The following is a 72,089-nucleotide window of genomic DNA, read 5'->3' as shown; positions in this document are numbered from 1 at the left end:
TTTGTCAATTTTGTCAATTTTGTCAATTTTGTCAATTTTGTCAATTTTGTCAATTTTGTCAATTTTGTCAATTTTGTCAATTTTGTCAATTTTGTCAATTTTGTCAATTTTGTCAATTTTGTCAATTTTGTCAATTTTGTCAATTTTGTCAATTTTGTCAATTTTGTCAATTTTGTCAATTTTGTCAATTTTGTCAATTATGTCAATTTTGTCAATTTTGTCAATTTTGTCAATTTTGTCAATTTTGTCAATTTTGTCAATTTTGTCAATTTTGTCCAATTTTGTCAATTTTGTCAATTTTGTCAATTTTTTCAATTTTTTCAATTTTTTCAATTTTGTCAATTTTGTCAATTTTGTCAATTTTGTCAATTTTGTCAATTTTGTCAATTTTGTCAAATTTGTCAATTTTGTCAATTTTGTCAATTTTGTCAATTTTGTCAATTTTGTCAATTTTGTCAATTTTGTCAATTTTGTCAATTTTGTCAATTTTGTCAATTTTGTCAATTTTTGTCAATTTTGTCAATTTTGTCAATTTTGTCAATTTTGTCCAATTTTGTCAATTTTGTCAATTTTGTCAATTTTGTCAATTTTGTCAATTTTGTCAATTTTGTCAATTTTGTCAATTTTGTCAATTTGTCAATTTTTGTCAATTTTGTCAATTTTGTCAATTTTATCAATTTTGTCAATTTTGTCAATTTTGTCAATTTTGTCAATTTTGTCAATTTCCTCAATTTTGTCAATTTTGTCAATTTTGTCAATTTTGTCAATTTTGTCAATTTTGTCAATTTTGTCAATTTTGTCAATTTTGTCAATTTTGTCAATTTTGTCAATTTTGTCAGTTTTGTCAATTTTGTCAATTTTGTCAATTTTGTCAATTTTGTCAATTTTGTCAATTTTGTCAATTTTGTCAATTTTGTCAATATTGTCAATTTTGGCAATTTTGTCAATTTTGTCAATTTTGTCAATTTTGTCAATTTTGTCAATTTTGTCAATTTTGTCAATTTCGTCAATTTTGTCAATTTTGTCAATTTTGTCAATTTTGTCAATTTTGTCAATTTTGTCAATTTTGTCAGTTTTGTCAATTTTGTCAATTTTGTCAATTTTGTCAATTTTGTCAATTTTGTCAATTTTGTCAATTTTGTCAATTTTGTCAATATTGTCAATATTGTCAATTTTGTCAATTTTGTCAATTTTGTCAATTTTGTCAATTTTGTCAATTTTGTCAATTTTGGTCAATTTTGTCAATTTTGTCAATTTTGTCAATTTTGTCAATTTTGTCAATTTTGTCAATTTTGTCAATTTTGTCAATTTTGTCAATTTTGTCAATTTTGTCAATTTTGTCAATTTTGTCAATTTTGTCAATTTTGTCAATTTTGTCAATTTTGTCAATTTTGTCAATTTTGTCAATTTTGTCAATTTTGTCAATTTTGTCAATTTTGTCAATTTTGTCAATTTTGTCAATTTTGTCAATTTTGTCAATTTTGTCAATTTTGTCAATTTTGTCAATTTTGTCAATTTTGTCAATTTTGTCAATTTTGTCAATTTTGTCAATTTTGTCAATTTTGTCAATTTTGTCAATTTTGTCAATTTTGTCAATTTTGTCAATTTTGTCAATTTTGTCAATTTTGTCAATTTTGTCAATTTTGTCAATTTTGTCAATTTTGTCAATTTTGTCAATTTTGTCAATTTTGTCAATTTTGTCAATTTTGTCAATTTTGTCAATTTTGTCAATTTTGTCAATTTTGTCAATTTTGTCAATTTTGTCAATTTTGTCAATTTTGTCAATTTTGTCAATTTTGTCAATTTTGTCAATTTTGTCAATTTTGTCCATTTTTTCAATTTTTTAAATTTTGTCAATTTTGTCAATTTTGTCAATTTTGTCAATTTTGTCAATTTTGTCAATTTTGTCAATTTTGTCAATTTTGTCAATTTTGTCAATTTTGTCAATTTTGTCAATTTTGTCAATTTTGTCAATTTTGTCAATTTTGTCAATTTTGTCACTTTGGTCAATTTTGTCAATTTTGTCAATTTTGTTAATTTTGTCAATTTTGTCAATTTTGTCAATTTTGTCAATTTTGTCAATTTTGTCAATTTTGTCAATTTTGTCAATTTTGTCAATTTTGTCAATTTTGTCAATTTTGTCAATTTTGTCAATCTTGTCAATCTTGTCAATTTTGTCAATTTTGTCAATTTTGTTAATTTTGTCAATTTTGTCAATTTTGTCAATTTTGTCAATTTTGTCAATTTTGTCAACTTTGTCAACTTTGTCAATTTTGTCAATTTTGTCAATTTTGTCAATTTTGTCAATCTTGTCAATTTTGTCAATTTTGTCAATTTTGTCAATTTTGTCAATTTGGTCAATTTTGTCAATTTTGGCAATTTTAGCAATATTGTCAATTTCGTCAATTTTGTCAATTTTGTCAATTTTGTCAATTTTATCAATTTTGTCAATTTTGTCAATTTTGTCAATTTTGTCAATTTTGTCAATTTTGTCAATTTTGTCAATTTTGTCAATTTTGTCAATTTTGTCAATTTTGTCAATTTTGTCAATTTTGTCAATTTTGTCAATTTTGTCAATTTTGTCAATTTTGTCAATTTTGTCAATTTTGTCAATTTTGTCAATTTTGTCAATTTTGTCAATCTTGTCAATCTTGTCAATTTTGTCAATTTTGTCAATTTTGTCAATTTTGTCAATTTTGTCAATTTTGTCAATTTTGTCAATTTTGTCAATTTTGTCAATTTTGTCAATTTTGTCAATTTTGTCAATTTTGTCAATTTTGTCAATTTTGTCAATTTTATCAATTTTGTCAATTTTGTCAATTTTGTCAATTTTGTCAATTTTGTCAATTTTGTCAATTTTGTCAATTTTGTCAATTTTGTCAATTTTGTCAATTTTGTCAATTTTGTCAATTTTGTCAATTTTGTCAATTTTGTCAATTTTGTCAATTTTGTCAATTTTGTCAATTTTGTCAATTTTGTCAATTTTGTCAATTTTGTCAATTTTGTCAATTTTGTCAATTTTGTCAATTTTGTCAATTTTGTCAATTTTGTCAATTTTGTCAATTTTGTCAATTTTGTCAATTTTGTCAATTTTGTCAATTTTGTCAATTTTGTCAATTTTGTCAATTTTGTCAATTTTGTCAATTTTGTCAATTTTGTCAATTTTTTCAATTTTGTCAATTGTGGCAAGTTTGGAAAAATTGTCAATTTTAGCAATTTTGGCAAGATCGGCAATTCTGGCAATTTTGATAACTTTGGTTATTTTGGGTAATTTCGGCAATTTGGTAATTTTGGCAATTTGGTAATTTTGGCAATTTTGTCAACTTTGTCAATTTTGTCATTTTTGTCAGTTTTGTATTTTTTTTTTTAATTTTTTCAATTTTATCAATTCTGTTAAATTTTGTCAATTTTGTCTATTATGATCTGTTAATTAAGTACTTTACATCATAAGTTTTTAATGCCTGTTCTGACATTTAAAATTTTTATCAACGTCTTAAAGATTTTTGTTTCCATGAGGATTTCCACAAATTCAGAAACTTATGAGCGAACTTTAAGATAAAAATATTTTAGCAAGTAATTTTTTGCACCGATGAAAACTTCACTGATTTTTTAATAATCTGCACATTTATTTTATGCCACATTTTTGTTCTAACAGAAAAAAATTGAGATTTCACGTAAAAAAAAACAATACTCAAAACTTACTGTTTATTCAAAAATCCTACCTAGTTTGACCTACTTAACTCAAAGATAAAGAGAGAAAAATAAATCTCTAATTAGAAGGAATCACTGCCACGAGTTGCATTCCAAGCTGATTTATGCCGTTGATTAAATAAATGAGAGTATAAGCAAATTCAGCAAGAGATTAAAAGCCACGAAAACAGTCCACGGTATTTCTTTCCGGCTAAGTAGTTAACCAAACAAAAGTCCTAAAAACAACAAACCATAACCTGCAATATTATTTGATAAGGAAAGATCTAACAGAAGCCGACAGGATCCTAAACAAAAAAGTGGACAAAACAAATCGCGCAAACGTTTTAATAAATAATGGGTCAGCCCTGTGTTGTCACAATCGAGCAAAATAAGAAAAGAAATTTATCAAATCGAAAACCCCCTTTCAACTATTTTCGGCAAAAAAAAACGAATCGAACTAGGTTTTGACACGAACAAGAAAAAAAACACCGCCAAGCATTAATTACCTAATTTCGAATAAATAAAATATACTCTTGCAAACAAATGGCATCTTTTGTGATCGAATGAAGAAGGAAAAAGCACTGCGCCGAGTGTTATCGAAAAAAAAAACTAAAACCGAACAAAACAACTAGTTTAATTTAAAAACAAAAATCGAAAAAAACGGTACTATAGTTGTAAGTTTAAAAGAGGCATACACGGAGAGAAGATGATAATACTTGATATTAGTGGTTAAGAATCGGGAAAATTGAAATAAATAAAAACAAACATCACAGCTGTTTTGGCAGAAAACAAACGAAAAATGGGAATGAGCAAAGCCAAAACGATGAACCTCGTTCCGTGTGAAGCTAAATTGAGCACAAAATTGTACCATAAAAGTAGCGTAAGATGTAATGGCTAACAGCAGCACGGAGAGAAAAAAAACAATAGAGATAACTCCCTCTCCAGTAGCGAGCGACATCCCAAATTGAGAGCCGAGCAAATGTTTTTTGCACAATTCGAAACAAGAAAAGCAGATTTTTTAAAACGCAACATAACATTAGATAGGCATATTCAAAGTTGTATTTATAGCTGATTTCCTGACAAAAAAAAAACAACAACAACAAAACTTGAACATAACCTAGGATTACCTAAATAAAATAGATAAACAAAAGAGGGAATGAATGGGTTAAGCGTAAATACTTATCGGAACATTGGAGAAAAAACGAGTGCGTCGAACAAAAAAAACAATAATTGTATAGCTCTAGGCGATAAAACGAAGGTGTTCGGGACGGATTGAAATTTGTACTTCTACCACCACACTCACACTTCCAAAAATCGAACCTTGAAAAACCAACAAACACGCTCCTTCCGAAACAAAACTCTCTCTCAAACACGGAGAGCAAAACAGTACACATAAACACAGCTGCTGCTAAATAGTAAACAATTGACGTGAGCCATCCACACAGAGTAGGAAGAAAACGGAAACAAAAACTCAAACATCCGGTGAAAAAACACTGTGACTCAAATTATTGTTGATTTATAATATTAAACGGAGAAAAACAAATCGGAACACTGAGAAAAACAACTGGTACTGGAAGTAAAACAAAAACAAAGATCTGTCAAAATACTCTCCCATCGTTTTCGTTACTGAAGAAATGCAAAAGAGAAAACTGACCAAAAGTATTGTTTTTTCTATTCTTTCGTTATGGAAATTTTCAGTTTTGTAATTAACTAATATTTTATTAAGAGAGTTTATTTAAAAAAAATAATTTTTGGATTCCGTTTTTTGTTGTTACCTGTACATTAGTATCATACTGTTATTGTTTGCGGTTAGAGTGGAACTATACATTAAAACTATAGGTACCTAGTTTAACACTTGGATTGTAAAAACATACCCCAAATGTACCAAAAAAAAAACAACCATACATTAACAGTGTAACACACACATGGAGAATGCATTTGTTTGCTTGGAGTTGTTTTATTTATTCGTTCTGATTAGTTTATCATTAGTTTTAGAGATTTTGTTCCCTCCCTTTAGAATTAAGTGACCCTAGCGCTAATTGTAGTATTGTTTACTTTTGTTTTGTGTATTGCTTATTTGTTTGTAAATACTTAGTTCAATTTCCTCCGTTTATGAACATTATAACTTGAATTGGCCTGAGTATTATTTTCGGGGGTGATACGGTTTAAATAACTTCATGTGTAACAGTGATCGAATTACTAATTTGTGTTGGCTTGGTACTAACTATAATTGCTCAAACTTATCGGGTGAGTATTCATTTTATCTTGTAATATACCGCAAATATTCAGTATCTCGCATTTTGTTCATAAAACAAATAAACTCCGTCAGATTCTTTCTTATTCGAAACTAAACGAACCTGAAACACCCTGTCAGTCTATTGGTTTTATTTTCTCAAATATATCTGCACTATCTCCTAATCTACTTCTTCCCTTAAACGCTTTCCTTCTGTCATTGTTCATGACTGTTTTTGTTATTCTTTCACAGTGCTGTTTATTTTATTTTCCGCAAGACCTTTATTTGAGAATAGAAAAAAAAGAAAAAAAACTGTTATGGAAAATAATTCGAACTTAAAAGACGTATCATGTTAAAATTATAAAGAAAATTATTCTGAGTGTAGAGCATCTGTCCAGGGCAATCGACGTAGGGCAAATCGAAGAATTTTATTGGGATTTTCTTCATTCTTTTAATATGGATGGCTTGGTAGAGTGTCCTTAGCTTTTACCGCATGTTGCAAATATAGCGATCTAACGAGTTGGAAAATATGAGTACGCCCATAACACATGTTTTTTGACATTTTGAGCGACCATTTTTATAGTCAAACTTGGAGTTTTACTCGGTGAGTTGTTAAATTGGCGATTTTATCAAGCAGATAACTTCTAATACAGAAAATAGCCATTTTTAGTTGAAATAATCAAGAACTGATTGAAATTAACAAATATTTTTGAGACACATCTTTAAGGTCTAACACTTTCAAAAATCGATTTTTTTTATTTTTTATTTTCTTATTGTAAAACATTTCAAGAATGTTGAGTCAAATTTTCAAGTCAATCGAAGCAAAACTGTAGAAATTATAGGCCTTTATCTCCTCTTATCTAATATTGCATCATTTTTAGATCAGAAACTTCAAACGCGTTTTTCTCGAAAGCACATTTTTAAAGTCAGTGGACATCGTCATTTGGAAACTACTTCACCGATTCTTTTCAAATTTCGAACATATTTTCTACATATAAAATACCAAACCCCAACGATTTTCTTTTTTTTTTACTTTGGGGAGATTTTACAAATATAAAATGGCGGATTTTTTCGTGAAAATCGTAGTTTTTACTTCAAACAGTCACAAAAATTTCACAAATTTTTTTTTAAGTTAAATAAAATCTTTGGGGTCCAGAAAAACATCTATTAAAAATATTTTGCTCTGAGTTTTTGACTTCAGATGATTCTGTGCCTAGATACAGTGTCCACCGCAAATCCTGTTTTCTAAAAGGCTCATTTTTCAATATTTTTCTACGAAAAAATTACTAAATGTTCTTTTAACAATGCTTTGTATAATGCAAAAAATTTGAATACATTTCTTTGAACGATAGCTCCAGAAAAAAATCGTGAAAATGGTGTTTTTTTTACCCGTTAGACCCTAGATTTAGTGCTATCAACTGCTTAACATGGGTATTAGACTGAGTCGATTTGGGGTCATTTTCGAATTTCCCAAACCCTGGGATCTTAAAAGCTTCGTCTTGGTCCAAAACTCATCCATGATTTTTTGCAGAATTTTTAAGTAACGTTTACATGAGTAAATTTGAACTTTTAGGTTTGTATGGGAAAATTGAATATTTTGTACTGAAAAATCAACATCGTTTTTGTTTCGTCTGTGGAACCGAGCCAGCTGATGGTTTTTGTGCCAATTTATAAAATTCCAAAGGGAAATTTTCCGCTGAACAACTTTGTCGAAGACCATAACTCCGTATCTTATTAGGCAAAAAAGTTATTAGCAGTTTAATAGGGGTATGTCTTTTCGCATTGATAAACAGTAAATTCAATTGACATCACTGCAGGGTGCCTATCGAGGTATTGCATGACTACTTTTCATACCATACTTCGCGAGGCTCAAGCAGTGATGTCAATTGAATTTACTGTTAATCAATGCGAAAAGACATACCCCTATTAAACTGTTAATAACTTTTTTGCCTAATAAGATACGGAGTTATGGTCTTCGACAAAGTTGTTCAGCGGAAAATTTCCCTTTGGAATTTTATAAATTGGCACAAAAACCATCAGCTGGCTCGGTTCCACAGACGAAACAAAAACGATGTTGATTTTTCAGTACAAAATATTCAATTTTCCCATACAAACCTAAAAGTTCAAATTTACTCATGTAAACGTTACTTAAAAATTCTGCAAAAAATCATGGATGAGTTTTAGACCAAGACGAAGCTTTTAAGACCCCAGGGTTTGGGAAATTCAAAAATGACCCCAAATCGACTCAGTCTAATGGGTATGTCTTTTGGCATTGAAAAACAATGAATTCAATTGACATCACTCCTGATGACTTGCGCGGTATTCTTATGCTTATGCTTATGATACATACACAGCCAGATCTTGTCAGCATCCCGGTGAGTAGCAAAAATACATTTACTACTCATTTTGACACGGCCGGGCCCACTGTGCAGTATTGGACGCAAAGACAACTGGAACACAAGGGAGGAAGAAACGTGGACAACAGTACCATACGTTCCCGTGTTTATTTAATGTTTATTCGTTGGAAGCATAGACGCTAAGATATTTCTATGCTTCTTGATGTTAGACCTTGCCATGCTTCCTTCAATGGTTGGAAATGAGGTTTTTATACATAGAAATCCAAAAGTTATCAGTACTATTATTAAGGAAAAATTTCCCTAATAATTTTACAATCCTTTGAATTCTTTGTACCATCATCCCGGGTCATCGACCATGGTTATAGCGCCAATACTCGCTCTTGAAAAGAGTTGAAAGAGAAAAAATATGATTAATAGGGCACTGAAACCTTTAAAATATTTTCCTTGTTTAAAGATTTCAATGCCAAAAATTTTAAATAAAATAATATGGATGAATATAAAAGTTCTGATGATATTTATTCATTGTTCATATAAAAATCAAAATATTTTTTTTCTTAACTTGGTATTTCTCTATGAAGGAAGGAGCAGTTGATGACTTTTGAATTTTCATATTCTATTTGGTCCAGCAAGGTCCAAGTTGTTGAAAACATTCAATGGGCATAAATGTATAATAGTACAAGAATGTACCATTCAATAATAGGTACCAGATTTAGCCAAAGGCCTTTTATGCATTACAAACAAGAAATAGCGAATAACTCATACGGTCGCATCGCAGCAAAGCAAGCTATGATAACCACGGGGAAAAAAATATTTAATTAACAGCGTTACACAGCGCATGTAAGAAAATGCGCTTCTATGTTCTTATCAAATTCAATATCAACTCATTTCAACGATTGAAAAATATACCAAATCACTTTTCACGAATCAACTCTCTGAAACTTTGTTGTTTGGGGACATGGAAAGACATTAAAAACAAGAATAAAAAGGAACGAACTCACCAATTTGAAAGGTTTAAACGGCATCAGCAAATAACTGGAACACATTTCCACCTTTGTTTCCCATGGCTCGAACGGAATCAAATACATTTTTTCCACTTCATGATCCTTTTCTTTCCGCACTTAATTTTATTTTTAATACACTTTGATTTCAACAAATTTCCGGTACACAATTTCAACACAGAGTCTATTCACAGTTGAACTCCCTCGCGCAACTCAAACATACTAATGTTATTAAATTGCTTGAAATGAAGATTTATTAACTTTAACACGAAATTTTCGATGAAACTTTCACAACCGGAACAAAAAGCTACATTTTCTTCATCAGGTACTTCAATTAGACGAAAAACTTTTCGGATAAAACGGACTTCATTACAATAAGAAATTATTTTGAAATTTTTTAACTTTCCCCGAAAATTTCCCACTCCTGATGACTTGCGCGGTATTGAATGAAAAGTAGTCATGCAATGCCTCGCTAGACACCCAGCAGGAATGTCAAGTTAATTTATTGTTTTTCAATGCCAAAAGACATGTCCCCATTATCAGAATGGGGGTAGGCTTAATAGCGGCACGTTTTCCAAACATACGGGAAAATTGTGCCTATATATTGTCTAATAAGAAACGAAGTTACGGTCTTCGACAAAGTTGTTCAGCGGAAAATTTTCTTTAGAGAATTTATAAATTTACAAAAAAAAACATCAGGCTCGGTTTCACTGAAGAAACCAAAACGATGATGATTTTTCAGTACAAAGTAAAAGATCAAATTTACTCATGCAAACGTTACTCGAATTTTTTTTTTTAAATCATGGCTGAGTTTTGAACCAAACCGAAGCTTTGAAGACCCCAGGGTTTGAGAAATTCAAAAATGACCTCAAATCGACCCAATCTAGTGAGCAATCCGCGGCCCTCGAGACCTCATTGAGCGGCCCGCAAAGCAGCTCTGAAATTATATTATTTTTTCAATTTTTTTCCTGCGATAGATCGTTAGGTATCATAAGATACCAGTCAATAAACCGGAAATAGTTGATACATATATGACGATTACTTGTTTAAATATGTACTTCACGTGTTTTTGTTTGGATTTATACCACTATCATTCAGATTGATGCAATATCATTATCAGAAACGTCATATTGGATTTTTCTTTCTAAATAAAATTTTCCTAATTTTTCTTGAAGGCTTTTAAATTCAAAATCAATAATTGATGGCAAGTCCGCGAAGGCAAATCAAAAAATTTGAAGACTATTGATGAGCACATGATGATGATTTTTACAATTTCTGTCAAAGATATAGTTGTAGATTAAATTAACTTAGCAGATTTTTTTTGATTATATAGTTATTTTATCAAATTGGACAAAAATGCTTATTTCGTTGTGAATTAAATTACAACTAAGCATTAAAGTTGTCGGAAACCAAATCTATGTTGTTGACAAAACCCGTATTGTTATTTTGTATTTGATCACACAACATTTAGAAAATTTTCTCTGATATTATTGATAAACGTTGTCAAATTTAGTCTTTTCACTTGATAAACAACAATTCATATTAACCTCGTCAAGAAATCTTCTTAAACTTACGTTAGAAATCCTATCCCAGCAGCACAAAAATTTAATTTTTTTAAAAATTTTAAAAATGTTCAAAAAAATTTCTAATAAAGAATGTAAATTCTAGCCTAAAAATGTTTTCTCACCAATTGCAGGGGAAAATGGGCTTCGAGAGCAAATTTTATTTATGGAAAACTTTTTGGAAATACGTACAGGAAACTGAAATTCAGATCTAAAAAAAATATATCTCTCATTTTTAGGTTATTGCTGTGATATACATAGCTCCAGGAGACTTATGGCATATGCGACTTTATATTCACATTGCAGTTGGCGGAATTATTATTGAAAAACTTATCCGGCACAACTGTGTTCGATGTCTACTCTTGGGCTCCAACTCGCGGACATCAGCTCAGGTGCCAACTGGTTTGTCAATTGAGCTATAGTTGCATTCAAAATAGAGTGAAATCGCGTGAAGCAGCGCACTCGCTTCCATTTTTGACCAGCTGCCATTTCTGTGGTTGATACTTTTTCATGAAATTTTCACAGAAAGTTTTTTCTAGTTCAACTATCCAACTAACATTACACAAAATTTTAAGACTGTATGTACTATGATTGGAAAAAAAGATACCGCTCGTGAAAAAGATAAATTTGAGATTGCTTCACAAAATTCGTTGCATTTTTTAAAAAAAAATTCAATGAAAATACTTAAAATTTGGCGAAAAGATGTCAAAATGTTTGACCTAGTACCTGGTTGAGTTTCATTAAAACCGATTGACACGATCAAAAATGAATGTGGTTTGAAAATGAGGTTTATTATTGTCCACACGAAATTTCATTCTTCTTGGACGAATGTTTGTAGAATCGTATTAATTTTTTTTTCTTTCTTAATTTAAAAATTTACCACTTTTAAAATAGTAAATTGATAGAAACTTCATTCATGCTTTGATTGGAATTAGAAAATACTGAATCCAATGAAACAGGAAATATAATACTCACTTCAAGTATCAAATTCGTACATCAATTTGTTTTGCATCTTCTTGCGAAGATCGATCCATTTAGTACGATTTTCTAGGTGGCTCGATCCCAGAACCATTCAGATGAATCGATTTTAGGAATTGATCCTTTCCAGAAGATCGAACAGTACTAGAGTGCGCTGTTTCCCACGATTCCATTCTTTTACGCAATTGTCTATCACCAGCAGGTTTAAATGAAAAAGCATTTTTATACGGAAACTAGTTAAATGTTTTTATACACCGTAGAAAGATCTTGAAAAATTTCCGTTTTTATGAAAAAAATGATGCAAATGATAACTATGATTAGAATAACAAATGTTTGCGAAGAAGTTTAAGTTAATTGAAAAAAATCAATGTTTTCCAAAACGACAACCAACCCGAACTTTGATTTAGTGACGTACCTAATCATTTTCGGCTGATTTTGTCCGGTTTGCATCATATAAAAATAATGCTAAATTTCTTTTCAACGATTTTAAATAAAAAACATTGCTTTAAAAGAAAGAAACAAAATTTTAAGTTAATACGATTTATCTTTTTTTTTTAAACTAGCAAATCCTTTTGTTATTATGTACAGAGTTCTGCAAATAATTTACGAGTATTATGTGATATAAATGCTGCCCGCCGAGAAGATTTTTCATTAAATCTGACCTGTTGGTTCAAAAGGTTGCTCACCCTTCTTATATAAGATGCATAACGATTTTAACCAAGTTCATTTGCTCCATAGAAGAAATTTATCTAGATAAACCCCCATTTTCTTAACGGAAAATGAAAAAAAAAATTTAAATTGCATGTTATTACGCTTAAAGCAATTTCTTACTGTACATTGAAGAAAAATAGGGGAGAATGAGGATACTTGATCCCTGATGATATCTCGAAACAGGGATGTCTAACAATTATAAAATGTTCTAGCAAAATTTGTAAAATAGAACAAAACAACAATGCTTTTATCTCAACAAATTTAAAAAAAAATTTCGAGTTATTGAACTTTGTTTGAAAAATTTAACAAAAGTGATTTGAAGATCTTTTTTATCACTTTAAAATCTTTCTCGCATGAAAAAATTATGATAAAAATATATATTCCAATATATCCATCGTTAGAGTATAATATGAACTTCATAATGCCATATTTTCAAAGCAAAAGTAAACTCTCAATTTTTTTAAGAAGAAGTTTTTCAAAATGTATGTTATAGGTATAGTTGATCTCTAGAGTAAAAAAAGATATATTTTTTACTGAATGGATTATGATCATTGGTTATCATGAAATTACTAATGCCTGTCCAATAACTTATATACAGTAATTATCTGTTATGAAGAACTAAAAACAATGTATTTTATATAAAAACTAGAAAATTGCGCCTTTAAGAATGCAATGACTACAGCAGATAAACTTTTAGAATTCTCTTTGTCTAACACTTACAAACTGAACTAATATGGCAAAAAATAGTCAACGGCCTCTTTATCTTCGAATTTTACACCAGATTTTTGCTTAAAAAAATAAGTTAGAACACAATTGGCTCTTTTTAATGTTTGATTTGCCAAATAAGTGAATAAATTCAGGCAACAGGGCCGGGCCGGACTGTTCCCATTTTTTTTTATTAAATACCCGGACAAACCCAGGTAAAACCGGGCAATCTGGTAACCTTAAGTTAGGTATTCTATTCTGAGACTTGTTATGCTAAATACTCTGTCGCTTTTTATTATACAATTCTTTTCGTATGTACATAAGGGTGTGTCGAATTGAAATTTTTCTCGAATTTCAAAAACCCTGCAGTCTGAAAAGTTTCCCTTTTGGTCAAAACGAACAACAGATTTTTTGCAGATTTTTAAAATGAAATGTAGGTACCCGGGTATAACTTCTATTTTTTTTTCAAAAGATTAAACCTTGTTTGATGGTTGAATCCTCCGGCTATGACATGGTTAGTTTGGTACAACAATTTTGCTAATTTTGAATGGCTCGATTTCATCAGATGTTAATGAACAGGTAACGTAACTACACCAATTGATCATATTTTCCTAAGTGTTAGCCACCTCTTTGATCATCGAATCATTTTCCTTTTTCTGACAGAATTAGCGACATTTTATTTGCTTTTCTCACACTTTAACTTTTATCTAGAGCAGAATCGCATTTCCCCTTTCGGGAGAACATGACATGGTTCCCAAAAATTGTTCCGAGAAAACGAAATATGGTGATCTTTTCATGATTGTTCGTTAAACATTTTTTTGTTATTTTAGTTGCTGAAGTAGAAATAAAATACGTTATGAGATAACCAAGGTATCGAACTGCGGATTGAGATGGTGTCGGTGGCCTCAGAAAAGGTTTACTCGTTTAAAAAAAGGCATGAATTCGTTGGAGCATAACAAGCTGCACGACTGGAAATGTTCAAACCTTATTTAAAATGTTATTTGAACAAATATAAAAGACAGTTTCCTAATTTATGTTCAATTTTTGCTGAAGTATTGCCCATTGACTGCGAATAAATTTTCGCATTTTTTAATCAAAATTTTAAATTAAAACCCGGTTTCCTAAAGCTCATACGTAGAATCTGCAAAAATACTGTCGTTCGTTTTTACTAAAAAAGAAACTTTTTAAACTACAGGCACGATGTCTCTGGGAGAAAACTTTAATTTTTGAAAATTAGCATCGCTAACTTTTGCACCATTTGAAAGCTTGGACTTTCCCCTTTCATTTGAGCCCAAATTTTGAATAAACCACCGACGGGTCAATTTATTTTTTTTGAAGATTTTTTAACTTTTTTAATGTTTTTTTCACAGACAAAATCATACTAATCACTGTGAAATCGTTCGTCTTACCTTTAGCATAAATCCAACTCCATATTTCAATAACATGATTTAATTGTAAATTTTCCTGGCTACAGTTTTGTAGAAGACATCAAAGTGAAACGATATAAAAGAAACGAGTAGTAATGTGACAAACAGAGTGATTATTTAAATAATTTAAATTTAATAAAACTTTGTACCACTGATTGTACTAAGGCCAGAAATAGTTTTTTATTTCAAATAATTCACCCGGATTTCAAAACCAAACGTCTTTGTTGAAAATCTTTCATGCTTTTTGATAATTTCCGTAGGTTTTCATACTTTTACTTTTAATTGAGGGGAGTTTCAAAATAAAAAATTAATTCAAATGGAAAAAAATTAAACAAAAGCTGGCTTGCAACAAACTTGTATACAATCTACATTGCACAAAATCAAACAATCGAGAAAACTTAGATCAAACATTTGAAAAAAAAAATCTGGTGATATTACTCCCATCTTCTACAGTTTGGCTTTCGCTCTTTCAACTATTTGAATTTTCTAATTAAATAAACCGTTTTGAACATACTTTTTCTGATCTTAGTACGATCAGTGGTGAGAAGTTTTATAAGAGTTTTCAAATGAAATAATAATCAGTCTGTTAGTGGCATTTCAACTCTTTTCTCTTTGATGTCTTCTACAAAATTGTAGCCAGGGAAATTTCCTACTAAAACATGTTTTTGACATATGGAGTTGGATTTATGCTAAAGGTAAGACGAGCGTTTTCACAGTGATTAGTGTGATATGACTTCGAAAAAAACATTTAAAAAAGTTGAACCATCTTCAAAAAAAAACTGTTCTAGAACCCCTGGTGGATTGTTTCAAATTTGGTTTAAAATGAAAGGGTAAAGTTCCAGCTTTCGAACGGTGAAAAATTAGCGATGCTAATTTTCGATAAAAAAATCGTTCCATCAGAGACAACGTGACAGGGTTTTCGCAGGGCTGGTAGCGAGTCACTTTTTAGTGACTTGGTCACTTTTTTGGATCAGTCACTAAAATGTCACTTTTTTAATCATTTGGTCACTAAAGTCACTATTTTCCGAAAAATGGTCACTTTTATCACGAAAAGTCACTTTTTTCACCGAAAATAAACCAATGAAAGAGTCATTTGAATTGCGCGTGTTAATATTGATGGTAGTAACGGTAAATTACTTGATCAGTCAGTCAAAAATTTTTTTCGCCTCCGGCGGAATTTCGGCATGAATCACCCTTGGCTTGAGACATTTCGATCTACGACATTATTTGACGTTCATGAATTGAAACTAACTTTGATTGTAGATTTTAATTTTTACATTTTTCTTAGGTGCAATGAATTTGAACGGTAATTTCAACTTATTTGGGTTCCCCGAATCTAAATATGTATGCAATATTTCTATCAGCTTTTGTTATTGAAATGAGTTTTGAAAATAATTAAAAATCTTTAGAGAAGTTTCTACACTTTTTTTTACAAAAACTCAAATCAAAAACATATTATTTAAAAATAAAAGTTTTATATGAATTGATGAGCTTTAAATAGAATCATGTCATCAAAAATACTTGTAATGACATTTTTCCATAATCAGTTATCTATCAATGTTTGATTTTACTAGTAATAAACTCTTTATCACCAAAACTAAATGTGTTCGGCCGAATTTGACAAAATTTCTAGTTTAGGACACTATTTACCAAATCAATAATTTAAAAAAATAAGCACCAAAATGGTTATAGTGAAACATGTTTATTGAAAAAACTCTTCCTGAAATGTTTTAAAAAACTTATCTTTTTTATTTCCATATTGTTTTTTTTTCAATTTTCAAATAAATTTACCTATTTTTATTGTACAGTTTTTTTTCAATTTTCTAATCAACTTGCCGGATTTTTTTAATCAAGCTTTTTAAATTTTTAAGACATATTTTTAACAATTGTTTCCTTGTTTTTAAATTCTGAATTTTCGTGTTCTTCAACCATAAGCCTTTAACTCCAAATTTTTAATAATAAAATATAATTCAAACCTTCTGCTATTTCAGCATTCAATATTTTAATCAAAAGAGACAAAATACTCAGAGCTTGTAATTTAAAGCTTCAAAACCTGCGATTGAAAATTTAAAAACTTTTTATTAATATTTTTATATGAAATCATGTTTTTTTGGATCGATCATGATTTTTAAAGTAATCTAAAAAGTTTGAAAAATTGTTCTAAGTAGCAACTTTACAAATACATTTTAATACGCAGTGTTAACTAACTTTGTATTTGAATTGAGCATTCAATATTAATACCAACATTTTTTAACTCATTATTTTTTATTTTTCATCAGTTTTTATCATTCACGTAATTACTCATTTTATAACATTTCTTTGTCAGTGTAGTTGAACATGAAGTTATTATTTAAATTTTGATAACTGGAGGATTTTACTTTATTAAAGGTTTTATGTCTGGCTTATATAACTGACACTTTTAAAATAATTATAAATATATTCTTCTTTTTATTAAATTAAATTAAACCATCGAACATTGAATAAATTTTGTTCAAAACTCATTTCTTATTCAGTAATCGGTAATTCACATTTTAAATCGTGATTAAATATTTTTTGTTCAAATTAAAAATTACAGCGGAATTTCTCACTAAATTTCCAGTTGAAAATGAGGAAAAGAATTCCAAATCTAGATGTATAAAAATTAACAATTATGTATTATGTATTATTTTGTACAAGATTGGACATTTATTTTAGAATTCAGATTTTTTTTAATTTGAAATTTGCTAAGAAATTCTTTTGAAACTAATTTATTTCTTACTTTCTTGACTTACCGAAAATTTGAAACATTCATTGTAATATGTTTCCAAAATTTTGTTTATCAGTCATTTTTTTAGTTTGTGTGTTGAACATGAGTGACAAACGGTGTAAGAAAACCTTTTCCCTCCCTCCCCATAGACGGGTCCTTCGCACGGGTCTGATTTGGTCACATTTTTTGTACTTCAAAGTTACTTTTTTCGTTCTACATAGTCACAATTTGGTCACTTTTTCGGTTCTCCAAGTCACTATTTGGTCACTTTTTTTTTTTTCAAATTTTGGTCACTAAAGTCACTACTTTTTCATTGCCAAACCGCTACCAGCCCTGTTTTCGGAATATGAGAAAAGTTGTAATTCGTTGTAATTTAGTGGAAATCAGCAAAATTTTGCTGGTTTTTGTCCCTCTGATTTTCCAGCAAAATTTCCAGCAACATGAATTGCTGGAATTGACCAGTAAACTCAATTCCTAGAAAACCAGCAATCTGAAAAATGCTTTTCTGGAAAACTACAAACGTTTGGTTCAATTTAAAGTGGTTTTTGCAGTAGTTATCATTCAAATTTTCTAAATTTAAAACATTAAAATGCTTTAGTAAGAGCTTTTATCAGATATTATTAGTAAAAACTCACTAAAATCAAGAATCTTTATGTTTTAATGGTCTACCCGCGGCGAGAAACAACACCCCTCAATTATGTACGGTCCACCAATTGCTGTTTAAAGTCGTTTTCGGGCTAGAAATAAAAATAATAAATTAATTACTTCAACTGGGATACTTATACTGAGATAAGTTTTGCGAGATAAATTGAATATGACTTTTTAAGGCAAACTTACAGAACTAGAAAAAAAGATAATTCTTTTAGCTATGCTTTGTAGTTTATATTTAAAGTGTTTAAACGATCAACTCACCGATAAATTTAATTTTACGGAAGTTACACCAAGCAGAATCAACTCTTTTTTCTTATTAAATTTCACCTACAAGAATAACGCAAGTTTCAATTTTGGCAGATCGATAACTGGTTTTTAAGCAATGCAGATCAAGTAGTGGAAAAGTCAGCAAGACGGAGAATTTTTGCTGATTTCCAGCAAAATTTGGATTGGTGGACGTTACTAGCAATTTTTTTTTCTGGAAATCAAGGCAAAAATTTACTGTGTACATATTTACAACCTTTCTTCTTCTTCTGTTTGTCTTTGCTTGCACAGCTTAAATAATTGCATATATCTCTCTAGCATTAAGACTAAGCTTCGCAAATAAATAACATAAAATCAATTAGCTAACTAACTTGTACCGGTTATGGTTATCAAAAGCACCCAACTCCAATTGCTACCAAACACCCCCGCTTCATTTCTGCACGGCAACGCACCATGAAAGACGCTCTGCACCAAAAAGCCTCCCCCCTGGCGGCAAGCAAATCCCAATGTATGAAGCTAGACCTGAAGTTAGACCGCGCATATTTGGTTCCGCTCTTCCTTTAATTCGCAGAATGCAACTCGTCGACGTATTTGTACAACGGCCACTGTTTTACAAACTGCCCGGCCAGCACCTTCGGCAGCAACAGCAGCATTGCATCGGAATTGGATGAGGAGCAGGAGGAAGATCAGAATGCCATCCCGAAGCGACGACGACGACGACAAGTTACAGGCGAAAACCGCATTATGCTGCGCGCCGCCAAAAGACCGCAACAACGTGACGGCCCGATCCAGTACCATCCCCGTTGTCTGCCCTGTCATGCCACGTGTCTCCGATGTTCCGGCCCGAAGGATTTCGACTGCATCGAATGTCAGCCGGAGCTGGCTTTCATCGAAGGCACCACAATTACTTCCGAGGGCAGCCTTCCTCAACTGGGACCTGGAAGCCACCGTCAATTTTGCGTTTCCATCAATCCATCCTCCCGGCAGCGGGGAACAACCGGCAAATTCCCATCTAATGCCGTCCATTCCGGCAGCTCGGATCAGCCTCCGAATGACATCCGGTCAAACTGGCAAACGGCCGACTATCTCATTATGATAACCGTCGTCGGAGTCACGCTGCTGGTGGCATTTGCGGTCATCTATCTGATGTGGCGCCGTTGCTTCCTCGGAGAGCATCCCAGCGATGGATCATCGTCTGTTGAGTATCAGTACAATCGGGTGCAGCAACTCGACGACGACGACGAGGATGACGACTATGGCGACGAGGATTCACCACGAAGATCTCGTGCTGTGGCAGCCGAGCGAGTGCGTGACGAAATTGACCAAATCCTTGCCGAGGCTGAGACCGATTCCGAAAATGTTGATGATGATGCCGATCCATTGCGCCGGAATCCATCGGGAACATCCGGACGTGGTCCGTTTCTATCGACCGGAATTATCACTCCAATGGAACGGTAGCGCTCATCATTAATTGACAACTGATTTACCTATTGCATTTCACGATGAGAATGAAGAGGATTATTATTAGTGGAGGGCTCAGGTTCTTGGCCGGTTTTGAGTGGCCATTTTGCTTGCAGCCCGTCAGTCAGAGAGTTGAACAAATAGAGATAATTGCTCGAGTAACCATTTCAAACCTATCTACCTACCTTTCACAGTATAGATGTGGACAGTGAGATTTACTCACAACAATAGGATAATTACCTAGCAGATTTGATTTTTTTTAAACGTTAGTATTAACTGATAGCTAGGCAACGCATCAAAAAAGGTAAATCAAAGAACGAATAAAGTGATATATTTTATGAATATGGTGGGGTTTTGTTTGTTCTAATAAAATATCACATCAACTTGTTAGTATTTAGTTGGATTTTTCGATTTTTATATGTTTACAGGTAAGCTAAATAAAAACACAAAATGGAATCTTATTAAGCTTGAAGAACTTACTCCACGGCAAAGTTCTTCGAAATAACCGGTTACCTCATCGGACATATTGGTTGGCAGATTTCCAGAATGATGACGTAGTTATTATGAACAAAAAAGGCTAGCATTGGCTGCATTGTACTGAATCCTACAGTTTTTCCATAAAAAATATTTCTGATGCCAGTAACTTGTACGCCACTGTCCTCAAATGCATAAGTTCGACTTCCCAGATTTATGAGCTTCTTCAAAAAATACTATTTGGTTTATGGTTGTATGTATGTATGTATGTATGTTTGACCCACCAGTGCAGTGGCTGATAGGTCTTTCGACCCGAGTCGGTACGGGAAGTCTCGATCGCACATTCAAATACTGTTCATGCTTAACTCATCAACAATGATTGCAGTACAACCAAGGGGCCGTTACCACTGGCTTGGGACAGGTTTGACTCATCTCACTCCCTTCAAACTGTTCGAAACAAATAAAGAATCCTGAAATGGTACTTAAATAGCCTACTCAAGATTCCAAATTTGCCGAGATACTTCGACTGGCTTGAACCCACAATCCATTGTATATCAGTTTTCCGTTCGTTTGATGTCCTGTCCAAACCCCCCCCCCCCCCCCCCCCAAATCCCCTTAAATAGAGTTAAGCTATTTATTCTGAATGAATCAACTGCAATTAAAAGGAGTGGTGAAATGAAATGATACTTATCTTGATGCCATCAAAAGGCTTCAGCAGTTTTTCGGCGATCTACACAGATAGCAAAAGTCTGCATGTTCTTCAGTTACATATTAATTAAGCACTAATCGCAGCATTCTAGTATTCTAGCAATTACACCAATACCCCACAATAAAAACATAACCACGTTTTTTTCATATAAATCGACAGACATCTCGCTGCTAGTCAATGCTCATATTTTTAATTGAACTACATTTTCACTGGACTTATTCCATTTTTTTGGGTCAATTCCAAAAAATATCACTTAAAAAATCTTCAAATTCCTTTTTTCTGGTTCAGATTCCCGTAGGTCAATTTTCAAACACAATTTTAACGCTAATTTTCTCCCTTTCGGGTGGCAACATTCAAATTCTTCCCCTGTGCATCACTTGGAGAACGAAAAAAAAGCGTCCGGTCTGCTGTTAATTTTTCACATTGAAACACATTTTTTGCCAATCATTTGTAAACTTTTCCAAGCCAACAGATACAGCCAGGAAATACAGCAACAACAAATTTTACAGCTAATGAGATCAATAATTACTTCTCCTCAAATTTTTCTAGAACTAGCAATGAACAACAGTATTATCCGAATAACTTACACGGCTTTAAATTCAAACGTTTTGAAGAATATGAAATCATAAACGCAGTTCATTCTATCAAATCAAATGCAGTAGGAATGGATGATATTCCTATCAAACTAATCAAAATAATTTTACCATATATTCTACCCGCTATTAGTCATATTTTTAACATAATTATTAAAACTTCAAGATTTCCGTATCAATGGAAACAATCGAAAGTTATTCCTATTCAAAAAAAAGCTAAATCCCATGAGTTATCCAATCTTTGAAAAACTGATTAAATATCAGATAACTGAATACCTTAACCAAAACAACATTCTATTTGAATTTCAATCCGGATTTCGTTCATCTCACAGCACAGAAACCGCTCTTATGAAAATACATGACGACATTGCGTACACCTTAGATAAAAAGGGTTTGCAGCTCTGTTGTTAATAGATTTTGCAAAAGCCTTCGATCGCGTTTCGCATTCAAAACTTGTTAACAAACTGAAAACCAAATACAATTTTTCAAGACCAGCTTCCGAACTTGTTCTATCGTATCTTGAAGGGCGCTCTCAAACTGTATTTTTCAACGAATGTTTTTCTGAATTTGTATCCATACATTCGGGAGTTCCGCAAGGATCGATTTTGGGACCTTTATTTTTCTCACTTTTTATAAACGACCTTCCATCTGTTCTACAGCACTGCTCAATTCATCTATTTGCTGATGATGTACAAATATACCTCTGCGAGAAAAATGCATCAAACCTGAATGATTTTTACGCAAAAATAAATCAGGATCTTGCTAAAATAAGTGAATGGTCTGATGTAATCTCTTACCAATAAACCCATCAAAAACCAAAGCACTGTGTTTTGGTAGACAGTTAACCTCACAAGTTTCTCCACAAGTTGTTCTTAACAACACTACTATTCAGTTTGTAGACTATGCTGAAAACCTCGGAGTAATTTTCGAACGGGATCTTTCTTGGAATTGACATATTAATGCTCAATGCTGCAAAATTTACGGTGCGCTGAAAAGACTAAACCTAACGACAAACCATTTGGACGTCTCTACAAAATTGAAACTTTTCAAAACCTATGTTTATCCTCTATTTATTTACGGTGATTTTCTATATTTGAATGCCTTAGAAAGATCCGTTAGTAGGTTGCGCATAGCTCTCAACTCCTGCGTACGATATGTTTTCAATTTGTCACGTTTCTCCCGAGTGTCACATTTACAAAAACTACTCATTGGTTGTTCATTTGAAAATTTTCGGAAGTATCGTTCTTGCGTAGTAATGCACAGAATTTTGAAATCCGGAAAACCACTTTATTTGAAAAATTTACTAGTCCCGTTAAGAAATTCTAGAACCAGGAATATTGTAGTCCCTTTGCATAGTACTACTTATTACGGTAGATCTTTCTTCGTGAGAGGCGTTGTATATTGGAATAATCTTCCCTTTAATCTAAAATCAATTCAAAATAAATCAGAGTGTTGTGGAACGGTTTTATTTGTTGCCATAAAATAAGAGCCACCCCAGCGACTAAACGGGAGGTGAGTTCTCTCCCGAGAACTCACTCTCTCAAACCAACGATCGTGTGATCGTGTTGGTCCAAAACCGAGTTGTTTTGCCAGCCAGCCAGCATAAACCAATAAAAGTTAGTTCGCACAAACCTCCAAACGATCAACATCTCGGCTACAATTATTTCCCCGTTCGGACGGTATTTTAAGTTAATTGGGAATAAAAGTTAAAGTTCCTCCCAAATCGGTCGGTGTTATTACTAACGGAAGAAAAATTCATCTGTGATCAATATCACAGTACCACAAGAAGAGATTCTGTGATAAACTGTGTTGGGTAGCCTTAATTGCACCCAAATTAAGAACTGTGGCGAAGAAGTTGTGCTGTTTTTTGAAGTGTTCCCCGGTCGTTCCCAAGAGTGTTAATTACAGTCCACTCTTTCGAACTTTTTACTTGGGACGATCCGGAACATTTTTTGGTCCTTCGAACCGGATATGTGGCCAGTAAAAGCCTACGGACAGTGACAGACGGTTTCGGATCGCAAGAAGTACCCGGCAGCATCAGTGCACGGCCATCGCACTTTCGGGAGCATCAAGCCACCGCAGCCATCGCTGCTTCGCCATCGCGCTGATCAGCGCTACTCAATGCACCACGGTACCACAGCTGCGCCATTTGCTACAACACAAAGCAACCAAGGAGAACCGGAGGGCGAACAAAATCGGAACATCGGTCGGAACATTCCTTGGTCCACGGAACTGGTTTTTAAAAACAGGAAAGTACAAAGTGTGCATGATTAATGGTGTCTGTTTTGTGGGTTGCTCGAAATAAAGCGTAAAACTGAAGTATTCGGATTTTTTATCATGGGAATTGTGTGCAATCCTTGATCGGTTTTTATCAACATCTTTCTCTGCTGCTTGTGGTTCGAAATTGGCAATTGTTTCATTGAAAACCTTCTCAGTCAACCGGGTGCGTTTGGTCATTCATTTTCGGTCAAAAATTAGAACGTTGAGTTGAGTTGAGTCATTGGAAAACACATAATTAACGGTGAAAGCAAGCAAAGTGCTTTGTGTGAGCGAATCATTGGCCTTTGAATGAGTCGGTTTTTGGTTTAAGTCAGCATAATTGATTAATGATCTGCGGAGATCACTAGGACGTGTCGGTGAAGAAGTTTTATCATTTCTTAAAAAACTATTTCAAATTATTTTTAAAAATTGTGTGTGATTTGGCAATCTAGTGCAACATTAACAAGCGGACGTGTCGATGTGCAAATAAATTTTTTGGTTCAAATTTTTGAAACGGATTTTTAAGTTCTTAATTGAGCTTTGTCGGATTGTGTCAGAATATTTGTCGGTTTTTTTTGTCAGATTTTGAGTCAGTGAACATTTTATCATGGAAGACGTCGACTTCAACGATTTGAAAGAGCAAGAGCGACAACTCAAACGGACCATCCACGGTGTAGCGAGGTTCGTTGAAGGCTTTTCGATGGAACGACACGAAAATCAAATCGACGTTCGGTTAGAATTGTTAGAAGATGCGATGCGGAGATTTCACACAATCCAGCGAAAGATTAAATTGATTCATGACGAAGAAGACCTCGAATTCAAGCCAGAATCAAAAGAAACCGAAGGCCAGCGGGAGAAACGAGTGAGAGCCAAAATCGCCAAGCGTGAAGCAGAGTTTGATGAGGCAGCATCCCAGGTCGAAGAGGTTTATTGCACAGCGAAATCTTCCCTGGTGGCCTTCAAGCGGAAAAAACAAGTGTCAGTTGAATTGTCAGAATCTTCTACAAGTTCGGTTATGTCTCGCGTGAAACTTCCTGAAATCCAGCTGCCCCATTTCAGTGGAAGAATTCGAGAATGGATCACCTTCCGCGACATGTTCCAGAGTCTCATTCACAACAACGATCAGCTTTCCCCAATTGACAAGTTCACCTACTTGAGGTCATCGGTGAGGGACGAAGCACTCCAAGAAATCGGCTCTATTGAAATTACGGCGGCGAACTACCAAGTGGCATGGAGTATACTAGAAAAGCGGTATGAGAACAAAAAGCTCATTGTTAAAGCTCATCTCGATGCGCTCTTTGCAATTGAACCAATTCGTCGAGAGAACAGCGAGTCCTTGAATCGGCTCATCGGTGACTTCGACAAAAACTTGCAGATGCTGGACAAGATTGGGGAAAATACCAAAGAATGGTCGACGTTGTTGGCGCACATGATCTGCATGCGTCTGGATCCCGTAACACTTCGGCAGTGGGAAACGCATCACAATTCGAAGGAAGTGCCAACCTATTCCAACCTGATGAACTTCCTACGAGATCAGTGTTTGGTTCTGCAATCTCTAGTCGCCAACACTTTGCCAGAGCCTCAGCATCCAAGGTTCACGAGATCACCGGAGCCACAGTATCGACGCTTTAGGAGCTCGCCTCAGCCAGACTATCGACGGTTGAGAAACACTACAACTTTAATCGCATCGCAGCCTCCAGAATGTTGTACCATTTGTGGAGATCGTCAGCATAACATTGTCCAGTGTCGAACGTTGAAGAGTTGGTCTGTGTCAGAACGGTTTTCGGAAGTCCACAAACGTCGCTTGTGTTTTAAGTGTTTGCAACCTGGACATTATGCCATAGATTGTACCAGAAGTCCCTGTCAAAAATGCCATCGGAACCACCACACACTTTTGCATTATGAAAGTCCTCGCTACTTCTATCGGCCTCACTCACCATCTTACTCCTCCTCCGTTCCACCAACGCGTAACAGACCCGATAATGCCAATCAGTTTGAAACGAACCAAAGTAGAGACAGCACACACAATCAGCACACACCAAATCGATCAACTCGTCAATCCACCAACTCATACCCAGTTGTTCAAGCACCCGACCCACCAAATTACCCACAGTACACCACAGATAACCTTTCGCACACTTTGGAATCAGTCAGTAACCCATACAGAGTATGAGTTTGTCAGTTTTTTGTTGTCGACTGCTATCATTCGCGTTGAAAATCGGTTTCGAAATCACACGATTGCAAGAACGTTGCAATTATGTTCACAGTTTTGCTACGCCTCTAGTAGTATTGCAACCAACTAAATCTCCAGAAATGTTGAGATCACACGGAACAGGTTATGTCTCGGTCGTTACGCAACTTGCCTATCTTGCGTACGTAAGATTGTGTCTGAACAAATGTCGGAAAATCGGTCAGCAAACTGTCAGTAAATCATTCGGTTATTTATTCAGAAAAACATTCAGATCCCAAAGCGGAAACTTGTCAGAACTACATTCAGAAACTCATTCAGAAATCCATTCAGAAAAAAACATTTGGAAAAACATTCAGAACTTTATCGAAAAATCGGTCAGAAACCCATTCAGTACAACAGTCAGAATCTATGTCAGTTTTTATGTCAGAAACTCAGTCAGTCGGACAAGGGTCCTGAAATAACTCGCATCACTCGGCCATTTTTGGAATTTCTTCAGCTCATTTTGAAGATTTGCGAGGAGAACAAATTCGTCAAAGGCCAACTCAAATTAATGTAAATTTAAGATCGCTAAGTATTTTGCAACAGCACATCGTGCTGAAGTCGGACAGCACAATTGTAAATCTATTTGTAGATTTGCTTCATCGTGTCGCACCTCAATCGGCGTTTGTCGAACGGCGAATTGACGGTAGACCCAATTGGTCAGAATGACTAAATGTCCTCCATTCTATGCCTCCGTCTGCATCGATAATTTATCAGTGCAGACGTCGAGAAGAAACATCAGCACATACAACACATTCTGCGTAAAAACGGTACAACTCGTGGTCTTAAAGAAGGGTCGGAAAATTTCTCCATGCTGAATTACGTCAAAAATAGAACAAAAACGAAATAGTTGACCGAGATATCTACATAACCTTATTACATTTTATGCGCGATAGCAATCATGTCGACAACATAATGCCAGTTGATCAAGAATGATCGTGTCAGATGAAATGAGTCAGAAAACGATTTGTCAGAGATCATCATATCGGAAAAGTCATCGTCAGAATTCGCAGTTGGCGAAATGTGTCAGTTTATGTATGTCAGTTTATGTCAGAATATGCTTGTTGAAATTAAAAAATTGGTACAAGGATGCATGTTGCAATTTTCCAAAAACCTGCTAAAGCCTTTCGAACAATTATTTTTTTTCATGACCCCAACCTCTTGAACCACCGAGGCCGGCAATAACCCATCCCCGAGAACTTCCGGTTCAACATAGCAACACAAGTCCGATCCAGGCTATCACATCCATCGGAATTCTTGCATCCCAAAATTGAAGCGAATTTCGATTCCGTTGCAATCCTCCAGTTGAAAATTGATCAACAAGTTCCTCCTATTACAAACGAAAGTTCAACAGTTGCCCAATCAAACATCAACATCAGCTCAGAGGACATCAGGAGGTCATATTTTATCGAAAGGCAGTCATCAGTTATTGTCATCCTACATCGGTTCCGGAAACATCCATCAACAACAATTTTTCATCAGTTGATCATCCATTTATTGGTCAATCAGATATCAACCTCTGGTCGGAGGTCGACAGGTTGATACTGTGGTACACAGTCGAGATAACCCCTGGTCGAAGGTCGACGGGTTAGCGTTGGTCATCATTACGAGCATATGTTGGTCCACGAATGTCGTCAAGCACACGTATCACGTATCTGGTCGAATTTCGACAGGTTGATGTGTTTTTTCATCGGTTTAACACAAGTCCTGTGTCAACCTCCGGTCGAAAGTCGACAGGTCTTCACATCGCACATCATCACGAAGAGTCAGCCTCTGGTCGGATATCGACAGATTGTGAAAATCGTTTAAATAAGCACCCACCGTATGCTCCAACCAACGCTTAAAAAATCATCGAGCTTCATTGGTTTCCGGTAACAGCCATGCATCGTACTCACCAATAGATCAGCATTAAATTTCGCCTACAAAAAGGAAAAAAATGAATGAGTCTTCAAAACTTTTTGTACATTTTGTTACATACCCGAAACGAGAAATCGACACGGCCTATGGTTTTCGTTGCTGTTCGCCAGCCTGCGACGGAGTCAACCAACAGCAGCGAGAAACAAAATACACCACCCAGCGAAGGGTACTCATCTGCAGTCACCAGCAATATCTGAGCATGCAAATTGGAAAAAAAAACATCAGCTGCTTTCGTTATGCTTTAATAATGTACGACTTACCTGCGGAAATCGGAGGATTTTACCGGCAAACATCATGATTGGAACTTTCGCACAGCAGCAAAGGGTCCGACGGCAACAAGAAAATGATTTCTCCACCCAGCGTAGGCCACCCATCCACACCAGCAGCAGCAGCAGCACCTGAGCAAAGAGAATGGAAATATCTATTAGCTGCAACCAGTATACAATGAAATTATCCGACTTACCTCCGAAATTGTGATGTTTTATGCCTAAACTTCGCAATCAATTATGATTTCCGTACAGCAAACCTTCTGAAACCTGCCAACCAAAACAACGAACGAGTGTGTTTGTGTCAGCTAGCAGCCGTCCAGTTCTTATTCGTCACTCACCACACAGAGAATCGAGAGGAGAGAGTGAATGCGATCCGGTCGCTGAGATTTAAGCAGCGTATACACAAACGCAACGCTTGACAAACCAAATATTTTATGTGCGATTGTAATGAATTGAGAAATTGAATTTAGTATTGTATTCTGTTAGTTAATAAGTTGTTCAATGATTGTATAGATTTAAGACCATGTTTGTAATGTTTTGTTTCGAAACCCGTATGGTTTCAAGGGGGCCGGCATGTTGTGGAACGGTTTTATTTGTTGCCATAAAATAAGAGCCACCCCAGCGACTAAACGGGAGGTGAGTTCTCTCCCGAGAACTCACTCTCTCAAACCAACGATCGTGTGATCGTGTTGGTCCAAAACCGAGTTGTTTTGCCAGCCAGCCAGCATAAACCAATAAAAGTTAGTTCGCACAAACCTCCAAACGATCAACATTTCGGCTACAATTATTTCCCCGTTCGGACGGTATTTTAAGTTAATTGGGAATAAAAGTTAAAGTTCCTCCCAAATCGGTCGGTGTTATTACTAACGGAAGAAAAATTCATCTGTGATCAATATCACAGTACCACAAGAAGAGATTCTGTGATAAACTGTGTTGGGTAGCCTTAATTGCACCCAAATTAAGAACTGTGGCGAAGAAGTTGTGCTGTTTTTTGAAGTGTTCCCCGGTCGTTCCCAAGAGTGTTAATTACAGTCCACTCTTTCGAACTTTTTACTTGGGACGATCCGGAACACAGAGTTCAAAAGGAGTTTGCTGGAGGAATTCGTGGAGTAAGAACGACATATAAATAAATAAGAATCAGTATGATGGAACGATTAGTTGTTAAGAAATTATTAGAAATGAAACTACCACATTGTAACATTTAAAAAGATTTTTATCTTACGTTGCAAGATTCAATAAACAATAATATTAATAATAACAGATCTTTGAAGCAAATCACTAGACCTGATTTGTCATTTTCCTCACAACATCATTCCCGGAACACAACTTTCATCTTTGAAATAGCTCCGTACAACTTTATTTCTCCGTTTTTCTCGTAATATCAAAGTTACACCAATTGATTTAAATGTTTTCACTCATGACATAGACTCCATCCAAAACTCCGTGCGATTTCATCCAGTCGTCGCCTACTTCCCCCAAATACGATTTGGTTTATGGTTCTGCATAAAATGCGAATCAACCGCGGAAATGTCTAAATTTTGGTGGAAATTGTAATCACTGGAATCTATATCTAAGCATATTGTAAATTTAAAATGGAAAATATTGCAAGAGAGCACATCTAATAGTCCTAATAAATCATTTAACACGCAAATTTCGAGTTCGTTAACCGTAAAATATTAAATTGATAAATCATCTTTTCTCGTAACTATTTTCTAATTTGATTTTTGGAATGATTCTAAGCTCTAAATTCAATATATTTCATACTGAAATCAATTGTTTCAACACTAACTTTAGTTCCTTAACACTAATTACTGAACTTTTTTATGCAAATGACGAAAAGTGTAGATTTTTTTTTCCTATGGAATGTATGAAGAATCTCATAACAACAACGTCATCATGGCCGGTGTGGGCTGTTTCACGCTCGATGTACGGTACCCTATAATTAAAATACTCTGCGCTTGCCTATCAACATAAATCAAGATAGATAGGTAACTAAGAAGGTATTACATTGCGCTTTAGCCGTGTAAACCCAGGGTCAAAAATAAAGAGTGTATTCGAAAAAATGCAACACTTTGTTCTGTGAATAACTTTTGGATTTGCAATTTCTTGAAATTATTCAGTAATGTAATGTGTACGTGTACAAAGTTTGGTGACAATCTGCCTAATGTTTGTTAGAGATAGAGTCCAATACTGAAGATAATTGGCAAAAGTTTTTGGGCAGTAGCGAGAAAAATACAGAAAATTTCGTTTAAAAGCCTGTCAACCGGCTGAGCAAGCTTAGCTGCAAGATAAAAGAAATTTGATAACAAAAAGAACGACCGGTGGGAAGAATGCAACCTTTTCCCAGACAGCCGCTAGGTTCGCGGCTCAGAGCAAAAAAAAATAACTTATCGATAATCTAATCACGAGAATACCCCAGAACATAAAGAACCGCTTCAACGTCACAAGAGATTGAGGTTAGTTTTAGTGGCATGATTTTATTAATTTTCCTCCCCAGTTAGACTTAAAATACGGTTTTAGTACTTATCTATGGTGTAGTGTGTCTTATCTATGGTGTAGTCTGCATTGGTGTATCCCTTCGGCGTTCAGCTTCGGTGGTACCACCCGAAATAAGAACTGCCCAGTCTGCGACTGGGTGATCCTGAAGGCATCGTCCGAACACATCCAATGACTTGCCACGTTTCAGGCTATCATTAGGTATATTGTAGGTAAATTATACAGGCCGATCTTCTTAAATTCCCTCTTTACTACTACTCCATCATACACGTGCTTAATACCGGTGATAACTTATAAATTCGAGTAATCTTGGAATGAAAGAACTGATATAGGAAAAACGTGGCATGCATACTAATGACGTTGCAGATTTACCTCAACTAAATCAGTGGGTAATACTAATTTCTGCACTGATTCAAAACTCTTCATGCAACGGACAGAGTTTGAGATAACACATTAGCTCAGTTGATTTCACTGTAGGAAAAAGAATTGTGATAAATCACTGCACAATTTATATGGCTATATGTGTCCTCACGTTGCTGGGTGAAGCGGCACGCACAAAATTCACATAATAAAATCAACGCTTCCTTAACGATTAACTCGCAACTGTTGGCGGGATCAGCTTGTGCAACCAGTTTTTATATTTCGAGTTTTGTCAATCATATTCACCACGTATTGTTTGCTTTCTTGTGAGCATGAGTGTCGATTAGTTAGTATATAATTGTGGAGTAGTTGAGTATCGGAGTAGTAAAATAGTGGATGCGATGTTTTTCTAGTCTCGCCAATTCTAGCTAAAATTCAATTCCACTCAGTATTTTTCGGGAGAGCACAGTATAAGATCATGACCAAGGGATTGAGGGATTGTTAGATATCGAATCTACTTTCTGTGGTGGATCTCATTATGCACCCAACACGTTTTTAAAACACCATCAGTTGTCTAATTGGCTACAACTGCGGATAAGCGACGATGGGTTCTGTTGTTCACTGTTGTGAGTGTTCTGCTACATCTTTATCGTTATTGGAGCTATTCGTTAGTTCTGGGGGGATAATACCCTTCCAAGGCCCGAATCAAAACCAGTAGCATGCTACCTTGGGAGCAGGTTACAAGCCTTAGAGGATCCAGTAGTTAGCTAATATTTGAATAAAAGTGAAGATGATTGATTCCATGAAGTGAGAGTAATGTTTTCAAGCTTAATAAGAAAATATGAATAGAGGAAGTGATAAAAAATATTAAATTTTTCTGACTGGTTCGTCTAGCTAGGTCTAGAAATAGGTCTGAGTTTCATTTCTACAAGGTAGAAAGGCTGCCCACCGATAAAATAAACAAAATACGGTGGTCAAACCGTGCGCAAAATATTTGGACTGCTTGTGGGGAGATATTTTGAAAAAAATTGTAATGCACAGCAAAACGAACTCACCTGACACCTGGTTTTCAACCAGAAACTGTTCATTGACAAGCCTCGTCTGAATTTTCCGGAGATAAATAAGGAAGTAAATTGAACAATTTAATGTCAAATACTTGAGGAGGCTTACGATCTGTGGAAACTGCAAATTACTCAGCCTTTCATAATGATTGACACGATTAATGGCTAAAAATATAAAGAAGACTGCCTCCAAATGTGACCGTTTTCTCTGAAAAGTCCGTTTAAATTAGATCTGGAATTCTGCTATTACGCAAAAACTGTGGTGGAGTGGCAAAAAGTCGAATAATGTTGTTTTTGTGCCAAAGAAGGAGAATCGGCTTAATTTGTTATAACTTCGACCAAATTCAAAATTTCGAGTTGTTTTCATGGTCAAGCTTCAGGAACAAGAAAACGTAATCAATAATAGTCTTGAATTAAAAAAGGTGGTTCATACCCTGCATCGGAGATGGCTCACGTGTTGCCCCAAAATTAACAGCCCCCACTTGACAGAACATCACACAAATTTGTACATCTAAACATTACATTACCTGACAACTTTAAACTACTTATTGTTAAAAAAAAAAAGTAATCAGTCGCATTCTTTGAAATAACTTGTGTGACATTTAGTCAAATTTATGTTCAAAAGCTTTCCATATTCGGAATACGCGACAGTTATTGTTTCGAAATCTAGCAGGATTTCCGCAAAATTTTTGATTTTTCTGAAACCATTTTTTCAAATGTGTTTGAGAAATATGCGTAAAATATGACTTGTCACAATAGAATGAGTCGATTTGGGGTCATTTTTTTAATTTCTTATACCCTGGGGGGTCTCAAAAGTTTCGTTTTGGTTCAAATCTCATCCATGATTTTTTGCCTAATTTTCAAGTATATTCTCTATAGGAAATTTTCCGTTGAACAACTTCATCCAAGACTTTTACTTCGTGTCTTATCAAGCCAAAAAATTATAAGCTGTTTTACAGGGGTATGTCTTTTGGCATTCAAAAACAATAAATTCAATTGACATCACTGCTGGTGTCCGCGAAGTATTGAATGAAATATAATCATGCAATACAGACCCCGTTCGTTTTTGGCAACATTCCCGAATATTTTGTGTTGCCAAAATCGAATGTTGCCAAAATCGAGCGGTATTTTTTCTGAAACTTTTTTCTCTTATTTTTACAAAATAACTGTTTTTATAATCATTAACGTTAAATAAAGTCAATTTTAGACTATTTTTAGAATTTTTATAGTTTTTTTCCTCATGTTTTTGATGCATTTTGCACTATTTTTGTTTTGTTCATAATCTTTGTTTTTTTTTGTTTTTTTTTTTTGCTGTTTTTGTCGTTCTTTGTCATTTTTTATTTGACATTGTAATATTTTGTCTTTTGTTTGTATTTGTTTTTGATTTTTTTTAAATTTTTCAACTTTTTGTAATTTTTGAGTACTTTATAAATTTTTAAAAAACTTTTGATTTTTTTTGTTGTATTCTATCACCATTTCTGAACGTAAAAACATATTTTTGGTGTTTGTCTAAATTATATCGATCCTGTTATAGAAAAAACTTAAAGGTAATTTCGCTTCAAAAAACCGTTCGTTTTTGGCACATGTGCCAAAATCGGATGTTGCCAAAATCGAATGTTGCCAAAATCGAATGTTGCCAAAAACGAACGGGGTCTGTACTTCGATTTCCTAGAAGAATGCCCTCATTTTGCCCGGTTTTATTCAGTTTAAGTATTTGCATAATCAATAAAAAAAAACTCAGATAAATTTATGATATTTTTGGATTTTTATGACAGTTTCATAAAAATGATCATATTCGGTGATATTAGCAACCTAAAAAACACGATTAAAAAGCTGATAATGTGTTTCGATGGAAAAAAAATGTTTCAAATGTTTTTAGCTGGATTTTCGTTGAATAGCTCCTTATTTTATGACCATTAGACTGAGTCGATTTGAGGTCATTTTTGAATTTCTCAAACCCTGGGGTCTAAAAAGCTTCCTTTTGGTTCAAAACTCATCCATGATTTTTGGCAGAATTTTTAAGTAACGTTCACATGAGTAAATTTGGACTTTTTGGTTTGTATGGGAAAATTGAATATTTTGTACTAAAAAAATCAACATCACTTTTGTTTCTTCTGTGGAACCAAGCCTGCTTATAGTTTTTGTTCTAATTTATGAAAAATTTCCGCTGAACTCTTTGTCGAAGCTCTTAACTTCGTATCTTATTGGACAAAAAAGTTATTAGCTGTTTAACAGGAGTATATCTTTTAGCATTGATAAGCAATAAATTCAATTGACACCACTGCTGGGTGCCTAGCGAGGTATTGCATGACTACTTTTCATAAAATACTTCAATACAATATAATTGTCCTTTAGATTGGCATAAAAACTAAATTCAGAATTCAGATATCCGGATCTAGCCAGGTATTACGATAAAAGGGCCCGGAATTCTGACAACCTCATTATTAAATGTTTTTCTTAAAGCCTAAATTATGAACAACGTTCCATCTGAGGACTGCATTTCGATTAGAGTTAAACTAAAAAAGTTTTTAAATTTCAAAAAAGGGCTTATTAACATTAACATCACTGCTAACGAGGCACCAAAATGTTCGGGCGGAACTGTAGGGGAGATTTGGATTAATTGATTTCCTTGTCCAGTGGTCATCATATCTTTTAGGGGACATTTACCTTTTTAAACTCAATTTTTTCGTTGAATAAATTCACGAAAACTTAGTTTTATGATTTTAAACCACTTTTGTAGAACGAAAAACTTTATCGTTGAGGAAAACTGCTAGCCGTTTTTTTTCCAATTGCGGCTAAAGGCTAAAGAACATGATTTTCAGTCCTTTTGTAGTTTTCAAACACTTTAAACCATTTTTGGAAACATTTTAAGACTGACTAATAGTCACATTTCTTTTAATCCTTGATAAAATTGTTTCACAAATAATAACTTGATTTTTTAGAAGCACACTCGGCAGCCTTATTATATAATTAAAAACTACTTTGAAACGTAATAAATTTATCAAATTTAGCTATTTGAACTACAACACATTTCACTCTAAATCATATAAAATACTGTTTGAATCAAAACACAATAAACCGATAAATAAACCTCCTATAACGACTCAAAATCTACAGCTAAGAGAATCTTAAAAACGTGGGAAAAAATGTAAATGTACCTGTTTTTCGAAAAAATCTTTTTGAAAGTAAGGTCTGAAAGTTACTACCATTCTGAAAAACTTTTGAAGAAAAAAATATCCTAAGCTACATAGAAGAGATGAAACATAAACTTCGCTCAATAGTGTACAAATATGTAAAATATTAACTTCTCGTGTAAGTTGAATTATTTCAGTTATTTTTGAAACAGTTTTAACAATTTTTATGGAAAAATGTAGCTATGTTTCCAAATTTCAGGAAAAAATTATTTAAGTGTGAAGCCCCTGTGTCTATGCAATTTGGTAAAATTTGTCAAAAATTGTTACTCAGCGATAAAGTATTTCGTTCAACAAAGGTTGTTTGAAATCATAAAACTAAGCTTCCGTGAATTTTTCAGCGAAAAAATGGGGGTTTTGAAAGGGTAATTTTCACTAAAAAATATGATGAACACATGGAAAGGGGATAAAAAAATACAGTTCCTCAGCCATACAGTCTTTAGTCATGTTGACCAGAACTATTCTACGAACTAACGATGAATGTTTTCCACAACTAAATATTTGAAAAATCTGAAAAATTTTGCAATCTAAACCATCAAAAATTTTTGCAATCGGTCATTAGGGTAACGGACCTATTTTGAATCGCTTTGGAAAGTTGCTATTTTCTAAAATAAAAAAAGTGCATGTTACAATTTTTTATTGCTTTATCCGTTTATTACGAAAATCTAGGCTATTTCTATGGGAACCCATCGGCGTTTGTTGCAATGTAACCAGATTTAAGCCAAAAAACTCGTTTCTTCGATCATTACTCTGGTCGGTATTTTGGATCACCAGGTTTCTATTTTGGACCACCATCTGGACCTATTTTGGACCACCCTTAAACTAAATAAGTGTTTTTTTTTTTAATTTTGCTATATTTACGACAGCAATTGATGCCCAATTATGTGAATTCGTCAATAACCTTTTCCTTTCGTATTCTTGTAGTCAAGTTAGGTTTGTTCACGTTAATTCATTCCTGAACTAACTTTCTTCAACTTTTTCGCAGCCTCTATTTAGATACACTTGTTCGTTGAATATTTTTTAATACAACATTTTTTTTTACAACTTCTTATGCTTGAAAACTTTGTACAAAGTTGTACAAACTTGAAATTTTCAATATTAATAGAGCAAAAGCAGAAAAACTCCTTCGTTATATAGTGTGTTTCAAATGTTTTGACAATTTCGACAGCACATTGCAATCTCGACGAATTTTTTTTTTCTGCAGTGTTAAATGCTGGCCAGTTGGCTTAACTTAAGGATCAATTTTTTGAACGCAAATCTCCTCTAGACGACCCAGTGATAAGTTAAGAAAGTTCCAGATCATCAACTTCGTGACATCAATTGATACATTTTGACTTACAAAACCTTAGTGGATTTGGTTCGGTGTCAGTTCTGTAGAATACATATTTCAAAAATGATAAAAATGTGCGAGAATAATGCGATTTTTTTAACCATCTAAGAGCCAGATTTTTTTCGCTGAAAAATCCACAAGAGTTCAGTTTTTTTTTTTCAAAACAACTTTTGTTGTACGATAAAAATTAACGCTGGAGTAAATTTTTCAACAGTATTTTTTTTTTTCAAAAATTGCAGAACCAAAAAGGCTGAAAAACTAGATTTCTAATACTTTTTGCCTCATTATTTTTACACAATTATAACAATTTTTTCCTAAGTATTGAAACATATTAAGATTATCTCATAGCTATAGTTGAATATACTTTTTTGGCAAAATTTTTCTCCTAGTAACTAAGATATTTCAACTGTTACAAAAATTAAACTCGTTACATATTTGCCTATTTGTTGTCGTTTTTTCCCAACCCCTCCTTCAAACAGGGTTTATATTTCGACTCCTCTACCTAACCAAGTATATTATTTTCTCGAAAATCAACCCTAAATGGTTATAATGGTTATAACTTTTAGACCAAACTATCAATAATTTTTAAAGAGGCATAAAAATTTACGACTTAATAAAAAATTGATGCATATCCGTCCAGTTTTGTCATGTTTTTAAGCTTCTTTAAGCTGTAGCTTTTGACAACTGCTTATCAAAAAGGTTGCCATTGATGATGATTGTTAGATTATCGTGGTTTAAAGCATAATGCACAAAAAGTAAGGTGTCATTGTCTAGATTGGCTTGGTTTTATGCCGAATGAAGTAAATCCCGTTTAAAGGCGGGTTTGGGCTTTAGCGAAGTTATTAAATAAAATAATGCAAACATAAGCAATTGAAATAGTGTGCACGAATCTTTTCATATCGTCATACAACGTCTTATTACGTCGATGAACATTTAACAGCAAGTTTTATACCCAGGTTATGTTGAGTGGTCCAAAATAAGTCCCTAAGCCAGGGGTGAGCAACCTTTTGAACCAACACGGGCCAATTTGAATTTAAAATCCTTTCGGCGGGCCGCACTCAGAAGTATTAAAATTAAACGTAATTCTTTTATGATAACAAATATTTTACGAAAAACACTGAAAAAGGAAAGGAAAAACTAATTCGCATATCATTTATTTAGAATGTTTGAAAAAATATTTAACACGATTTTTCAAAGCAGACAACAGACAGCTGAAATTGATATGGTACATCACTAAATATTAGTTTATTTTGAAGGAAATTTGTTGATTGATTTAAACCTCGAGGGCCGCGCGTTGCTCATCCCTGCCGTAAGCAATTAAGTGGGACCTATTTTGCGATTAAACAAGGTTTTTTTGGTTCTTCGAGCTTTCAAACTAATTTTTAAGTGTTTTATTATAGCTGTGAACATGTTTTTAGTTGTTCATTTCATCACAGCTATGCTGAAATCCTCTTTAAAGTTGACTGCAATAATGACACGTCTTCCTGAAATGGGCTTGATTTGGCCCAGCTGTGAAAGATCAAAACTATATTTTAATAACAGTTTTATTCGAAATGTAATCTTCGGATGAAATATTTGTCATAATTAAGACTTAAAAAACGGCATTCAGAAGATATCGCCGAAAGGGACCAAAGTTATTGATGAAAAACTGATTTTCCATGTTCAGCAAAATGTCTCCAAATCCCATAAAAACTTTAGACTCGTTGAGCGACCCCATCCCGTGTTCCGATTTGGCCCAAATTTGGCATGAGATCTTGTACTAGGCCTAGAGTCAATTTTAGCCTGCAGCGCATAACTTTTTCAAAAAATTGGGTTATTTAGGGCACCCTAATATACAGTTTATAAAGTAAACGTGTTACGTAATATTTGAATGATCCCCTACTGATAGCGCCAAAATTGAACCATTAAAAAATCTAGTAGGGGTTGTTTTTTAAACTGTGACACGGCTGAATGTCTGCGACTGGTTTAAAACTAACCAGTTGCTGAATTACTGAACGCCAGGAAAAGTTGAACATAATTGAATTAAATATACAATAAAATATCATTTATTCACATCTTCATCTAATTTTACCCATACCAAATACTTCACTGAACCATAGTTTTCCTAATCAGGAACAAAACCGCCAGTCCGTGGTACATAAAATACTGCAAAATCAATACGACAAAGTCCCGCTGCAAGTGATCGCCCTGGAATGAGTACTGCTGCAGCACATCGTCCCCGGTGTGGAGGCACGCTCTTTTAGGCATTCCGGAACATTCTGCAAATAACGAAACGAAGAACGGACCATGATTTCGATGTTTTCAATAAACAAAACCAAACCCGGGACCGGCAACTGCAACGCGGGCGGGGGTGAACTGCAAATAATTACCCACCTATGCGCTCGATTCCATCCCATTGGGTAATGGAAATGGCTTCGCTGGCAAACATCATCCAGGAAATGTACGGCATCCAGCGGAGGTAGGACGGGATGGTTCTGGAAATATTTGCGAATGGTTAACGTGTGATGAAGGGAATTTCTAATAATGTGTGTTTTCTAGAAATTTGCTAAACTTAAGGTGAACCATCGTAATTCAATTTGAAAAGAAATTCCCACGATGGTTTTCAAACCATATTTAAAAAAAATCGACATCTCTGATTTTTTTTCACGATAAAGCTTAGTTTGTTTATTTACTGAATTAACCAGACCAAATAATCTGCACGGATGAAATGTCCAAATAAAGTTCAAATTATGATTTGTATTCATAATCAATTGTAAGTTTGTTTTCGTTGCTATAACAAAAAATTCAACCATATTAAACTTTCATTAATGTCATATTGCCAATCTATTTCAAATGAAGGTTCAAATGTTTAAAGTTTCAAAGATGCTGATGTATTTTTTTTGCAAAATTTTTCAGGACAAACGCTGTTTTTAAGCTCATTAATTTTGTTTATGTAATTGTTTTTACATTGAAGAATTTGCGAACTATGTAGATAGAAAACCATTCATCGAAATTTTTTCTCATTCCATTACCTTATCCTTATGAAAATCCCGGAGGTGATCATCAGAATGTAATCAAACGGCACCAAATAGGACATGGCCATCGGGACCGACGGAAAAACCGTGGAAAAAAAGCACCCGCAAGCCATGGAAACGTTCATGACCAGAATGCTGGCAGCCGCCGTGCCCAACATGCCCAACAGCGTCGGTCTCATATGGCCAATATAGTACACAATTACAATAAATGCCAGCGATTCCAACAATACGAAGGGCAGCTGAAAAATACATGCGAAATTAATTAACCAGATTCACAGTTGTTCGGTTTTACGGTCCATCCAATAGATGAATCCCACTAACCATGGCAACGATTTGGGACACGTAGAACTGGACGGTGCCGTATAGGTTGGCCTTCCGCTCCCTCAGGAACAGCGGAAATGAGTCCGGAAAAAACGGACAGCACCGCGTACATCGGCAGGAAGGTGTTCTCCGAAACGATGAGAAAGATGATACCCTGGACGGCTTGGGCTCCCGGTTGGGTCATCTCGATGCTGTCGGAGAAACAGAGTGCCACCAGCAGTCCGATTACCTGCGGGATATTATTGGAAGGATAACAATATTTTACTCTTTTTTTTTCATTTGTAGTTCCATTTTCAGGGATTTTCAGAGTACCACCTATATAAAGAATGACAAAAATGACAAAAATGACAAAAATGACAAAAATGACAAAAATGACAAAAATGACAAAAATGACAAAAATGACAAAAATGACAAAAATGACAAAAATGACAAAAATGACAAAAATGATAAAAATGACAAAAATGACAAAAATGACAAAAATGACAAAAATGACAAAAATGACAAAAATGACAAAAATGACAAAAATGACAAAAATGATAAAAATGACAAAAATGACAAAAATGAAAAAAATGACAAAAATGACAAAAATGACAAAAATGACAAAAATGACAAAAATGACAAAAATGACAAAAATGATAAAAATGACAAAAATGACAAAAATGACGAAAAATGACAAAAATGATGGTCATATTAGGGTCTCAAAACTGATAAAATGTAATAGTCTATCATTCTATTAATAAGTTACAGTTATAACTTGCAAACCTAACTGTACAATTTTTTTGTTACAGTCAATAACAAAACTCATGTCTCTGAGAAACGGAAATTGTTTTTAGCCGTGTCTTCTCAATGGATCGATGGAAAAAGCTAATTTTCCGAGTGGAGTCGCTATTAGTGCTCAGAGCTGTCAAACCTCATGATCTAAGTAGCATAGAAAAAAAACAGAAATATCAACAAAACATGACACTGTGTTGCACTATGAGAGATCACGTGGACAAAAATCGAAAAAAAAAAATTATCAAGATATTTCATGAAAGTAGATACTTTGTTAAGGAAAAGCTCAAATTTCAGAACTCTTCCATTCTTAAGATATTGAAAAATGAAGAAAAACTTCACTATGTTTGAAAGAAAAGTACTAAAACGCAAATTTTGATCACCGATAACAAAGATCTTCAGCGAATAATATATTGTTGTAAACGTTAATCTTTATAAAGTGGCTTCAGAGTCACTAATAAGAAGGTAAAGCGTGAGAAAATGAGGAAATCAGGAAGTTTTCAGACGAGATCATTTAAGTCCGGCTGATTTTTTTCAAGTTTTGCGTGGATATTTTAACAAGTTCTGAAGAGTTCAGTAACGATCTGAAGATTTGGAGCTTTTCGAGAATATCATCATTGTCAGTTTTTGGACCTAGACTCTATAAAAAGTAATTATAAAACAAGCTGATCAGATTTTCAGCTCACCCGTCTTTGACTTTGAAACTTGGCACCTTAATGGGTTACCTATATTGGCCTAACTATTCAAACATGTTTTTTTTTCACAAATCAGATCTGACTAGGAGTGTTTAGGCAGCAACCGAAAGGATAGGGGCCTGAGTTCTGCACAAATACATGCAAGATTTTTACCCTTTTTAATAAACATATAAGACACATTCAAATTGATATTTTGAAATGTTAACTTAAAACCATAAAAAAAGATAGTCAAATTGTTGAAAACATTTTGAATATATTTTTGTCCGCTTGCTTGTATGACAATCTCTCATAGTGCGTTACCACAGTTACCATAGTTACCGCAAGATTTGTTTTATTTTCATAAAAAACAAGAATGAACGCAAAGGATAAGCATGAAGTAAACATGAAAAGATAGGCTGGCAGATTTTATGAAGTTTTAATTTATGTTGAAGTTCGTTTTTTTTCTCAACAAATTAAAAATAGCTATATGGTCGAGCGATTTTATGTGCGTGCTCGTCTGAGTGGATTGGCTGTAAGTGGAGCAAAAAACGATGGAATTCTATACTATGCATTCTTGAAATTTTCCAGCACGTTTTCGGCCCTAGAAATTTTTTTTAAACCGGGGAAAACCGTGCATTCAATCCAAAGTAATCCAATATTTAAAAAAGATAATAACAATAGGAAAAATTCTCGTGAACCTTTATTTTATCGTCGAAGCACATCAAATTGTGTTTAATAATCTTAAAAGTTTTTTTTATTAATTTTGATGAAAATAATTATAAAATATCGTTTTTGGATCCAAATTCAAAACTTATCTTTACTCAATTCAAAATTTGTTTTGGTAAATTTAGCAAATTTTGTAAATACATCCGTACTTTTCTAAAATGAACCAGGCATTCGGGCGGATTCGGAATCGCCTCTATATTTTTCTTGAATATCTGGATACGCACGGATAAAACCGGGAAATCTGGAATGCTTGTTCTATAAGTTCTAAAAACCGTTGACGCTATTGAAAAAAAAACTAATCTTATTCATCCCATTGAAGTGATTCAAACGTTCTTTTTATTCAACAGTTGTGGAATAAAATTTTCAGGCCATTTATTCGCTGATTATACTAGGATTTAATTTACAGTTTAATTTATCAAAAATCTAAATGATTTCATGTCACCCTAACCTGATTTTGCTTTACCACCGCCATCTGTCAAAAATAAAAAGGTTTTATATTAAAACTAGCTGACCCGGTAAACTTCGTTTTACCTTCTAAAGTATAAATCGTAATAAATGTTTAATTTCATCTACACGTCCTTAACTGCATTGTGCTCGCCAATAGATTCTTATGGAAATCGGGACCCCCTATCATCAAAAGTGAGATCCTTGAAACTATTATACAAACCATCTCTGACCCAAAAAACCCTCGGATACCAAATTTCACTTCATTCCGACCGATCATTCATACGTGATGTTATTACAAAAAAAACGCCTCCATCTTATATATAAAAATGGAGGCGTTTTCTTTGTGATAACATCACGTATGAATGGTCGGTCGGAATGAAATGAAATTTGGTATCCGAGGGTTTTTTGGGTCAGAAATGGTTTGTATAATAGTTCCAAGAATCTCACTTTTTATGAAAGGGGGGTCCCCATACAAAGTTATCTCTTCTTCACATCTTATATATATAAATGGAGGCGTTTTCTTTGTGATAACATCACGTATGAATGGTCGGTCGGAATGAAGTGAAATTTGGTATCCGAGGGTTTTTTGGGTCAGAGATGGTTTGTATAATACTTTCAAGAATCTCACTTTTTATGAAAGGGGGGTCCCCATACAAAGTTATCTCTTCTTCACATCTTATATATAAAAATGGAGGCGTTTTCTTTGTGATAACATCACGTATGAATGGTCGGTCGGAATGAAGTGAAATTTGGTATCCGAGGGTTTTTTGGGTCAGAGATGGTTTGTATAATACTTTCAAGAATCTCACTTTTTATGAAAGGGGGGTCCCCATACAAAATTATCTCTTCACATTCTTATATATAAAAATGGAGGCGTTTTCTTTGTGATAACATCACGTATGAATGGTCGGTCGGAATGAAGTGAAATTTGGTATCCGAGGGTTTTTTGGGTCAGAGATGGTTTGTATAATACTTTCAAGAATCTCACTTTTTATGAAAGGGGGGTCCCCATACAAAATTATCTCTTCACATCTTCTTATATATAAAAATGGAGGCGTTTTCTTTGTGATAACATCACGTATGAATGGTCGGTCGGAATGAAGTGAAATTTGGTATCCGAGGGTTTTTTGGGTCAGAGATGGTTTGTATAATAGTTTCAAGGATCTCACTTTTGATGATAGGGGGTCCCGATTTCCATAAGAATCTATTGGCGAGCACAATGCAGTTAAGGACGTGTAGATGAAATTAAACATTTATTACGATTTATATTTTAGAAGGTAAAACGAAGTTTACCGGGTCAGCTAGTCTTATATATAAAAATGGAGGCGCTATCTTTGTGATAACATCACGTATGAACGGGCGGTCGGAATGAAGTGAAACTTGGTATCCGAGGGTTTTTGGGGCCAGAGATGGTTTGTATAATAGTTTCAAGAATCTCACTATTTATAGAAGGGGGGCTCCCATACAAAATCAAATTGAAACGGGACATAACTTGAACAATTTAAATGCGATTTTTATAAAAATTGGTTCACGAGATCGAAAAGACACAAGAAGTTGATTCATTATGCAGACTGCAATTGCTCGCTTTTAAAACGTGGGGCTCCCTTAAAAAAAAAGTGAAAAAATTTGAAAAAATATATACAACCCATACAATTCACATGGGATATTCATGAAATTGTGTACACATGCATGTTTTGATGTGGAAAAACAATCTATTTTACTAAATAACACATCCTACCTTTAAAACCAGAGGCTCCCATACAAAATCAACGTGAGTTATAACATAACTTAAACAATTGCCAAGCGATTTTGCTTAAACGAGTCAGGCAGCCATGTTTTGACAGTAAAATATGATTTATTGTAATAAATAACGCTTTCTCCATGAACCCCCCCCCCCCCATTTTTGAACTAAAGGTGAGAGGAGGGGAGAGAATCTTATATATAAAAATGGAGGCATTTTCTTTGTAACAACATCACGTATGAATGGTCGGTCGGAATGAAGTGAAATTTGGTATCCGAGGGTTTTTTTGGGTCATAGATGGTTTGTATAATAGTTTCAAGAATCTCACTTTTGATGAAAGGGGGGTACCCATACAAAGTTATCTCTTCTTTACATCTTATATATAAAAATGGAGGCATTTTCTTTGTAACAACATCACGTATGGATGGTCGGTCGGAATGAAGTGAAATTTGGTATCCGAGGGGTTTTTGGGTCAGAGATGGTTTGTATAATAGTTTCAAGGATCTCACTTTTTATGAAAGGTTTTCCCAATACAAATTCAACTTTATTTGTTACGATTTTCATAAGATTCTATTCGCGAGAACGATGCAGTTGAGGACGTGTAGATAAAATTAATCATTTATTATTATACTTAAGAAGGTAAAACGAAGTTTACCGGGTCAGCTAGTTTTTATATATAAGAAGATGTGAAGAAATAATTTTGTATAGGGACCCCCCTTTCATAAAAAGTGAGATTCTTGAAACTATTATTCAAACCATCTCTGACCCAAAAAACCCTCGGATACCAAATTTCACTTCATTCCGACCGACCATTCATACGTGATGTTATCACAAAGAAAACGCCTCCATTTTTATATATAAGATGTGAAGAAGAGATAATTTTGTATGGGGACCCCCCTTTCATAAAAAGTGAGATTCTTGAAAGTATTATACAAACCATCTCTGACCCAAAAAACCCTCGGATACCAAATTTCACTTCATTCCGACCGACCATTCATACGTGATGTTATCACAAAGAAAACGCCTCCATTTTTATATATAAGATTATAGACACTATAATTTCATATAGTCTGGCAAAGAGAATGACGGGAGCCAATCGAACTGTCATTCGCGCGGAGCCAATCGAGGATTCTATGATAATGTTCAAGCTCTTCATAACTCTTTCCAGTTGCAAAATAAAAAAATAGTTTATTAGATTCGTAAATTACATGCTATTTTTGTCAGTTCAACTCCAAATGGCTTTTGAAAAATATAATATACCTAATCTATAGGTGTAAAACTAGTGAAAATTATGCTAAATAACTTTAGTTAATGTTGCCAAAAAGCCAAAAAAGGTTTGTGAATCACAATACTTCAACCATGATTTTCCAATATTTAGAAAGTTTGCTCGATTGGCTCCCGCGAATGACAGTTCGTTTGGCTCCCGCCATTCTCTTTGCCAGACTATATGAAATTACAGTGTCTATAATTAAAATGATAGATGGCAAATGATTTGGCTTAAATCGATCCATTGACTCCCTCCTAAATGTGAATGAAGAAAAAATATTGCCTTTGAATGTTTAACGTTCAGTTATTGATGCTCCATCAGGTGAGGTTTGTGTAAGACGGTGTTTGTCTTTTTTTTAAGCTTCTAGTTTCCCATTCCCACCCCATTCCCCTCGCATTCTCATCACTTTCCCATCAAACACAAAGGAGGATGAAAAAACACCGGCCAAACGGCAGAAGGCCAATGCAGTGAGTTTACGGGGTTATGATAATAAACTTTCATTTGCTAACCGATTTAGATGAAGTCTATTTCACATAGAATCTGGTCGCACCTTTTCATTAACTGGAGCGCCCCTAGTTGTCACATCGTGAATCTATTGACAGTGTTTTGATCCGGTTGGTTTGTTTACTTAGTTGTGAAAATTTTATCAAGATTGAAGCAGTCAGTCAAAAGTTTTCGACGATTGAACGCGAAAGGCGAGAGAAAATTCTGCACACTCACGTAGAGAAACCGACGTGGTCAGGGATAAAGATCGCGAAATTCCTGAAATATCCAAAATCGACTGTAAATTCGGTGCTGCAACGTTACCGGGAGACCCTTTACGGTGGATCAAGCAAAACAAACCAGGCTTAAAAGTGGAACATATGACCGGAAGCTGCGAGCAAAGGTAATTCGACCTGTTCACAATAATCCTGGAATCTCTTTGCGTGATTTGGCGAAAAAGTTCAAGACGAACCACAGTACAGCTCGAAGAATTTGTTTGCGAGAAGGCTTGCGGTCGTATCATGCAAGCAAACAGGACGCTGAAACAAAACCTGGTTGCCAAAATCAGGGCAAGGAAGTTGTACGAGAAAGTGTTGACCATTTTGATGGACGACGAAACTTACGTCAAAATGAATTTTGGACAAATACCCGGTAACAAATTTTACCTTGGGAAGCGTAAAGGGAATGTTGCGGGTAGATTCAAGTTTGTTTTCGCAGATAAATTTGCTCATAAGTTGATCTGTAGTTGTGGGAAGAAGACTAATACCGTATTTTTTTCACCTGGAGGCAAACCAGAGGCAACCTAGGTTCGCTCTAACTGCTGTCATCGTGCTCATTCATTGTTCTAGAGGCAACCTAGGTTCGCTCGAAAAACGGACGGAGTCGCCCTGAGAAGAAAGTCAGTTTTGCTAGAAGTTCACCAATAGATACTCTCCACGTTGTTGTCAAAACATTAAACAGCTGTTTGTGGCTGACGCACACCTACGTATGGAATAACTCGGAAACCGTCGTTTTTTTTATTCGGAAGGATCAAGAGCCAAATCCGGAATAAAAAAAAATACGCCATAAGATTTTCATCACTGGAGACACAATGAATGGAAATGTTTACAAAGAAGAATGTCTCCAGAAGAGGGTTTTATTCATTCGGTCCCACAACTGAGATCAGATGTTGCAGTGAGTTCGATTTTCACTATTTTTTTTTGTGAATGAGGATGGGATGGAGTGGGATGAAATTCTTATAATTTTTTTTTTGTTTCGCTTGATTGTAGTGGTCATGCATCATTTTGTTGGAAAGCTCGAATCTGTATGCCAGTTGTGCTTTTCCAATTATATCATCTTTGGTACATAACACTTTTCAGCGTATTTTCGTCAGAAAGATTTGCTAAACAGGCATTGGATTTTTGCAATCTCTTCTATGACTGTAGATAGATTATTGAGGGCTCTGAAACATATTTCAATTTTCGGCTCATATAGCAAGTCTGATCTGAACTATAAATTTAGAAATCGTTTTATTCTTGTATAATACGATTTCTCGTATTGAAATTTGAAATCAGATTCAAAATATGAATTTTGAATTCAGGTTCAGAATTTAAATTCGGTTCAAACGTGAGTAAAAATGATCGAGATAACTATTCCGTTGAATAATTCAAATTGCAAGGGTCGCAGACTTATTATTTTGATTGTTATTTCAATATCCAAATTTTTAAATTTGTAGCCAAGGCAAATCAGTTTTTATTTGAGAAATAAAACTCCTCAGAATATTGATTATGAAATTTATTTCCGTAAAAAATATTTGAGGATGTAGATCATGGGTGGCCAAACCAAGGCCCGCGAGCCCCATGTGGCCTGCGGCTGTAGCCAACGAAGCTTTTTCCAGCATGACAACACTCTAATCTTACTTGTATTCAAGAGTTAAAGATTTTTATAGTTTCTGTACCATTTTGAGATGAAGTTTATCAAAATTTGTATCAAAATAAAAGTCGGAGAAAAACCTGTATGATTTTTAATCTTCCAGTATTTGACACATCCAATACTTTCGAATAACAAATGTATTCCAATAAATTTCCATTATTTAATTACCTAACACCATTATTTCAAAAGCGATGAGAGCTCCTGAATGGATGCATGTCACTAATTTGAATTTTGACTGGTTTTTAAAGGGTTCATGAAGATGAACCCTATGATATTTTCAAAAAAAAACTACTATTAAATTAAGCACGAAGTTTTAGCGAATACCTAAACACATGTATTTTCGAATTAAACAATTTATTTGTACAAGTTTTGTATTTCAGGCATTCAAGAGCAAGGAATATAAATAAGGTAGTGTCGAGAGCTATATTGGATTTTTTGTGACGTCACAAAAACGATTGTATCGAAAATTTATGTGAAAATGGTAGGAATTTAAAAAAAAAACACGTTTTAAAACGAAATCGAGTTCCAATTTCATTTCGATTTTGTTGTAGGGCCTCTATTTGACTATGTTATGGAGTTTTTCGGTTTGAAGATTGCATCATGGTCTTTTCTTAATTTATTAATGAATGCAATGTTGCATGAAGCTTAAACGTGCAAAAATGAAGAAAATATCAACTTCAAAAAGGTTTAGCTGGTAGATATCGAGTGTTCAACTGATTGTCATGATTTTAATCCAACCGGTTTACCATATACAATTCTTATGTATAACAATTAACATTAATTCATGATTGTTAACTCAGTTTACTTAAATGCCAATAAAAGATTGTGTTTTTGTATAAAAAAAAAACTTGTTTTGATCATTTATTGTAATGATAAGCTTAAGCGGCACTGACTTGAACATTTTCATGGAAGACTTTGAACAAATTTCGAAGTTTTGCAAATTTCAGTTATGAAAATCCACCATTTTTTCGAACTTTGACGGTCTATTTTATAGAAAAATTATTTGAAAGTGCAACTTTTTTTGTACCCATCTTGACGAGCAAGAATCCTTCTACATTAGCATGTTTTCAAAGTGGAAAATTTCCAGCAGATTCTTCGAATTATCATCGAAAAAGAAAATTTTCCTAGTAAATTAACAGATTTTTCGTGATTGTGACGTCTCAGCCTGTACCAATACTAGAGCAGGGCTGCCTTAGCACTACCTTCTTTAAATATTCCTTGATTCAAGAATGAAGAATTTACTTAATTTGTCAGCTTCCATTGAAACCAACCACATTTTACTGTAAATATCACGGGAAACTATGAAAATTAAAATATTACAAGACAGTTTGCGCAGGGTGTATTCAAATTTTCACCCAATTTTGAAATTTGCTCATTTTTTTCAGACGGTACTATTTTACAGTTTTTTTAGCTTGTTTATGATTTTTCACATACATTTTCTCAACTATCTTTTTTTTTAATTTAAAAATGCCATTTAAAATGCTATAAACTTTCCATGCTTTTTGATGTTCCATGATGTGATATCTGTTAAAAAAAATTTGTTTGTTTGAATTGTTTAACACTAGAAGGACCGGCAAATTGAATATACCTATTCGGACCGTGACCAGTCAAAATGACTGGTAAAGGGGAAATTTTTTCTATCAACATATTTTAAAAATTTTTCTTTTGAAATTATTTTGTTATTAATTCGATAACATTTTTGTTATAAAATTGAAATATTTTTTCATCATGGGTGCCCGGAATCACCTTAGTTTGGCATAGTTGACGAATGCGTGTATGTCATAAAATGAATATGTCAAATAATTATCAAAAAATTGAAACACATTATCAATCTAATAATAAAAACATGTTAGATGGCTATGGTTATTGACCATTGTTGCACGGTTTCACTTCAGTGATGTTTTAGTAGATGTTTTCTAGCATCCATCGCTCTGAAGTTTTTCAACCCGATGCCTATAAATTATACCTGATATTGTAGGTTTTGAAGCATATTTTTTATATAAGTAGAGCAATTTACCATGGGTGCACGGATTCACCGCCATTCATCCAAAATCAATTTTTTGCATGTTAAAGGTAAAGAATAAAGACTTTTAAAGAATCAAATGAAAATTTGTGTTATATACATGGTTTTTCACTATGGGTGCACGGATTCACCGCGTTTTAATCAAATATTGGACTTTTTGCAATTTTTTAAAAAGCATTATTACAAATCTTAACTAAACCAAAGTTGAAATCATGTCTTTCATGTTGAGACATAATTATTTAAATAACGTTTTTTATTTTAAGCTCCGTTTTTTCATTCCTGGAAAAGAAATATTTCAATTATATCTTGAAATAATAAATTTATTTATTTATTATTAAAAAACAGGGTTTTGCCATCGTATATTTATCTGATAAGATCTGATCAACATCCAAGAAATTGGAAAACGGTTATCATGGATCGAGTGAATTTTAGGAGTTATATGCATCAAATTATGTCGAGCGACGGATAACAGTGGAAATAAAAATAATGAATCAACATGGTCAAATTTACACATTGATTTGTTTTTCCTTCAAAGTTTTTCGATTGACTAATGTTGCATTTTAAATGCCTATCATATCTAACTCAAAAATATTTTGTGTTCTGAAGCAAGTTGAAAACTATTTGTTTCTATATAATTAACAACGGCGAATTTACAGCCATTCCGTGCACCCATGTTGAAAAATCTTAGCGCAAATGTGATCTATCAGATAGACTGGCGTGAGTCTAGTCTAGGTATGCCAGGTGTACTGGGTTCGATTACCGGTATCGACAAGAAAACTCTAGGGTTCAAACCCCGTAAGTTGCCGACAGGTAAGATGTGTTTCCTCTTATAATAAGAATGTTCAATAAGTTGCCAGCTTTATACACGGGTGCCGGAATACCTGTAAGGGAACTTGAATTGGAAATTTGTCGAACCTAATAATCTAAGAATGCATGTGAATAAATACTTAGGCAGAAACTGCGGTGCATCCGTGCACCCATGGTGAATAACCAACGTATGAAGAATAATCAAATAAAAAAAAATCATTTAAATTGTTCAGTTTCATAGACATAAGATCTTCAAATTTGAATAAATAAGTACACAATTCATAATTATTTTACTCATACTAGTTCAGTATAAAACATATTTATCACCTAAAATTACTCGATTACTCGAATGGACATGTATTAAAACTAACATAACTTTTACAGTTCTTGAAGAAATTTCGCCAAATTTTGACAGAAAGTTCGATTATAGTTGCGCAACAAAACAGACCAAAAAAAATTGGGAGTCAAGTGCTTGAAGCGGTCACAGCGGTCGATCCGAGAACTTTTTCTACAAATTTCCATGACTTCGCATCGAAAATCAATAATTTCATAGCTAATGACACACTCCTGCCCACCATAAATTAACTAAGGCTCTTTGTCTTGAATGTAGATTGCAAATAAAACCAAAAGCAAGCGAAAAAAATTTATCTTGTTTGAGTTATAGGTTTGTGAATTTTGTGTCCGAGTGTCCATGGCCAAATTTTTCTCGCTTATTAAAAGAGCTAGAAAAATAAAAAATACACAGTTTTGTAAAGATTCAAAATTCATAAAAAGTCGTTTTTTTGCGAATTTTTAGAGCGTAGTGTTTAAAAGATATTCTACAAACAAAGTGTCCCACCAGTCATTTTGACTGGTGCGGTCTTTCTAGTGTTAAGAAAGTTCACTCTGTTGTGTTGTGAGCCTACTTGGTTGAATGATTCAACTGAATCAAAGCAATCGAAAGATTCCTTTTAATTCAACCACGGTAAATGAAAAGTTCATATACCGGTATTTCGATAGCAACTTACTACAACTTAAGGTATTTCAATAGCAACTTACTACAACTTAAGGTAGTAAGTTGCTATCGAAATACCGGTATATGAACTTTTCATTTATCGTGGTTGAATTAAAAGGAATCTTTCGATTGTTTTGATTCAGAAGAAAGTTCAGTTTTGAAACTTCAATGATGGAGGTCTGCGACAATTGCGACATCTGAAATGGGCATTCGTGAAGCAGAACGCACATGTTAGAAGTGAGTTTACATTTTTTTTCCAGAACGCTCGCACTCGATACATATCATTCGAAAAAAAAATTACATAATTCTTCATCAACTTCATTCGAAATGAGTCGAAAGAATCCCCTTGATTCCATATGATGTAATTTTACAAAAAGGTTTCCTTCACTGAATAAATAAAGGATTAATTACAATTCCAAACAAAAAATTTAAATTTTCAAAATCGCACAATATTGGACACAGCTGGGGAACAGCTTTTATGCTGCTTATGTTTTAATACCTGATTTAAAGATTGCGGCGTTTTGAATATAAATCATTTGTCAGATTTTATTTATCACTTCTAAATTAATTGATATTGGTTTACTGCTTTAAACTTTTATAATTGAGCAAATCTAAGCAGCAAGTACCTAACGTGTGAAAAATTTAAAGTTCATCAGTTCTAAGTAGAATCTATCTTTCTTAACTAACATACAAATTATTAAACCTACGTGAAAACTGAAATAAAATTTTAAATCTTTGTATTATCCTTTTTCAAATCACGCATTCAGATCATGCTTAGTCATTCGTTTCAGAGATACGCCTTAAAATTTAAATCTTACAATTTTAAGAACTTGAAAAAGATAAGATTACAACTATTTCTAACATCATTCAAGAAAGTCTTAAGTACTTGATATTGAAGATTTTAACTTATCTAAAAACTTTGTGGCAGTCTGTGACACGACTTATGCTTAAAAAATTATCAAAGATTAAAATTGCCTTAAATCTTTTTTTTAAATTTCATAAAAATCACTGTAATTTACTGTATTTTTGCAGGATTGGGGAAAATTGTCAAAAAGAAAACTACTGGATTTTTTCTCAGATGACAAAATTATACGCGGTCTTTTGAAATGTCGTACGTTTCTTGGTTGGAAATTTTCTATTGATTCACGTTCACGTTTGCTTGTCACGACACGCATCATTATTTCGTCTGTCGGCTTTGCTCTCTGCTCAAATCACCACCCACCGTATCTTCTCGGAGAGCGAACAAACACGTTTTGCTGGACGTGCTGCTTGTAGTTCTAGAAATTCAGGAATGATTTTACGTTTATAATTTTCATATTTTTGTGAAATCTCACAGCGTGAATTGATACACCTCACTAGAATGTAGATCAAATTTGCTTTCCAATGAATATACTTTTGATTGGTCCAAACAAAGTAAAAGTCCTGAAAATCCGGGTACAACCTGACAGAGGACCACAAAAACAGATGAAATTTCAATTTGTAAAAAAATCGCGCAATGTAGTCAACTTTGGAAAAATGCAGTAATTTCAATTTTTGTTGCATCAAAAATCTAAAGACAGCAAAATGTTAGAATTTCAATAAAGTTTGTAGTCATATTTTTTTCTGAAACTCTACCATCGCTTAAACAGTATTTACTTGCAATCGAATGAAAAGTAGGTTTTTCAGACCACTTTTTTAAACTTTTTGTGACCATTTCATTAAAAAAAATTAAAAAAATATTTCTTGTCTTCATGATGTAGGCATTCAGTTCAGCTTCAGCAAACAAGTAGCTTTAGCTATATATAATGTTCTAAACATATTTTACTGACATTACAAGGTTTCTATTGATATAAGTTTTATATGAAATTCATAATAATTCAAACAACTTAGATGGATTTTACTCGATTTAGTCGTAAAATCCCTTTTACTTCCCTTTTTTTGTCCAGGCTTCCAGGGTTCGTCCATAGAAAAAGTAAAGATACAATTTTAAAGAACTTTTGAAATCATTTGGGGTCCCCGAAGAAATTTTTGTTTTTGAAACTTCTGAAAAAGTTACAAGCCGTCAAACTTGCAATAGTGTCAAAATAACACTCTAATGCGCATGAGGGTTAAAGTGGTCTCCACTGTTGTTTCGAACGGACTCTACCTTAATTTTGGTGAGAGGTCTCAGGAAAACAGATCATATAAAACTTTAAAAATCTCCGAACCACATTTACAACATAATCAAAATAAGTTTTGTAAATTTTGTTTTAAAATCATCGAATATCCATCAAAATTTTGAAATTCTGGTACTTTATTATTTAAAATTTGCTTTTTTGCATAACTTCAATAATTATGAAAGTTAAAACAAATTTTATTAGCTTGACACGTGTACTTAAAAATTTAATAGAATTTATTATTTTTTTTTATGATTTACCAGATTCACATATCATATCAAAATTTGATATTATAAAGAATTCCACTGAAATTTTATATCATTTTTTTCAATGTGCTGATCATCATTTTGTGATTTTTTTCAATGTGCTGAAAAGAGAAAATTTTGAGTTTCAATTTCTAAGAACTCAAGAAGTTTGTTCCTATGTATACTTTAAGTAAATAATCTTTTAAATGCCGAAAGCTAATGAACGATAAAATTTTTCGACAATTCCATTCCATGTAATTTTTTATTTTATTTTAAATCGAAACACTTACAAATTTTTTCAGAAAGACCGCTAAACTCAAAAACTTTGGAAATGGGCGGCGATTCGACATTTATGAAATTAATAATGAAGGTTTTAAATCGCTTGAAAGAATCCGTAAAAATGCATGGAAAAAATTACTTACTATGATGAATCTGTACTTGAAGGAGGTATGTGAAAAAAAATTTAATTTTATTAGCATTTTCTGTTTTTTTCCTTGCATATAAAGAAAAATTACTTGTTTGGCCCGCGAGAAAAACTCATAACCAAAATTTGGCCAGCTTGTTGAAAATGTTGGCCACTCATGCTTTAGATGTTTCCCGCTTTCTTCCCGTGAACAATAGTTTTTTTTAATTTTTTTTTAACAAAATTGCTTTAATATTTTTTTCATTTGAAAATTAGATTTATTTCATTAATGATTAAAATCTTTGAGTTTGCTCAAAAGTTTGAAAGGTTTAGTATAAAAAAAGTGACAAAATTCCCAGAACAAAACCCAGAACCCCCCCCCCCCCCCCCCTTTCCCCGTCATGAAACCATTTTTCGTACGGCCCTGTCATGAACTATAAATTAATTTTCTGGAAATATAAAACTCACGTCAGTTTATGACCGCTTAAAGGGTCTAAAGTAGAGCAACTTACCCTACAATTTAAATTATTTAGGCAACTTTTTTAAACATATTTGCCATTTCTTGCCAATTTGCGATCACAGAGGTGATTGTAAAAAAATGTAACAAATGATGGATACGCCTCGGGCTATCAATTTTTTGACCGTGAATATTCAATAGCTTAGCTTAGCTTGATTGACTACTCACATCCACCTTGAATCATTCAACTTGAAATGCAATTAGAAAACTGGTTCAATATCAATAATTTACCAATAGTTTTGTAAGCTTTAAGATGTTATTTTTTTACTATTCGAATCGTTATACAAAAATTTCCATTGATCCAGACCATCAATTTTGTCCAGAGGTCAAATGAACGGTGTCTGGGATTGACAAAACCGTTGCTCTCTCTTTAAACATCAATAACGGCTCCCGCCTCGTCATATTAGTCAATAGATAGAGTGAAAAATAAGAGAAAGGGATGATACAAATTATATTCATGTTTTAGGACCGAGGTTACCTCTGCATCCTAGCGAAACAATTTCTTGTGGAATGTGAATATTTAATAGTTTAAAAACTAGAAATTTGTAATAGCAGTCATCTTAAGTCGATAGAGGTCGAAATCTTATTGATAGTTTGCACGTTCGCAACTTCCGGAGATGAATTTGCTCAATTTTATCTCATGCTCGGACTTCATATGGTAAAAATTAGCTGTTGCTCTTTTAATGGGGTAAAGTTTGAACCGAGTGCTACCAAACAAACTCAAAGATAAATAAAAATCTGTTAGTTCTGTTTGCTACATATGATTTTGAGAAGAATGAAAAATTAAATTCCTTAAACCACCCCATTCGCACGGGCTTGATCAAACTTCAATAATTACGCTTTTTAAGAAAGTTATTACTTACCACCCTCTGAGTCAACTTCATGTACTGCAGCTGACAATTTCTGTGCGCTTGAAGAATATTCCGCCATATCAAACACCGAACTACGTAGAACCAGGCCGCCTTTGGATACTTCCACCGTAGCATATTTTTACTTTTCTGACTTCGATCCGTTTTGAAATATTCGGAAGCAATAATGAGCTGCTGCTTCTGGAAAGCTTCACTCGCATAAAATCGATCACAAATTTCATTGGACTTTCTATTGGATAAACACTCGATCAGAAAGTCCGATGTTGCACTGTTTGCACCTCGTGAGTAGTTCAGATTTGTGAAGTAACTAACTGCCTCATTGGGATCTCCAATGAAGCCAACTCGTCCACTGGCCAACATTATAACTCCATCAAACATGTAGAACAACTCATCCGATGGCTGATGAATGGTACAGATTATCGAGGTACCCGATCGCGTCAAATCCTTCATCGTACGGACCAGCTGAGCCGCACTGAAGGAATCTAATCCTGTCGTTGGTTCATCACAGAACAAAATCTTCGGCTGCGACAGCAACTCCGCAGCAAAAGCCAATCGCTTCTTCTCGCCACCGGAAATGGTTTTCGATTCCCCAACATCCCCTATGAGGGTGTGGCGACACTTTTGAAGGCTCATCTTGCGTATCAAATCGTCCACCAGGATGGTTTTATCCGATGGGCTCAACAGATGACCGAACTTCAAATTGGCTATCAAATGTAGATGCTCCTCGACCGTGATCGATCCACAGAAGACCTCGTCCTGATAGATGAAACCACTGATGTCGTACATGAAGGAATCGATTGGAACTCCGTTGACTAAAATGTCACCCGCCACGGTAGTGTTTCCTGAGTTTAAAAATAAAGTTTTTTTTAATCATTCCGAAATTGGAATGTAAGGTATGGTATGGTTTTTTTTAAATATTCTAGCCTTCACGTATAGACCAATTTTGAATGTCCTTCGAAAAATATAATTGCTTAGTTTCTAAGAATGCAATAAAAATATGTTTGGATTTAGAACTGTGATTTTTTTTTTTCAGGTAAATGCTTCTATTCACTGATTGTAAAACTCTCAATCTTGACTCCTGTTTCTGATCTTGGATGTTTCTTTGTTCCTATAGTTGACCCTCGTTTAAACACAGGCACTACTAATACAACAACTCGACATACGATTTTCTCTAAAATTTTGGAATCTTCCGATAATGATGCTGTTGGTTTAATCAATTCCAATCGATCCTTGAAAATTAATGTGAAATGCGTTTATTTTTCCTTGTTTTTATTTTCTCACTTCACGGCTTGATGCCTTAAGCCTAGTCCACACTAGGAGACGGTTCGTCTCGAGACGGTCTCAGCGTCTCCCATTTTCTTCGGGAGACACTGAGACCGTCTCAGGTTTCCAACAACAACAACAGACAACAAAGTTCGTCTCATAACAAAAATCGCAGTTCATGTTGCCTAGTGTGGACTAGGCTTTATGTTTAGAATTCATGATGACTCTTTATTCTTAACTTATGCCCTTATACGGAATATTTTTTGGCCGTTGATCACCACCTTACCGGAACTCCTGTGGGCTAGCGCCGCCATCAGGGTACTCTTGCCAGCCCCACTCGGACCCATCAGGGCCACCAAAGTACCCGGAAGCAGCGAACCACTAACATTGGTAACAATTTCCAAATTCTTTCCACGACCATTTGGCTTCGTCTCGATATTCACGTTTTTCCAAACCAAAGTTACACTATCTTTCGAACAGTTTGACCACACGCCAGATCCCAACGATCTCGCACTTTCTAGCAGTTCTAAGTGAAGCGCTTGTTTGTCCATTGCTAGCCCCCCTTTCAACCGGTCACAAATCAAATCTTCCTCAAGTGTCCAAATTTCAAAAAATGTGCTTAGATGAATTTATTGCTGGCGTTTCCAAGAGTTGCCGAAATTCGACTGACCACACACCAGATGTTAGAAACATCTATGAGTCCTGGCTCGACCGAAGAAATGGTTATCACTTTCGAGCTTAGCATAACAGGAGCTTCTCTTTTTGGTTTTTTGGTTGAATTTGTATACCTACTCAATTATTAGAATTGAGTTATGGGTTACGATTGTTATAATGGATGGGCGCCTCCAGAAAAAATTTCATCCTCGCGCAACCGATAACGTTTTATAGTTTATGAACCTTCGCCTTCGATAAGCTGGTAAAGCATAAATTACACTTTTTTATGTAGGTTGATAGGTCTGGTTCGGTAGATTTTTCAAACGAGTGAACTCTCAATGAATCAGTAAAATGGTGTCAACGCATTAAAGTTTTGTAAAAAAAAGTTGTACGTAAACAAGCGTTCAGAACGTGCGGCCATAAAAACGACAGGCAGGATTCGTGGATTAAGGTCTTGGCGAAATTACACATTTTTTTAACGTTTCGTTTTTCAAGTTTGAATTATCATCAGAGGGAACACCAAACACGTGTTTCATACTTTCTCCAAGAATAAATAGAAGTTTTGACCTTTTCGCTATGCCTAATCAATGGTTTTTAGGTTTTGTTTAATCTTTTTTGAACACGTTCATCAGAAAGCACAGTAATCTTTGTACATATACCAATCCTTCGTTCTGTTGATGACCTGTCAAAACCCCCACTTAGATATACCTTTTAATAGTGTTAAGCTAAATATTTCACTTTTCATTCATTTGATCATAGTAACAAAAATAATTTCTTACGTTTTAAAGGGCGAACACAAAATTATTGCGACTCATTTTTTTTTTTTATAATTCTTTATTTGAAACGGCTCATACCTTCAGGTTTTAAGGAGCCAAACTCGTTTTTGTTTTTACATTTGTTTGCTTAGCTTAACACTTTGAGTTCAAAGAAAAAGATGATAGAAAGGGAAATATGAAAATAAAAAGAATTATAGACGGAGATCGATAGCTTTTAGAAAAAGGTAAATTTCGAACATGTAGTCCAAGTCTAGCACAGCTAGCACGTCTCTCACTGGAACGTTAGGTGGTTTTCCTCGGGCCCGAAGGGAGTCTAATAAATTCGTTCTGGCGACAAGATGGACCTCACACGACCAGACAATATGCTCGATGTCATGGTAACCTTGGCCGCAACTACACAAATTGCTGCCAGCAATGTCAAAACGATAGAGTACCGCGTCTAAAGAATAATGATTGGACATGAGACGGGAAAATATACAAATAAAATCCCGACTCAAGTTCAATCTATTAAACCAGGGTTTAAGGCTTACCTTTGGGATAATCGAGTGAAGCCACCGACCCAATTCATCCTCGTCCCATTTGCGCTGCCAGTTGACAAGAGAATTTCTCCTAACTAAAAAGAAAAACTCGTTGAAGACAATCTCACGCTGATACGTGTCGCCTTCCTTCGCCCCCACCTTTGCCAGAGAGTCTGCCTTCTCATTACCCACTATCGAGCAATGAGAGGGAACCCAAAAAAAGGTGATGGAAAAGCGACGTCTTGTTAAAGCACTCAAAATATCCCGTATCTTCTCAAGGAAGTATGGTGAGTGCTTTCCCGGTCTTATTGAGCGGATTGCTTCAACAGAGCTGAGACTATCTGTTACGATATAGTAGTGTCCCGCAGGCCGTGAAGCGATGGTGTCCAAAGCCCAAAAAATTGCTGCTAACTCTGCTATATACACAGAGCATGGTGACTGGAGATTATAAGATGCGCTGAACATTTCGTTAAACACTCCAAATCCTGTTGATTCCTCTATAAGTGAACCATCGGTAAAGTACATTTTATCAGCATCGACGTGTCTATATTTAGCATCGAAAATTCTGGGAATCAGAAGTGGGCGGTGGGAGTCCGGTATTCCACGAATTTCTTGCTGAATAGACAAATCAAACTGGACAGAAGAGTTGTCGTAGTCTGGGATGTAAACACGAGTTGGAGAATACGAAGAAGGATTTACCTGCATGGACATGAAGACATGGTATATAGACATAAATCTGGTTTGAAAATTTTGCTCAAGTAGTCTTTCGAAATTTACAATCACCAATGGGTTCAAGACCTCACACCTGATGAGGAATCGGAGTGATAATAAATTAAATCGATCTTTTAGTGGGAGTATTCCTGCCAAAACTTCAAGACTCATGTTGTGCGTTGAGGGCATACAACCCAAAGCTATGCGAAGACAACGGTATTGGATACGCTGGAGTTTTATGAGATGAGTTTTGGCAGCCGACTGGAAACAGAAGCTACCATATTCCATCACTGAGAGAATAGTTGTTCGATACAATTTTAAAAGATCTTCTGGGTGAGCTCCCCACCAGGTGCCAGTGATTGATCGGAGAAAATTGATTCTTTGTTGGCATTTTCCTTTCAGATACTCAATTTGGGCTCTCCAGGTGCACTTGGAATCAAACCAAACCCCAAGATACTTAAAACACCTCGATTGAATGATCGTCCTGCCTAGGAGTTGAAGCTTAGGCTGAGCAGGTCTACGTTTCTTAGAGAAAACAACCATCTCCGTTTTCTGTGGAGAAAACTCAATCCCAAGCCCCAAAGCCCAGGTTGACAATCTGTCTAAAGTATCTTGTAAAGGTCTGTGCAGATGAGACTCAGTAGATCCTGTTACAGATACCACGCCGTCATCTGCAAGTTGTCTTAGAGTGCAGCCTTCAGAGAGACAACTGTCGATGTCACTTACGTAAAAGTTGTACAAAAGGGGACTCAAACATGAACCCTGCGGGAGGCCCATGTAAGAGGATCTTCTAACTGCAATATCACCGTGAGCAAAATTCAGATGTTTCTCACAAAACAAGCTGTATAAGATGTTGTTCAATAGAGGAGGCAGACCTCGGGAGTGCAACTTGTCTGACAACACCTCTATTGAGACTGCATCAAAAGCTCCCTTTATGTCTAGAAACACTGAAGCCATTTGCTCACGTTTTGCGTACGCCATTTGTATCTCTGAAGACAGCAAAGCAAGACAATCGTTTGTTCCCTTGCCCCTTCGAAATCCAAATTGAGTATCTGAAAGGAGGCCATTTGTTTCTACCCATTTATCCAAACGAAACAAAATCATTTTCTCCATCAATTTCCGAATGCAAGACAACATCGCTATTGGACGGTATGAATTAAAATCGGACGCAGGTTTCCCAGGTTTTCGGATAGCAATAACTCTCACTTGTCTCCAATCTTCGGGAACAATGTTATGCTCCAAGAATTGATTAAATAAATTCAACAAGCGAAATTTGGCGGCATCCGGAAGGTTTTTCAACAAGTTGAATTTTATTTTATCAATTCCCGGAGCTGTGTTGTTACAAGAAAGGAGAGCAAGTGAGAATTCTACCATCGAAAAGCCGCAATCTAGATCGCATCTATTCGGTGGCACACTTCTTATGATTTTTTGCACAGGTGTGGAATCTGGACAAATTTTCCGAGCGAAATTGAATATCCATTTATGCGAATGTTCTTCACTTTCGTTCGTGGAAGAACGATTACGCATGCTCCGTGCTACATTCCATAAAGTGCTTAAGGATGTTTCCCGCGACAAACCACCCACAAAATTACGCCAATGCGCACGTTTTTTCCCCTTGATCAGGTTTTTAAATTGCTGCTCAAGAGAAAAATACGTGTTAAAGTTATCCAGGGTTCCGTATTTTCGAAAAACTTTAAAGGCGTTCGATTTGTCCACGTAAAGTTTGGTACACTGATTGTCCCACCATGGGTTGGGAGGCCTTCGACGAACAGATGGATCTAGGATGGGTTTCGTTTGAGCACCAACTGCACAGTCGAAAATCAAACGAGAAATAAAGTTATATTCCTCCAACGGAGGTAAAACCTCCATGGAGTTGATAGCTGAATTAATTGTGTCCGAAAACTTTTTCCAGTCGATGTGTTTTGTGAGATCATATTCCATATTTGTTGAATTTGAAGTATTGACCCCATTGGTGATGGTAATTTTGATAGGTAAATGGTCACTACCATTGGGATCAGGGATTACCTTCCACTGGCAATCCAATGATAGTGAATTTGAGCAGAGTGAGAGGTCAATTGCACTTTGTCTTGCAGGAGGTTTAGGCACCCGTGTTTTTTCACCCGTGTTCAAAACTGTTAAATTGAAACTGTCACAAATGCCATAAATAAGATAAGAACGTCTATCATCAATTTGCTCCCCCCAAACAGTTCCATGTGAATTGAAGTCACCCAGGATCAACCTTGGCTCAGGGAGCACTGAGCACAGGTCCTCTAGGTTACTTCGATCCACTGCAACTCTATGAGGCCAGTACAAACTGACAACACATAAATCCTTACCTCGTATAGTTGTATGACATGCAACAGCTTCAATTCCTCCTGATAAAGGGAGGTGGATTCTATAAAAAGAGTGGCGCTTATTGATCCCCAAAAGCACCCCTCCATAAGAATCGTTGCGATCCAAACGGATAATGTTAAAATCGTGGAATGAGATGTTTGATTGAGAAGAAAGCCATGTTTCTGAAAGGGCAAAAATATCGCAACTAGTTTCATGAAGAAGAAATTTGAACGGATCCAGTTTAGGAATGAGACTACGACAATTCCACTGTAAAACAGTGATATCTCCGATCTCTGGGCGTAAATTAGCCATCGAGAGAGATAAACACTGAAAGAAGGGGCCAAGTTTGCATCAATTGCATTAAAAATGTCTTTAATACCGGAAGCATAGAGGTAACAATGTTTTTTATTGATTCCGAAACATTTAAAAAGGTGAAGATCCCATTTAAAATGTCAGATAATTTGAAAATTCCAGATTGAGAAGTTGATTCTGGTAAGATTACGTTAGGAGAGGCAGACTTAGAAGCTCTCGCAATATCTGGTGTATTCTGTGGGGTCATATTAATACGGAACCCGGGAGGGACTTGTTTTTCTTTCACTATAGATGTCAGTTTTGGCTTAACACCAATTGAGGGACAAAATGTTGGAATTTTTGTTGGGATTTTGGGGCTCTTTGGTGCTGGTCTTGAGCGTTTTCGCGAATTAGCTACAATAATGACAGGATGATCTTCGTCGGTAGCATCTGATTCTCCATTGTCAACTGACAGCGCAGAAAAAATGTTACTCGAATGAGATTGGATCGGGGGCGCCGCGCTCTTCAATATAGCGGCATACGACCGTTTTGACCGTTCCTTCAAAGAGCGCTTTTGGCTATCCCAGCGACTCTTATATTCCTCGCACGAGGAGATATCATGGGGTGAGCCCCCGCAATAAACACATTTCTGCTCTATTGCTGAGCACGCTCCAGCCCCATGATTCTCCCCGCATTTGGGACACCGTGGCTTGTTACAACAGTGCGACGCAGTGTGTCCCAACTTATTGCAATTTTTGCAATCCATTGGGCGAGGAACAAAGAGTCGCACAGGCAGCCTCAATATTCCGTCAATCAAGACATAATGAGGGAGGGCGGTACCCGCAAAGGTCACACGAAATGAACCTGAAGGTGAGTACCCTTTGACTCCATTTACGACGGTGGCAGTTCTGAGTTGGCGGCAATCCAAGATTTCGACCGAAGCCGAATCGAGGCTCTTGAACTTACCAACGCCGTTGGATTTCACGTACTCTGCCTTCAGACTCATTTCAGTAATCACGCCCTCGATCTCTACGTCTCGAGACGGAATGTACACGTGGTACTCTAAGTTTATGAAATTGCTGGCAGCAATTTCATTTGCGGATTTCCGGTTAGCTACTTCGACTCGCAATTTGTTAGGTCGCACCTTTTTAATGCAGGTTACGGAGGACCATCTCGCCAGATCTCTTGTGATCTGAACCACATTCAATTGCTTTCCATTTTTTTTGGGCCGGATAAAAACCACCCAAGGACCAGTGAAAGTAGAGCTCTCAGTGTAGACTCGGAGTCGGGTAGCTTTACTTTCAACTGAGGATGACTCAGAATTAACATCCATTGGAGAATGAAATTCATTAGAAGGACCCGCAACAACCGAATCCTCTAAATGCTCCTCATCCTCATAGACGCTATCCTCCTCATCCTCAGTTGAGGGGATTGACCCCCCGCCTTCGTTCATATTTCTTCAAATATGAACGAAGCAAACAATGTTCGAATTATAGAGAAAAAGATAGTAAAAAGAAAAGAGAAAAATAAAGAAGAAGAACTTACAATTTTTTCCAAGCACTTCTTAACGAGCTAATTTTCTTGAGTGTTTTTTTTCTTCGGTACACAACCACGTTTTCTTTCGTTGATCGCAGCCGGCCCTGGCGATGACGACGGCAATGATTTTTCCTCGGTTGATAGATGATGGCTCGATTCACCGGGAGAGAATGACCAATCGGATTCAGACTCGTGCAATGCTTCCGTTATCCGGTCACGGCCATTAATACCGGATCTATCGGACAACCACCCAAACAGTAATCAAACCCGGAATAATTGGGAGGAAACAATTTGCACTCCTCTACTGATGGTCCTGGTGCTGATGGTGACGACAAGACAGCCTGATGTTCCAGCCAGATGTGGGGATTGCGCACCAGCGCTGCCGGGGGAAACACAGCTTGTCACTTCTGTTGCTTAATTGATTCGGCAATTGACGACCGAATGATGCAGGATAACTGCTTGTGGAAACTTCCAACTTTTGGTTCACTTTTATGTAAAGCACCCGATAAATAGCGAAACAAAAATACATCCGCACTTGCCAAGCTACTGGGATGGAATGATTGCGACTCATTCAACAGGGTATAACTTTTTTACCATTGCAATTGGATAGAAATCAACCAAATTTTGCACACTTTCTCTTTAATGTGTATTGTTTACAAGCTGTCAAATTCGAAGTCGTGTTCTTCGATTCAACGAAAATGAAGGAGAACCAACGCGACTCGAGAGTACAAATTCTTTCCAAACACCTGGAATTTCCTGATCTGTCGCACCGGCAGATGGGAAAAATGTTGAACATTCACGCATTCAACCGTCTTCAGAGTGTTGAAACGGTTCCAGGGGCGGTTGGCGTTGGACCAGGGCAAAAGATCTGGAAGAAAACCGGGACCGAAGAACAAAAAGACGGAGGGAAAGGTGAAGCGGTATATTGAAGCAAATCTCATCTTCTAAAGCCGTGATTTGGCTAAAAAGATCGGCATGTCGCAGAGCTACGTCCAGAATGCAAAGAAAAGAGTTGGACTACATACATACAAGGTACAGAACTTCTCAAACCGCGATGAGCGGCAACCATCGACGGCTAAAACTCGGGCACCGAAGCTCTACGAGAAGATGCGGACAAAAAATGACTGCTGTGTGATGGACGACGAAACGTATATAAAAGCCGATTTTAAGAAAATTCCGGGGTTAGAGTTTTTCACCGGCAAAAGCATGTTCGATGTGGACGACAAATTTAAGAAAAAGAAAATGTCGAAGTTCGCCTCCAAATATCGGGTTTTGGTAGGCCATCTGCTCTTGCGGACTGAGGAGTGAGCCATTCGTGACAAAGGGCACAGTACATGACGAGATCTACAAATCTGAGTGCCTCGAGAAGCGCCATGGTGCCGCTATTCTAAAAGTGTTCTGGAGTGGTATGAGACCAATTCTGTCCATTTTGTTCCAAAGGACATTAACCCGCTAAACTGTCCGGAGCTGCGCCCAGTGGAGCAGTACTGGGCAATAATGAAGAAGGAACTTCGGATGAGCAAGAAGACGGTCAAAGGCGAGAAGGACTTGTTAAGAAAATGGAAAAAAAACTGAGAAACTGGAACCGGATGACACTGGAAAGACTTTGATGGAGGGCATCAAGCAAAAATGCGTAAAATTTTACACGTAAGGCTCCGTCGATAAACTTTTCTTTTGATTTTTGAAGTAAATATATGGCCCTTATTCAGCGCTGCGCGTGACGTGACGATAGTCGAGTCACCCAAGTCACTCTATTCCAGTAGTCGGTTTAGGTGAGGAACGTCACTTCGGATGAACATTGTGAGTTCTTACCCTATTCTCGTTGTCACCGTGGGTGAGAATCGTCGCATTCGGGTAACGATTTTAGGTGGCAATTGTCGGTACCTTTTCAGGTGGCGACGAGATAGAAATGAAATGAAAAATTACGAAAATTACTGTAAAGCGGAGTTGTTAGTTGTTGAAATTCAATCCAAATTTTTTTATCCCGGCATGTTTTAATGCTTAAAATCATCAATTAATTTGTAAACAACACGAGAATTTCTTTTTATAAACGGTTGGGGTTTAAGGTGGTTGGTTTTATTTAAGGGATTTCTGCTAGTAAATCTGGCTAAATGAAATTTTAAAACTGTTTGTTACCATTAAGTTGTTTGAATTTTATTCTATTGAGTAAATTTTTGGTCCTGAACCCTCGGAAGCAGTATTCACACTTGTAATTTTCCCTGGCATCATGTAATCTGACTGTTGCAACTGAGGCCGTCCGAACGTCCGATGCATGGTGTTGGATATGTGCACGGTGCAAGTTTTCTGGTCCATCCGGGCCCGGACCTGCTTAGTATTCAGCTCCTTTATAATTAACGGCATCCTCCCGGGCGTTACTGACATTTTTGGCCATGTACGTTCCGAAAAGCTCGATCTGACCTTCGAGGCCAGCTCACTGTTTGTATCCAGACTTGTAAACCATCGACATTTTCTCTGACAGTCGCACAGCCTGCTTTTATCAGTTTCATTGTTCGTGCCATGAAACGAATGCGACCGAAAACTTGCCGAACAGTCGACTACCATCAAACGAAACGACATTCATTTATCTTTGTGTGATTGTCGAACGAAATGTCGTGTCTTGGTACACGAGAGAGATAATTTGATGGTCAAACGACCATCATTCCCGACAGTTTACGACATCGCCTATCTCTTTCACGCAGCAGAACTTACAGAATTAATAAGCAAATGCAATTTTTTTCTATTCACTCCCTCCTGTTGAAAAAAAATTCGCCACTCTGCAGCGCCGGGTGATGTTTGGATGTGTTGGTCGAACAATGTGGAACGATTATCTCGATTATCTACGCAAGAGGGATGAAAGTCAAACGACTAACCACAAAAAAGATCAATATTTCATTTGACATTTTTTTGTTCTCCGATCAAACGATTGCGCTCTCCACGATTGTCACGAACGATGTGTGATGGTAGTCTCCGGATAAATTCAAACGATGGTGACCACTTACAAGCCTGTTTGTATCCTTGAAGATGTAGTTTGCATCTGCTCATTCGATGGCAAACACTGAGTGAATTAACCCTTCAGCTGATTGACTCCGGAGAAGACTTCCTTTACCTGAACGCAATACTTCGCCTCGTTCAAGCGGAATGGAAACGATAATCGACACCACCAAATTCAGAACCGCGTCGATTTCTTCCACCACATGGCCAGCACTTGTCCTTGCTGATTTCCGCCCCAAGCTGGTAGCAAAATGTCGCGAAAACTTGGAAATTTTCCGAAGAAAAAAAAAACAAAAACATAAGTTTGATAGTTCGGGGCTCATCCAGTCCAAAAATGGAACTGACGTCACGAATTGGCATGGTTACAATGTTTACAAAAAAAAAACTTTTACTTACACTTAGCACGGGATTTCCATCGCCACCTGATATGTGTATACAGGTTGCATCCAGTCACTCAGCTGGGAATGAACATCTGTCACTTTCTCTCACCTCAGATAAATACACCGACTGTCGGAATAAGATGACAAAAGTCGAGTGATAGTGGAGTGACTCGACAATCGTCACGTCACGCGCGGCGCAGTATAAGGGCCTCTGTATAAAACTACCCTAAAATTTTGGTTTGATTCTAAACATTATAAAAAATTGGCATGAAATTTTAGTTGTCGCAATACTTTCGTGTTCGCCCTTTACAAACAGTGTTTTGCGAAAAAATAGCAGCACCACTACATTCTTATTTTCGGAAAAAAATATTTTTTTGCTGGAAACCACCAAAATTTTTCTAGGTTTTATTCCGCTGACTTTCCAGCAAAATTTCCAGCAATTTTCAATTGCTAAAAAAAACAGCAAATGTTAATTCAAATTGCTGGAAAATCAGCAATATGGATTGCTAGACACGAGCTATTTTTTCCAACACAACCGGCTGAATTTGGTATCAAATTTATATTTTAATTCAAAATTAGATTTTGAATACTGGCTGTGCGTATAATGAGCAATAAAAACAATTATTTTCTCCCATTTTTAAAAGGGGGGTAATAAGGGATTTATTTATTTCCAGAACACAATTTTGGAGTGGCAGGTTTGTGCCAAAGTGTTGATCATCCGTCACCTGTAAAAATAGTTTTGATTAGTATCTTTTATGGAATACCTACCTGTCCAATAAAACTCACCCTTGACTTGATATCTGTTTGCTAGCATGAAGGAAAATAAAAATAATTATATAAATCTAACCAAAATTCGTAAAAAGAGTCTCACCTTGCTTCAGCGTACGAAAACAGACTCCAATTTGACAACTCGATTGCTGATTTTCCAGCAAACTAGATCAATTGCTGGAAAGTCCAGCAATTTGAAAACCAATAGGCGATGATGGTGCAAGTGGGATGCAGTTAAAATTTCACCCAACTGTTTACAGATCTTACGGAATTTTCTTAAGGTGAGAAAGAATAAGTTTTCGATTCCATCGTCCATTGCTGATTTTTCAGCAAAAATGGCAAGAACACAACCGAATGCTGAAAAATCCGATTGCTGGTTTCCAGCAAAAATTTGAATTGCTGAACTTTGCGTCAATTTGTTTTGGGCTGGAAATCGAGGCAAAAATTTACTATGTAGGATTTGGTTGAGTTGCAAAAAACTGTTTTGAAAAAAGCTCCACGAGTTTCCGATTGCACAATAAGTTTAAAATTGTAATAGGTAACACCGTTCGACAAATGAATAATGGAATTTAGTGGAATGAATAGTGGGATTTTTTTGCGAGTTGCTACTCGCTTTCGAATAATTCTGATTGTGTGAGGAGTGAAGAGCTTGACTAAGCCTAGCCTGCAAAGAGGACTGACGAAGTGCTGGCTTGGTCAGTCACGCGGCAGCTGTGGTTTGATGCAGATGGTAGAACATTTCGGGTGATAATCTTCGAATGAAAGTGAACATAGAATTCAGAACAGTTCTGTTAAAAGCTTAAATAACCCAAAGTTGACTTTTAAATTTATTAAATCCAAAGGATGAAAAAGAAATTGTAGGAGTCTACATTAATAAATTATGCTCAAAAGATCTTACATATGAGAAGCATAAATTGCAAAAATGTTTTTAGAAGATACGCCTAACAATTAACGGTTTTTTTTTCTTATCGCTTTTTGGTTTTATTGACAGACGGTTCAAATTTTACTGCCTAGAAAAGTCTCAGTTTTTTTTAAATAAGGCAAAAAAGGAATAAAAATGATAAAAAAGGTAGTAAAAAGTTTCGTTAATCCAGCGCTTCGTACGTCACTTGCCAAATTCAACTATAATTATTTTTTCAAATAGGGGGCACGCTTCTACTGTGCCTAATTATGCTGACCCATCTCAACAATTTACTGATTAGCTCCCAGCTCAGAGTGTTTTGATGAACTTCAAATCAATTAAATGAGGCCGTTTATTGCCGTCAGCTACACACAAAACTTTCGAGGCTCCACTTAGCAAAAATTCGCTGTTACTTTCCGTTAGCAAAAATATTTTTTTACTTTTGAGTTAGCAAAAAGCACGATTTACTTGATTTTAGTAATCAGAAAGTTTATCTTGCTCGATTTTAGTAAAACGAAGGTTTTCTAGCCGCCTTATTTCTAGATAGCAGCCGCTGCCGGTAGAGACAAAAAAATAAACTGACGGGATTCAGTGCCGTTCCGGAAATTCGATGCTGGCGGTTCTTTTGGTGGCTAAGTTCACGACAAATTGGTAGCCAAATCGATAGTGGATGCAAACAGGTAAGAGTCGGTCAAGAAGTGTAAAATGTTTTCCGTTTTTTAATTTATGTTTTTTTTCCTATTAGGTTGCTGCTGCCGGTGGGGTTCCGGGTTTTAATTGCAACAGTCCGAAAATCGAAAGGGACAAAGCTGGAATGTCAATGCGGTGCATCCGGAACAACCCCGGTGTCGATCGCTTGGCATTTCGCGTTCCCAGGATCGGAACTAAATAAGTTCCATGAAGTGTCGAAATAAAGAGAAAAATCAATTGAAAGTAAACTTATTTTTGTATTCTTTTCAATAATCTAACATTCCCTAAGAAATTGCAAAGAAAAACAATAAAAATTGAAATTTCAGGTCCGGGGCGATCTTTTCCTCCGGTTTTTGCTAGAAAAGTGAGCAAAAATTGCGGCGGCTAAATTTGTCTCTCGTTTGCTAAAATTTTAGTTCGAAAAAATTGCTAAATTGATTGCTAAGATTTTAGCTGGTCAAATTTGAGCAAAATTTTGCTAATTTCCGGCCTCGAAAGTTTTGTGTGTAGGACGCTGCTCATCAGCAAGTGAGTAGTTCTTATCATTTGCGCGAGGCATAAATCAAGCCAATTATTGACAGTAACCGAAACGCGAACTTGCTCCGGCACCTTCTTCTAGCCGAATTTGTTTGATGTGATTTTTCAGGGATTTTGCATGTTGAGTGAGACTTCAATGAAAGCGAACCTATAGATAAGCCCTCTATGAATGAGTCAGATATGGTATGCAAATGTAAGATCAGACGTAACACGTGCACGTTTCAAAATTTACAACGAGTCTTACAAAGTAAAAAATTTGCTTATTATGGCGTGATCTGTTTTTTTTGCATTTTTTTTTAAAGATTAAAGCTTTCGATTTAAAAAAGTTTTTGTTGACTCCAGTTAGATCGACCGTAATTCATCAGAATAAAAGCTGCCTATAAAGAGAAAAAATACGTGACCTATGTTGAGTTAAAAAAATGGTGTTAAACTGATTATAGTAGAATCCTTTTGTAAGTTTTTTATGCTTATTGTATAATGGAAAACAATAATGATAAGGGCGGCTTGGTATAAAGCTAACGGAATGGTTCGTGTTTAGTTTGAAGAAAAATAAAAACTAAAAATCCTTTTCAAATCTTCCTCGAAGTCGGCCTGTACAATAGATTCAAAAATATGTTTGAAAAAATCCTTCTCGAAGCCGTACTAGCTTATCGTTCAACAAGTAGGTTAATGAAATTTGAACAAACAAACGAACCTCCAATTAAAATTCATTGATGATCAGGCGTATTAGAAACCGAAAACCGAAGTGAACAATAAAACGAATAACGGCGCATTTCATGGCAAATAATCACGTGGCCACAACGCTAAAAAAAAATTCAAAATTCACGAAGATTAACAAGCCTAACTTATGCTTCAACTTGTTAATACCTTCTAAAAACTTGATGACGTATTTTGAAACTTGATCATTTTTTTAGAAGTTCAATACAACTGCAGGTCGTGGGGTTCAAACTTTATTTAACCGTTGTAAAAAAGTTCGGAGCTGTTTATCGGATTATTATCAGATTTTCCACCAGATAAGATTTATCCTTCGAATTGCTTGATCTCAAATCACTTGGATTTTTTTTACCATACATCAACATCTAGAAAAAACATTATTTATTGGAATGAAATTGTGTTGTATGATGGTATTTTAAAGAAAAAATTTCGATTAATCGATGTTATCGTCATTAACCTAAAATGAGTTATAACTTAAGTTTCCCACGACATAACACAATTTTAGCGCAATTCTAAATAAATAATGGACATACTCATTTGAACACTCATCTCATTATGAGAGTTTACCTTATTCTTCAGGATGCCACGAACGTTAGCTTTTATGAAAAACTTCAACAATCATCATTAACAAACTTTGTTTTTTTCGTATTAACACTCCATATAATTCTCGCCTCATCATCGCCACAATCAGTGCAACTGACTTCGATGTCCATCCTTGCATAGGTTCATACGAGTTTACGAGATGAGCGCTCGATCAATATACATTTTGCGGCTGTTAACCTGTTGGTTTGAAATCAGAAGAAAAAAATGCAAACTTTTAACGATTTAACGATGACTTGAGCCATCCGATTTCGTTTAAACGAAAAGATTTTGAGTTACATAAAATCTATTCGCTTTTCCTTATCTGTCAAGACTACAGTACCGCCTATAAATTAACATAATCAGCGCCCGAAACACTCCTTCCGAATTTTTCGAGGACATGCTCGAAAACTGCACAGAAGTTTA

At 35.2% G+C, this 72,089-nt stretch overlaps 1 protein-coding gene and 1 long non-coding RNA gene across 2 annotated transcripts; both read right to left on the bottom strand.

Moving 5' to 3' along the window:
• Positions 1-27,576: 27,576 nt before the first annotated feature.
• LOC129757546 (uncharacterized) lies at positions 27,577-28,515 on the bottom strand. Its single transcript, XR_008739730.1, has 4 exons — positions 28,429-28,515; positions 28,226-28,363; positions 28,027-28,158; positions 27,577-27,967 (listed from the first exon to the last, which is right to left on the bottom strand). It is a non-coding gene; the product is annotated as an uncharacterized LOC129757546 (long non-coding RNA).
• Positions 28,516-38,757: 10,242 nt separating this feature from the next.
• LOC129753811 (protein scarlet-like) lies at positions 38,758-64,020 on the bottom strand. The gene is given in 8 exon segments (XM_055749660.1): positions 38,758-38,930; positions 39,046-39,146; positions 39,684-39,925; positions 40,008-40,097; positions 40,099-40,236; positions 56,015-56,862; positions 57,570-57,869; positions 63,534-64,020. Coding segments are annotated over 8 exon segments (2,379 nt in total).
• Between the last annotated feature and the right edge of the window lie 8,069 nt (positions 64,021-72,089).

This window comes from Uranotaenia lowii, chromosome 3 (genome assembly GCF_029784155.1).
Source record: "Uranotaenia lowii strain MFRU-FL chromosome 3, ASM2978415v1, whole genome shotgun sequence".
Taxonomy (NCBI): domain Eukaryota; kingdom Metazoa; phylum Arthropoda; class Insecta; order Diptera; family Culicidae; genus Uranotaenia; species Uranotaenia lowii.
This window is presented reverse-complemented; position numbering and strand designations above follow the sequence as displayed.